The sequence below is a fragment of the Garra rufa genome, chromosome 23, assembly GCF_049309525.1.
Source record: "Garra rufa chromosome 23, GarRuf1.0, whole genome shotgun sequence".
Lineage (NCBI taxonomy): Eukaryota > Metazoa > Chordata > Actinopteri > Cypriniformes > Cyprinidae > Garra > Garra rufa.
The window spans coordinates 547,860-606,266 of NC_133383.1; the positions used below are offsets into that span (position 1 = coordinate 547,860).

General features: G+C 35.6%; 2 protein-coding genes across 4 annotated transcripts; both read right to left on the minus strand.

Annotated features, from left to right (window-relative positions):
* Nucleotides 1-14,466: 14,466 nt before the first annotated feature.
* On the minus strand, nt 14,467-40,684 carry emsy (EMSY transcriptional repressor, BRCA2 interacting). 3 transcript variants are annotated; one of them, XM_073829751.1, is made up of 21 exons: nt 40,631-40,684; nt 39,889-39,957; nt 39,099-39,204; nt 38,909-39,008; nt 36,975-37,049; nt 36,684-36,859; nt 34,419-34,580; nt 34,075-34,334; nt 32,307-32,541; nt 30,631-30,846; nt 30,265-30,414; nt 29,170-29,343; nt 28,933-29,069; nt 28,684-28,860; nt 25,396-25,591; nt 24,164-24,328; nt 23,930-24,088; nt 22,492-22,628; nt 20,058-20,477; nt 17,791-18,141; nt 14,467-16,654 (listed from the first exon to the last, which is right to left on the minus strand). In XM_073829751.1, exons 3-21 carry the CDS (start codon nt 39,199-39,201, stop codon nt 16,466-16,468), a joined length of 3,582 nt encoding a protein of 1,193 aa, XP_073685852.1. In that variant the 5' UTR covers nt 39,202-39,204; nt 39,889-39,957; nt 40,631-40,684; the 3' UTR covers nt 14,467-16,465. The 3 variants fall into 3 exon arrangements, with proteins under 3 accessions (XP_073685852.1, XP_073685851.1, XP_073685850.1); XM_073829750.1 differs by having other exon boundaries at nt 14,467-16,642; nt 23,930-24,328; XM_073829749.1 differs by having other exon boundaries at nt 23,930-24,328.
* Nucleotides 40,685-44,627: 3,943 nt separating this feature from the next.
* LOC141299518 (NHL repeat-containing protein 3-like) lies at nt 44,628-56,101 on the minus strand. The gene is made up of 7 exons (XM_073829883.1): nt 55,944-56,101; nt 55,433-55,588; nt 53,211-53,361; nt 52,942-53,142; nt 51,758-51,849; nt 50,893-51,005; nt 44,628-45,725 (listed from the first exon to the last, which is right to left on the minus strand). The coding sequence occupies exons 1-7, from the start codon at nt 56,031-56,033 to the stop codon at nt 45,485-45,487; spliced, it is 1,044 nt and encodes a 347-aa protein (XP_073685984.1). The 5' UTR covers nt 56,034-56,101; the 3' UTR covers nt 44,628-45,484.
* Nucleotides 56,102-58,407: the final 2,306 nt, after the last annotated feature.

The following is a 58,407-nucleotide window of genomic DNA, read 5'->3' on the forward strand; positions in this document are numbered from 1 at the left end:
CATAATCATAAATATGTAAAATACACACTTGAACACTAAAACTAGAAATATTTAACCATTTTAATGTCAATGTGACCATTAACAGACATTACAGAACTGTAAACATGCAAATATGTGTTTAAATATTAACTTCCTCAAATGTATTTTATCTTATTATTTCATGTCAAAGGGGTTTGGCTGACAAGAATCTTTGGAATCCCTACATCACATGAACAAACATTAATAAACATGAAGATAAACACATTGCACACCCATGACTGATGAGTAATTTGCACACTTATTTGTCTAAGTGTTTGAGAGGTGCTTTTCGTCATGCAAAATTTTTATTACATGACATTTGTGAACATGGTTCAAGCTAAATGTGACCCTGGAGCACAAAACCAGTCTTAAGTAGCACAATTTTATCGATTTTCTTTTATGCCAAAAATCATTAGGATAAGCTAAGAACTTCATTTGGACAACTTTAAAGGTGATTTTCTCTTTTGCACCCTTCAGATTTTCAAATAGTTGTATCCCAACCAAATATTGTCCTGTCCAATCTAATGGAAAGCTTATTTATTCATCTTTCAGATGATGTATAAATCTCAGTTTCCAAAGATTGACTCTTATGACTGGTTTTGTGAGGCAGTAGGATATTTAGAAAGGGATAATTAAGGCAAATCAATAGATTATGAATAATTTACAGCTGTAAGTCTGTGAATAATACGTAATCATGTAATTCATAAAAAGTAACTGTTACCAGGATGTTGTTATGGTTGCCAGGGTGTTGCTATGTGTTTGCCAGGGTGTTATTATGGTTACTGGGGTGTTGCGAAGGTTACCAGATTGTCGTTATGGTTGGCAAATTGCTGTTATGGTTGCCAGGGTGTTGTTAAGGTTACCAGGGTGTTTCTATGATTGCCAAAATGTTGTTTAGGTTACCAGGGTGTTGTTATGGTTGACAGAATATTGATTACAGTTGCCAGAGGGTTGCTCTGTGTTATTATGGTCACTGGGGTGTTGCTAAAGTTACCAGGGTGTTGTTACATGGCTGCCAGGATTTTGTTAAGGTAACCAGGGTGTTGCTATGACTACCAGGATGAGGTTAAGGTTACCAGGGTGTTGCTATGTGTTTGCCAGTGTGTTATTATGGCTACCAGGTCGATGTTATGGTTGGCAGAGTGTTGATATTTTTTTCTCAGGGTGTTGTTAAGGTCACCAGAGTGTTGCTATGGTTACCAAAATGTTGTTAACATTACCAGGGTGTTATTATGGTTGACAGAATGTTGATTGCAGTTGCCAGGGGGTTGCTATATGTTTGCCAGTGTGTTATTATGGCTACCAGGTTGATGTTATGGTTGGCAGAGTGTTGATATGTGTTTCTCAGGGTGTTGTTAAGGTCACCAGAGTGTTGCTATGGTTACCAAAATGTTGTTAACATTACCAGGGTGTTGTTATGGTTGACAGAATATTGATTACAGTTGCCAGAGGGTTGCTCTGTGTTATTATGGTCACTGGGGTGTTGCTAAAGTTACCAGGGTGTTGTTACATGGCTGCCAGGACTTTTTTTAGGTAACCAGGGTGTTGCTATGACTACCAGGATGAGGTTAAGGTTACCAGGGTGTTGCTATGTGTTTGCCAGTGGGTTATTATGGCTACCAGGTTGATGTTATGGTTGGTAGAGTGTTGATATGTGTTTCTCAGGGTGTTGTTAAGGTCACCAGAGTGTTGCTATGGTTACCAAAATGTTGTTAACATTACCAGGGTGTTATTATGGTTGACAGAATATTGATTACAGTTGCCAGGGGGTTGCTATGTGTTTCCCAGTATGTTATTATAGTTACTGGGGTGTTGCAAAAGTTACCAGAATGTTGTTATGATTGCCAGGGTGTTGTTAGGTAACCAGGGTGTTGCTATGGCTACCAGGATGAGGTTAAGGTTACTAGGGTGTTGCTATGTGTTTGCCAGTGTGTTATTATGGCTACCAGGTTGATGTTATGGTTGGCAGAGTGTTGATATGTGTTTCTCAGGGTGTTGTTAAGGTCACCAGAGTGTTGCTATGGTTACCAAAATGTTGTTAACATTACCAGGGTGTTATTATGGTTGACAGAATATTGATTACAGTTACCAGAGGGTTGCTCTGTGTTATTATGGTCACTGGGGTGTTTCTAAAGTTACCAGGGTGTTGTTACATGGCTGCCAGAATTTTGTTAAGGTAACCAGGGTGTTGCTATGACTACCAGGATGAGGTTAAGGTTACCAGGGTGTTGCTGTGTGTTTGCCAGTGGGTTATTATGGCTACCAGGTTGATGTTATGGTTGGCAGAGTGTTGATATGTGTTTCTCAGGGTGTTGTTAAGGTCACCAGAGTGTTGCTATGGTTACCAAAATGTTGTTAACATTACCAGGGTGTTATTATGGTTGACAAAATGTTGATTACAGTTGCCAGGGGGTTGCTATGTGTTTCCCAGTATGTTATTATAGTTACTGGGGTGTTGCAAAAGTTACCAGGATGTTGTTATGATTGCCAGGGTGTTGTTAGGTAACCAGGGTGTTGCTATGGCTACCAGGATGAGGTTAAGGTTACTAGGGTGTTGCTATGTGTTTGCCAGTGTGTTATTATGGCTACCAGGTTGATGTTATGGTTGGCAGAGTGTTGATATGTGTTTCTCAGGGTGTTGTTAAGGTCACCAGAGTGTTGCTATGGTTACCAAAATGTTGTTAACATTACCAGGGTGTTATTATGGTTGACAGAATGTTGATTACAGTTGCCAGGGGGTTGCTATGTGTTTCCCAGTATGTTATTATAGTTACTGGGGTGTTGCTAAAGTTACCAGGATGTTGTTATGATTGCCAGGGTGTTGTTAGGTAACCAGGGTGTTGCTATGGCTACCAGGATGAGGTTAAGGTTAGCAGGGTGTTGATATGGTTGCCAGGGTTTTGTTAAGGTTACCAGAGTGTTGCTATGGGTTATTACATAAATGTAATATACTCTAATTACGAGTACTTAATGATTACGAAATCCATCAGTTACTCCTCAGTAATCAGTTGCTCCTGAAGTGGTGAAGGTGGACGAACACTGAAGAGCACACTAGTTCCTCAAAGGCACTTGCTGGTACTTTTGAAGGACTTCACCTCAGTGCTTCTGAGGAACGAGCCACTCGCTCATATCTGACATTCAGCGAGTGTCTGAAACAGCCCACATCATCAAACACACTCTCAGAATCCGACCGTCACTTCCTGTCTACAGACGAACCGCATGAGTCACTCGTCTGTATCCACTTCAATCTTCAAACAATAACATGCCCTTACGAGGCTTTCTGACTACATTTGTCCAGATGAGCAAATGTCATAATTCATAATCATCTGATTCGTTCGTCTCATCATGACAAATGTGGGAAACCGAAACTCAACAGCACGCAGCAGCAGCTCCACCAAGGGGCTAATGGGTATTTGGGATTTCGTTGAGGCTTTAAATCAATTTATTTCACATTTAATTGGAGTTCATGATGCTCAGTCAGAGATCAGCATGAACAGATAATAAATATGAATATTACCATTCACAACTCAAAAACTATAATGCAAAAACTCAATCATAATATTCAAGTTGATGAAATTTGATGTGACTCATATTGTAATTTTGCAAAGCAACAAGTGTGAAAATCTCTTGCTGTATACACTCTTCAAAATAAAGGTGCTTTAAAACATGCATTTTTGGTTCCACAAAGAAACATTCAGTCAAAGAACCATCTCTTTCTTACCTTTTTATAATCTGAACAACCTTCTTTCACCACAGAGAACCTTTTGTGAAACAGAAAGGTTCTTTATGAAGCCATTTAAATAACAACAACAAAAAAAAGTGTAAAAGTGCAGTTCTTATTCAGGTATTTTTGTCTTGTTTTCCAGTACAAATATAAATCAAGATGCATTTCCTGAAGATGCAAAATGATCAAAATGAATATATATAAAAAAGCTAAATCTGCCGATGGGGTCAGACAAAATAATCTAGTTTTCCTTCTGAATGAAGCTGATTTTTGTTCTTGTTTTAATCAGAAACTCACTTCATTTTAATCAGTTCCTCAGAGAACCAGACTGAACATCTTGAAGTCATTTCGCATCTCCAGTAAATGTGTCTTGATTTATGAATGTTTAGACATTTTCACTGGGAAACAAGACAAAACAACCGAGGAAGAACCAGCTATTATAGCATTGTTTGCTGTTTAAGTAGCTTTCATTTTGAGATTATTTTACATTTTCAACAATTGCAGTTTTAGTGTTCTTTCTGTAGTATTCGAATCTTAATATCTTTTGCTAGTTTTATATTAAAATAGTAGCTTTTACATTAAAATTATTAAAAACATTTAACACTTATTACCAGTGTCATTACTTTTGTTCAAGTAACTATAAAGTAATGCATTACTTTTTCATTTACAAGAAAATATCGGAGTTACTTTAAAAAAAAAGTAACATTACTTTTTGTTTAGTTTATGTATTCGATTCCATTTCATTAACCAGTGTCTTTGCTGCTGACTTTTGTGGATCTAATTCAGTCATACTAATAAGCAAAACTGTGCTTCATTTATCTCACTGCTGAGGAATTGCAGTTGAACTTCCTTCTATGAAAAACAAACAAGCAAGCTCTGCCCAGATTTAAAAAGTAACGCAAAAGTAACGTAACACACTACTTTCCATAAAAAGTAACTAAGTAACGTAATTAGTTACTTTTTTAGGCAGTAACTCAATATTGTAATGCATTACTTTTAAAACTAACTTTTTTGAAACACTGCTTATTACGTTATTTTTGTTTCAGGCTTTTTCATTTTAGCTTTACTGATTAAGCTTAGTCCTTCAGCTGATTTACTGAAAATTGAATACAGATTAAAACAAATATAGAGCTATATTAGATATATAATATGTTAAGATTACAGCCTTTGATCATCTCAGTAATAATAAAACATTTTACCCAAACAGTAAATGGATTGAATACAGAAAGTGAGTAAATTTAGAAAACTCCAACAGATGCAATTGAATACCAGCAACTGAAGTGCTTTGCTAGAGAAACTGGATCTGTGCTGAGATTTTTAAATCTCCAAACCAGAACTGATGGGAGAAATTACAGAGAACAAATGAAATCACGCACCTGAGCAGTCTGTGTGGTCCTCATCGTCGTCTTCATCCAGTGTCACTCCTGTAAAAACTGAAGTGTGTGTGAACAGAACCAGATCAAGAAGTGACTCCGCTTTCAGTGTGAACACAACAGGATTATTATTTTGAAGTTCTAGAAATGTTGTAGTAGTGTCTATATCAGGTTTATTTCAGTTTTTTATTTAATTTCTAAATGAAAATGAGAAATGTTTCCTCGTCAACTTTAGCTGAAATGTATGCCTTTATGTATACTGCATTACAAATATCGTCATACTCTGCATTGTAATGTATTATATATTTTCGTAAATAACTGTAACCAAAATTAAAATGCATTAGATTTGACAGTTTGCTTGTCATGCTTTAATGCATTTTAATGCAAAAATTAATACATTAATAATAAGTGATAGCACAGATGTACATTGTTAAAAAAGATTTCTATTTTAAATAAATGCTGTTGTTTTTAACTTAAAAATAAATAAATAAATAAAAAAAAATTAACGGTTCCAACATTGATAATTCTAATAATAAATCAGTATATTAGAATGATTTCTGAAGGATCATGTGACACTGAAGACTGGAGTAACAGCTTAAGATGAAAATGCAGCTTTGCATCGCAGGAATAAATTATATTTTAAAGTATATTAAAATAAAAACCATGATTTTGTGTTGTAATAACATTTTGCAATAATACAGTTTTTTTCTGTATTTTTGATCAAACGAATGAAGCCTTGATGAGCACCTCTTTAAAAATCATCTCAAGTCTTACTGATTCCAAATAAATAAAACAATTTAAAACACATTTAAAGAAAAATAATGGAGTTTTGTTAAACTTTGAATAAACAGCTTTAGCTTTGTTATGCTTTCTGATTATTAAAATATATTTAAACTGAAATTAATTTGAAACCAAAAACTGAATTTGGAAAAAATTAAATGTTCTACAAATGTATTTTTTTTTGCTAAACTTGTAATACATTTTTGTTGAATTAATTAATAAGACATTAATTAGACCATTAAAATAGGTTTGATAAAAATGTAACCTGACAATTTGGTAAAAATGAAACAAAATGAAACAACTTTAAAGGCGATTTCCTCAGTATTTTGAATTTTTTTTCTTGAGTGTCTAGATTTTCAAATAGTTGTATCTCGGCCAAATATAGTTATGCTTTCTGATTATTAAAATGTAATTAAACTGAAATTAATTTAAAACCAAAAACTGAATTTGGAAAAATTAAATGTCCTAAAAATGTATTTTTTTTTTTTTTTGCTAAACTTGTAATAAATTGTTGTTGAATTAATTAGACATTAATTAAACCATTAAAATAGGTTTGATAAAAATGTAACCTGACAATTTGGTAAAAATGAAACAAATTGAAACAACTTTAAAGGCGATTTTCTCAATATTTTGAATTTTTTTGCACTCTGAGTGTCTAGATTTTCAAATAGTTGCATCTCGGTAAAATATTGTTATGCTTTCTGATTATTAAAATGTTATTAAACTGAAATTAATCTGAAACCAAAAACTGAATTTGGAAAAATTTAATGTCCTAAAAATGTTTTTTTTTTTTTTTTTTGCTTAACCTGTAATAAATTGTTGTTGAATTAATTAGACATTAATTAAACCATTAAAATAGGTTTGATAAAAATTTAATCTGACAATTTGGTAAAAATGAAACAAAATGAAACCACTTTAAAGGCGATTTTCTCAGTATTTTGAATTTTTTTGCACTCTGAGTTTCTAGATTTTCAAATAGTTGCATCTCGGTAAAATATTGTTATGCTTTCTGATTATTAAAATGTTATTAAACTGAAATTAATCTGAAACCAAAAACTGAATTTGGAAAAATGTAATGTCCTAAAAATGTTTTTTTTTTTTTTTTTTTTTTTTGCTAAACTTGTAATAAATTGTTGTTGAATTAATTAGACATTAATTAAACCATTAAAATAGGTTTGATAAAAATGTAATCTGACAATTTGGTAAAAATGAAACAAAATAAAACAACTTTAAAGGCGAATTCCTCAGTATTTTGAATTTTTTTTTCTTGAGTTTCTGGATTTTCAAATAGTTGTATCTCGACCAAATATTGTTATGCTTTCTGATTGTTAAAATGTAATTAAACTGAAATTAATTTAAAACCAAAAACTGAATTGTCCTAAAAATGTATTTTTTTTTATTGCTAAACTTGTAATAAATTGTTGTTGTTGAATTAATTAATTAGACATTAATTAGACCATATAAATAGGATTGATAAAAAAAGTACCTAAAATTTGGTAAAAATGAAACAAAATGAAACCACTTTAAAGGCGATTTCCTAAGTATTTTGAATTTTTTTTTCTTGGGTTTCTAGATTTTCAAATAGCTGTATCTCGACCAAATATTGTTATGCTTTCTGATTATTAAAATGTAATTAAACTGAAATTAATCTGAAATAAAAAACTGAATTTGGAAAAATTAAATGTCCTACAAATGTATTTTTTTTGGCTAAACTTGTAATAAATTGTTGTTGAATGAATTAATTAGACATTAATTAAACCATATAAATAGGTTTGATAAAAATGTAACCTGACAATTTGGTAAAAATGAAACAAAATGAAACAACTTTAAAGGCGATTTTCTCAGTATTTTGAATTTTTTTGCACTCTGAGATTCCAGATTTTCAAATAGTTGTATCTCGGCCAAATATAGTCCTGTCCTAACAAACCATACATCAATGGAAAGATGATTTATTCAACTGGTAACATTGTTAGTAAAAGCAATTTCTGAGTGAGGAACCAAACTCCCAGCTGCTTTATTTCAGGCGAGGGCTGAGGGTCAAACTCTTCCAGGAGGAACATAAATACGAGCGTCCAACGCGTGAGCGACTGAGCTGGAGACTGGGCTCATAAATAAAAAGCGTCAGAGCGGAGACAGATGGACACATCAGACCTGCTCAGATCATCCAGGAGTGTGTCCTTCTGCTTTCGCTATGATCTTGAGCGTGAGCTCAGTGTGATCTTCATCAGGCTGCTGGAAGATTATCACCTTTACAACTTCTCAAATTCGGCCGTTCCCCTTCGGTCCCCGCCGGCAGCTTTGAGAGCGGCGCTATAATTGTCAGCAGATGAAGGTCAGCGTCAGTGGCAGGGGTTTTCCAGCATCTGACTGCAGATCTGTCCAACAGTGAAACTGAAAGTCCTTGTCGGGTGGAAACCGCCGGCTATTTGCATTAAACACGTTAAAACTTTTATTTATAGATCTTTGAAAGCAAAACACACACATGACATCAGCTGGGGAACTTATGCTGAGCTCATATGATGTCATGATCACATACTGCAGCACATTCAGGCCATCATACTCTTAGCATAGTGTCTGTTTACATATATATATATATATATATATTTTTAGGAAAGTTTTAGTAATTTTCATTCTGTGTTTTTGTATTTTTTTTTGTTTCTATATTTATTTGTATTAATTGGCTTGAGAAAGCCAGCTTACTGCAATGCTGTTTAAACCTACAGTTCTTCTTCAACTCTCCAAACTCCAAACTCAGGCCAGATCTTCAGACTGATCTGACTCCAGTCGCTGGATTTTTTCTAACTGATCCGACTTACGCTTTTCCTAAAAATTACAATTAATTTTGCTATATTTCTAACCCAATCAAACTCATTTAAACTCATCGAATATTTATGATCTATCCATCCAAGCCTAGCAACTAGAATCTTGTTAGCGACATGCTAATCAAGCTAGAAACATGTTAGTCAGTCATAATCATGCTAACAACAGGCTACTAATGCTAACATCATGCTAGCTACACGCTAGTGACAGGCTAATCATGTTAAAAACATAACATGCTAATCATGCTAGTAATGCTAACATCATGCTAGCTACACGCTAGTGACAGGCTAATCATGTTAGAAACATAACATGCTAATCATGCTAGTAATGCTAACATCATGCTAGCTACACGCTAGTGACGGGCTAATCATGCTAGTAATGCTAACATCATGCTAGCTACACGCTAGTGACAGGCTAATCATTTTAGAAACATAACATGCTAATCATGCTAGTAATGCTAACATCATGCTAGCTACATGCTAGTGACAGGCTAATCATGTTAGAAACATAACATGCTAATCATGCTAGCTACACGCTAGTGACAGGCTAATCATGTTAGAAACATAACATGCTAATCATGCTAGTAATGCTAACATCATGCTAGCTACACGCTAGTGACAAGCTAATCATGTTAGAAACATAATATGCTAATCATGCTAGTAATGCTAACGACATTCTAAGCATGTTAGCTACACGCTAGTAACATGCTAATCATGTTAAAAACATGCTAACATACTAATCATGTTAGAAACATGCTAGTTCCTTGCTAATCATGCTAAAAAAATACTAGCAACATGTTAATGATGCTAACAACATGCTAGCAACACGCTATTGACATGTTGTTTCAAACATGCTAGAAACATACAAATCGTGTTAGAAACATGCTAGTAACTAGCTAATCATGCTAACAACATGCTATCCATCCATTTATCCATCCATCCATCCATCTGACAGACTGTATTGCCTTCAAAACATTCAAGCTTTAAACATGCTAGTAACTTGCTAATCATGCTAGTAATGCTAACATGCTAGAAATATTCTAATAATACTAGCTACACGTTAGTAACAAGCTAATCATTCTAGAAACATGAGAGTGCATTGCTAATCATGCTGGAAATGTGTTAACAACATGTCAATGACGCTAACAACATGTTAGCAAAACACGTTAGTCGCTTGCTAATCATGTTAAAACCAAGCTAATCATGCTAGCAACATGTTAATAATACTAGCAACATGCTAGAAACAGGCTAATCATGCTAGAAAAATGTTAATTACGCTTAAAAAATGCTAGCAACATACTAATCATGCTAGAAACATGTTAGCAACATGTTGATGATGCCAAAAACATGCTATCAACACGCCAGTAGCATACTAATCATGTTAGAAACATTTTAATCATGCTAGAAACATGCTAATCATGCTAGAAACATGCTAGCAACATGTTAATAATACTACCAACACGCTAGTAGCATACTAATCATGTTAGAAACATGCTGATCATGCTAGAAACATGTTAGCAACATGTTAATGATGTTAACAACATGCTAGCAACACGCAAATACCATGCTAATCATGTTAAAAAAAATGCTAGCAACATGCCAATTATGCTAGAAACATGTTAGCAACATGTTAATGATGTTAACAACATGCTAGCAACACGCTAATAGCATGCTAATCATGTTAGAAATATGCTAATAATGCTAGAAACATGCTAGCAATTTGCTAATCATGCTAGCTACACGTTAGTAACATGTTAATAAAGTTAGAAACGTGTTAGCAAACATGCTAGTAATATGTCAATCATGCTAATAACATGTTAAAACATGCTATCTATCCAGTTATCCATCTCTATCTGACAGACTGTATCGCCTTCAAAGCATTCAAGCTTTTAAACTACTTTATAAAACGGTTAGTTCCATTCCTCAATTCTGATTGGTCAGCAGCTGTGTCGTATTCATGATACGGCACTGCTATGACCGCTTCACTCAACGGTTTTGTGTATCATTGAACACCCTTAGCAACCACCCTTAGCAACGTAAACACAGCTGCAGCAGTTAGGGACTACTTTTTACAGCGGAAGGCAGTTAATGATTTTACTTCATGAAAACGTACAACTTAATATATATAAATTAATATATATTTTTGATTTTAATATTTTTATTGTGTGGTAACCGTTTTATAAAAGCAATAAGGTACTTGAGGCCGTGCTGTATCATGATTCATGAATAAATCACGGCTGAAGGGGTTGCAGGCACTCCGCTTCGCGTCGTGCCTAACAACGCCCTTCAGCCGTGATTTATTCATGATACAGCACGGCCTCTCGTACCTTATTGCTTAATTAAACCACAACTTTTAAAACGTCTAAAAACTTTTTAAAACTTTCTGATCAGGCTTTCTCAAGCCAACCTAAAGTTTTTCTAAAGTATGTAAACTTTTTCCTCTAGTTCTAGTTGTGGTTTGTCTTCATTCTCAGGTTTCGGGCGATTATTAAAGGGCTGTGAATGTGACGCAGCAGTGAAGCTCCTGCAGACGATCAAAGCCTCTCTCCACCCGACCCAACAAACGCATTATGCAACACCTCAATTACTTCTGGGAAACAAATTAGTTTAATGAGCTGTTACATAAATGCCGCTCTTCTGAGAAACTGAAACGACGAGAGGAGCAGAAATCACCAGGAGTTCGACTCTAGACCCACATTCACATCCCGCTCCAAACTATTTACATTTGAAACATTATTGTTTCATTTGGCCATTGTTTCATTGGCCAATTTTTTTAATAAATATTTTTTTAATTAAATAATTAGACATTATTTAAACCTTTAAAACACACTTAAACATTTAAACTAAAAAAAAAATAGCCAAGAATGAAATTTTGAAAATTTTTAACCAAAAAAAAAAAAAAGAAAAATGTTTTTGCTAAACTTTAAATCAACTGTTGAATTAATAATTTTATTTTTTTTACTTTGAATAAATTGCTGTTAAATTATATAAGCTCTGTTATGCTTTCTGAATAATAAAATGGAATTAAACCATTAAAATGGAATTTTGAATGTATTTCACATGGTCCTACAAAAGCATTCTGTGCTAAATTTTTAATAAATTGCTGTTAAATTAATTAAATTAGACATTAATTAAACTTTCAAAAAAGAAATTGAGAAAAATTTAATGAAACAAACAAAAAAAAAATCATGCATTTTTGCTCAACTTTGAATAAATGGGCTTGGTTATGCTTTCTGATTATTAAATTGTAATTAAACCATTAAGATGGAATATTGTAATGAAAATCAAAAACACAGAATTTGGGAAAAATGTTATACATTTCATACGGTACTACACATGCATTTTTTTTTTGCATTTGTAGTACCGTATGAATTTAAAATGAAAAAAAAAAACCTCAAATTTTAGGTAAATTGTTTAAGCTTTGTTATCTTTTTCTGATTATTAAAATGGAATTGAACTTTCAAAATGGAATAAATGTTTTAATCAAAAACACAGAATTTGGAAAAAATGAAATGGAAAAAAACTTGAAAAACATTTAAAGAAAAATCAGGCTTTTTTGTTCAACTTTGAAAGAATTGTTGCATAATTGTTTAAGACTTGTTATGCTTTCTGATTATTAAAATGTAATTAAACATTAAAATTGAATAAAAAAAAAAAAACGTAAACCAAAAACAAATAATTTGGAAAAAATTAAATGCATTTCATATGGTTGAACAAATGTATGTTTTTCTAAACATTTAATACATTGGTATTCAATTATTTAATTAGACATTAATTAAACCTTTAAAATATACTTGAGAAAATTTGGCAAAAAAGAAAAAAAAAATGTAAACAAAATAATGAATTTTTTTTTTCAATGTTCAATTGCTTAAGCTTTGTTATGCTTTTTGATTATTAAAATGTAATTAAACTATAAAAATTACATTAAAACATTTTGACATGAATTTGAATTTTTTTTATTTTATATGGTCCTACGAACATATTTTTTGTTAAACTTTTAATTGTTGGTAAACAGAATAATTAGACATGCTTTCTGGTTATTAAAACGCAATTAAAGCTTTATAATGGAATCTAGAAAAATTTAAACCAAAAAAACAGAATTAGAAAAAAAACCAACTGAATTTCAGAAAAATTAAATGCCAAAATTTCATATGGCCCTAATATTTTTTTTTAAAATTTGTTTAAAAATAACTTTTTTTAATAAACGGTTGTTAAACTGTACAAGTTTCATGATTTCAATTAATTAGACATGCTTTCTGATTATTAAAACATAATTAGACCATTATAATGGAATGTAAAAAGAATTAAACCAAAAACAAAATTAAATGAAAATAAACCTGACTTTCAGAATTTTTTTTTTTTGCAGCAGCAGTGTATATTTAATTTTTATTTTTACAAAAAAAAACAACAACAACAACAACTGAATTTCAGAAAAATTAAATGCCAAAATTTCATATTTTTTATTTGTTTAAAATTAACTTTTTTTTAATAAACGGTTGTTAAACTGTACAAGTTTCAAGATTTCAATTAGTTAGGTACTTTCAATTAGGTACTTTCTGATAAAACGTAAATAAATAAAACGTAATTAGACCATAATAATGGAATGTACAAAAAATAAAAAATAAAATTCGATGAAAATAAACCTGACTTTCCAAAAAAAAATTGTTTTGGTTAAAAATAACTTCTTATTAAACGGTTGTTAAACCGTAAAAAAATATAATATGCTTTTAGATTACTAAAACTTAATTAAACCACTATAACAGACTCAAGAAAACATTTTGGTAAATTGTTTAAGCTTTGTTATCTTTTTCTGATTATTAAAATGGAATACATTTAACCAACAATACAACATTTAAAAAAAATAATAATTAAATGGCCCAAAAATTAAAAAGTTGGCAAAAATGAAAACACGGGAAAAAAAAAAATCATGCATTTTTGTTCAACTTTGAATGAATTGTTGTATAATTGTTTAAGATTTATTATGCTTTCTGATTATTAAAATGTAATTAAAACATTAAAATGGAATTTTGAACAAAATTTTTAAAACAAAAACAAACAATTTGGAAAAAAATCTAATTGATTTAATCTAATAAGATTTAAAAAATAACTTCTTATTAAACGGTTGTTAAACTGTAAAAAATAAGATATGCTTTTAGATTACTAAAATTTAATTAAACCCTTATAATGGAGTCAAGAAAATATTTTGGTAAATTGTTTAAGCTTTGTTATCTTTTTCTGATTATTAAAATGTAATTAAACCATAAAAATTACATTTTGGAAAAAAAAAAAAAAAAAAAAATTAAACCAAAAACAAAGAATTTGGGAAATTTTTTTATTTATTTTATACGGTCCTACGAACATATTTTTTGTTAAACTTTTCATTGTTGTTAAATGGAATAATTAATTAGACATGCTTTCTGATTATTAAAATGCAATTAAAACATTAATATGTAATTTTGAAAATTTTTTAACCAAAAACAAAAAATTTGGAAAAAAAATCAAATTGATTTAATCTAATAAGATTAAAAAAATTATTTCTTATTAAACGGTTGTTAAACCGTAAAAAAATTAGATATGCTTTTAGATTACTAAAATTTAATTAAACCCCTATAATGGAGTCAAGAAAACATTAAAAAACAGACTTTGCAAAAAAAAAAAAAAAAAGGGCATTTTTTTACACATTTTTTAAAAATAATTTTAAAAGTAACTTCTAATTAACAAAAATGCAAAAAAAGAACTTAGAATAGGTGTGTGAGGGGGGCACTTAAATGTAAGTGCTATGGATTTAATGGCACAATCAGTATCAAATGAAACAGAAGTTGACCTGGATAACGACACTATTGTCTGCAGTAAAACACCTGAAACTCAATGTGCTTTCCTGCCAAAATGAAACGACACGAACGACAGGAGTGAAATCGCTATGTGATTATTCAAATAAAGGCGCATCCCAGAGGAGCGCGCTCCGATCCGTAAGGACAGCAGGAAAGTCCCAGCGTCCCCCTGGCGTCTCTGTCCACTTGACAGAACCGGAATCCACCCAGAAACACCGGCGCCATCAAAACCCCCCGGTCCCACGCTCACGCCCAGCGCACGTTTGTTTCCATCACAATGAGGAGTCGCAGAGAAACGGCCTTTAGAATGGCTCTGGTACTTTCCACACACAACACAGAGTCTGTCCGCAGCACATGCTCAGTGTCAGGTGTGTGAGAGCGCACCTGCGGACACGCCCGTAACCCGAGAGCCGCTCACCTGTGCAAACGCACGCACAATCACCACACAACAGAGCTTTGTTGTAAAGTTTATAGAGGTAAAATGCTGAGCGTTACATCCATCGAGCACAAACCAGACTCAAATGAGACACTGCTTTACATGAGCGGGGCACGGTCAAGTCAAACGCTATTTACACCAATCGGAGAGCAGAACACAAGCGGAGGCGGAGTCACAGAAATGTCATCATCATCTGGAAGGTTCCAGTCCATCAGCTCTACTTAAAACTATAAATTAAAGGGACAGTTCAGACAAAAATTATCGTTCTGTCATCATTTACTTTTTTGGTATCCATTGATTTCCAAAGTATTTTCTTAAAAATATACACTGGCGCTCAAAAGTTTTTAATGCTTTTTAAAAGACTTTTCTGCTCATCAGGGCTGTGTTCATTTGATTAAACATACAGACAAATGTAATATTCTGGAATGTTAATGCAATTTAAAAAAGTGGGTTTTTATTTTAATATAGTTTAAAATATAATTTATTTCTGTGATGCAAAGCTGATTTTTTTTTAGCATCATCACTTCAGTCTTCAGTGTCACATGATCCTTCAGAAATCATTCTAATATACTGATTTATTATCGGCTTAATATTAATTTTTGAAACTTTGGATACTTTTTCAGGATTCTTTGATCAATAAAACGTTAAAAAAACAGCTTTTATATAAAATAGAAAACTTTCGTAACAATAAACACCTCGTTTCTCGTCTCTCTTAGAAAGGAATTAATGCTTTTATTTGATAAAAAGTGATTGTGAAGAATTATATTGTGAGAAAATATTTATATTTTGAATAAATTGTGTTCTTTTTAGCTTTTTATTAATCAAAGAATCCTGAAAAACATCACAGGTTTTCAACAGTGGTAATAAATCAGTATATTAGAATGATTTCGGAAGGATCTGCAGTAATGATGCTGAAAATGCAGGTTTGCATCACAGAAATAAATTACATTTTATAGTATATTCAAATAAAAAACTGTTTTTTCGAATTGCAATATTTTATAAAATTACTGTTTTTCAGTATTTTTGATCCAAATTTTTTTTTTCAGTTTTTTAACAAACATTAAAAATCTTACTGATCCCAAACTTTTGAAAGGCAGTGTATATTTAATTATTGATTTATTATTTTTACAAAAAGGACATTTTTAGGACCCTATGAAATAGGGTTGTGTTCAACCATTTACTCAAAATATTTTTGACTATGCAAGTCAATGGCTGTTTCTTCACTAACATTCTACGAAACATCATCTTTAGTGTTTTGTGCACACAGGATTGATCAGTAAATGAAGACCGAATGATCATTTTGGGTGAACTGTCCCTTTAAGTAGAAATCAACACAAACGTTCCTGTCGTTCCGCCAGGAATCAGATTCTCCATAAAGTAAGGTTTCGCTCTAAAGCACAAACTCACTGCATGATTCTCTATACAGCCGTGATGAAGCACAAACAGAAGGTCTCTCTCCTCTGAAATAATTAAATCCACACGCTTCACTGTGATTGGTCGGCCATGGGGCTGGCCGCCGCCCCCTCGTCGTTGCTGCTGTCCACTTCCTGTTCCATGGCGGCCTCCTCGTCCAGGCGCTGGCTGGTGTAGTCGGTGATCTCCAGGAATCCGCTGGGCTCCACCACTACGTTAGACTGGCTGGAGTCGGGCATGATGGAGTACTGCGGGATCACCTGACCGCACAGACATGATTTCAGACAGAATTATGGAATTGACTTCATTTATCTGGGCCTGTATTCACAAAACATTTGATCTTAGCACTAAGAGTTCTCCTAAATAGCAGTTAAAGTTTTTAGCTAAGAGTTTTCTCTTAAAACCTATTCACAAAGCTGCTGAGACAAACTTTACTAATAAATAGAAAGAAGTCTTAAGGTAAGAGTAAGGGGCGGGGTTGAGCTCATTACTATGGATGATGTCAGCATGCTCATTAACTATGCACACTGTGATTGGCTGAGAGGGGAAGGGTCTCTGTCAGAGATTTATTCATAAAATATTGTAGATATAATGTTGCCACGAATGTCAGTTAGTGTCAATAATTAAACACGTATATGTTCAGCTAATCGTCAGCCTCTTGCATGTGTGCTTCTGTAAACAATTAGCAGATATGCGCACAAACAACATTTTAATTGACCGACTAGAATAATAACGGCAGATAGACATGCAAACGTAAAAGGAAACCGAAATGGACTCAAGAACAGCTTCTTACCCAACCTGTTAATGAAAACAAGGATATAATCAAAGGAAAATTTGGAGTATGGATAACCTTCAAAACCAAAAAAGATGCGTTGGAAAACGTGTGCCATTACAATTTTTTTTTGTTTTTATTGGTTACAATAGAAATTGTATTAGTTTTAATGGTAACCGTAATGATGCCTGATAATTGGTCACCTTCTATTGGTGGCTTGTTAAAACCACTAAATCTTAATGGAATATGTGCCAAAAACAGTACAGGAATGTTGATAGTTTGTAATATTTGTAATGGTATTTGTAGTGGAAACAATTAGCATTTCTGTGATAATTGTTTGTTTTTTCTTCAGCAGAGAGGATAGGCCTAGTTTGTGATTAGGTTTTATTGACATAGGAGTCCTCTTCACTACTCCTAATGTTTCCCAGATTAAGGAGCCAGTTTTAGCACTAAAATGCTTTGTGAAATACTCTTAGAGCAAAAATTAAGGAGTCCTGAATTTAGGACTGACACGCCCATTATTTGTAAGATTTTCTTCTAAATTGGCAAGTTATGAGCTACTTTTAGCCTTAAGATGTTTTGTGAATACAGGCCCAGATCTGCTACACAAAGTGAAAGACGCACCTGTATGATGTCCAGGTCTTTGCTCTTGACGCGGCTGAAGGGCCCGTGAGCGAGCGTCTGTTTGGAGCTGCTGATGAGCGGCGAGGCGGTGGGCGTTTTGGTCAGCGGGCCGCAGTCGCTGGATGAGTCCACCACCATGGGCTCCACGCTGGGGTCGATCTCTGCCTCCATCATGGAGATCTTCAGGATGTCGGAGACGGAGGAGGTCTTCTCTGCCGGCGTCAGACTGGAGCTGGGCTCCGGCTGGAGCTTGACGGACGCCTCGCCGCTGCTGGACACGGGTGGACACTGATGACTGCCGAACGTGATCTTGGTGACGGCTGCGCCCTGCGTGATGATCGGCTGCTGCACCTGAGACACACACAGAGAATGTTAACTATGACCATCACACTCATTAAACCATCACTCTGACTCAAACACAACATCATAACAACAATGACGTTTTAATTATCATTCTACATTTTTAAAAATAGAATACAATGACAGAGGAGAGCGATTTGACAATTAAACAAAGTTAAACAAAGTTAAGCAATTAAAGTTATTATCCACACACGTGAACGCTAATATAGTCAGGGTTCTTTCTAGTTATCATGAGTTGAAGTTTTATTTATCATTATAATTATCATAGTAGTTAACAATATAGTTATCATTATAGTCATCATTACAGTTATTGTTACAGCTATAATCAGTTATCGTTAGTTGTCATAGTTATCAATAAATCATTATAGCTATCATCACAGTTATTGTTGTAGTTATCGTCATAGTTACCATCAGTTATCTTTATAGTTATCACAGATATCATCAGTTATCATTATAGTTATCGTCAGTTATCGTTAAAGCTATCATCAGTTATTGTTATAATTATCATCACAGTTATCGTTATAGCTATCATCACAGTTATTGTTGTCGTTATTGTCATAGTTATCATCAGTTATCTTTATAGTTATCACAGTTATCGTTATAATTGTCATCAGTTATCATTATAGTTATCGTCAGTTATCGTTATAGCTATCATCACAGTTATTGTTATAGTTATCACAGTTGTCATTATGCTTATCACAGTTATCGTTATAATTATCGTAAGTTATCGTTGTAGTTATCAGTTATCATTATAGTTATCACAGTTATTGTTATAATTATCACCAGTTATTGTTAGTTATCACAGTTATCGTTATAGTTATCACCGTTATAGTTATCACAGTTATCGTTATCATTATAGTTATCACTGTTATTGTTTTAGTTATCATCACAGTTATCAAAATAGTTATCACAGTTATCGTTATCATTATAGTTATCATCACTGTTATTGTTTTAGTTATCATCACAGTTATAGATATTGCTGTAGTTATCATTATAGTTATCGTTATAACTATCATCAGTTATCGCTATAGTTATTGCCATAGTTATCATCACAGTTATCATTATTGCTATAATTATCATCACAGTTACTGTTATAGTTATTGTTATAGATATCGTCACTGTTGTTATAATTATCACAGTTATCGTTATAACTATCTTCACAGTTATCGCTATAGTTATTGTTATAGATATCGTCACTGTTGTTATAATTATCACAGTTATCGTTATAACTATCTTCACAGTTATCGCTATAGTTATTGTTATAGATATCGTCACTGTTGTTATAATTATCACAGTTATCGTTATAACTATCATCACAGTTATCGCTATAGTTATTACCATAGTTATCATCACAGTTATCATTATTGCTATAATTATCATCACAGTTACTGTTATAGTTATTGTTATAGATATCGTCACTGTTGTTATAATTATCACAGTTATCGTTATAATTATCACAGTTATCGTTATAACTATCATCACAGTTATCGCTATAGTTATTACCATAGTTATCATCACAGTTATCATTATTTCTATAATTATCATCACAGTTACTGTTATAGTTATTGTTATAGATATCGTCACTGTTGTTATAATTATCACAGTTATCGTTATAACTATCATCACAGTTATCGCTATAGTTATAGTAGTTATAGTATAGTATCGATTGTTATAGTTATCATAATTATCGTTATCATCACAGTTATCATTCTACTTCTCATCATAGTTATCATCACAGTCATCATTATTGATGAAAAACAATTAATAAACTAAATAAAAATGTTAAAATAAAATAAATAATTTTAAAAATACAACTAAAAATGAAACGCTTTATTTGTTTAGATGCATGTCATGTGACCCATCAATTCAATTGTGAGTGCATCTGAAACACACAGCGCTGGTCTCACCTGGCTGCTGCTGGGCGTCTTGCTGGAGCCCACGGGGTGATGCGCCTGCAGCGGCGGCGGCTGTGACAGCTGTGTGTGTGTGTTGGGCCTGTGGTGTGAGGAGGGCGCCTGCTGCAGTTTGGGCAGCTGCGGTGTGTGTGGAGGGTTGGAGGAGACGAGCGCCGCCGCAGGCTGAGGGCCAGCAGATGCAGACGCAGCTACTCTCTGAATGGTGACTCTGGCCGTGAGCGGCTCCGCCCTCTTAGAGGAAGTGGGCGTGTCGGACGGGCCGGACGCAGGTTTGGGCGGAGGACTGCGGTGCTGCTGAGACGAACGGTAGAACAGACCCGTCTGAGGATCCAGAGTGTCGCCCTCTAACTCGCCCTCCTCCACCACCATCTGCTCCTGCAGCGGCTTCACCTGCGGCACGCACGCCTCCACCTGCGCACACACACACACACACACACACACACCCCTTCAACACTACAGCATTTAAAGCATATTTGTGACCCTGGAGCACAGAACCAGTCATAAGTAGCACGGGTATATTTGTAGCAATAGCCAACAGTATACTGTACGGGTGTATTTTTCTTTTATGACAAAGTCAAATGTTCCATTAAGATATTTAGTCAATGTTCTACCGTAATTATATCAAAACTTATTTTTTGATTAGTAATACGCATTGTTGAGATTTTCATTTGGACAACTTTAAAGGCACCCTCAGATTGCTGATTTTCACACTGTAAAGCTTATTTATTCAGCTTTTGGTGTGATATGTGACCCTGGACCACAAAACCAGTCTTAAGTCGCTGGGGTATATTTGTAGCAATAGCCAAAAATACATTGTATGGGTCAAAATTATTGATTTTTCTTTTATATCAAAAATCATTAGGAAATTAAGTAAAGATCATGTTACATTAAGATTTTTTGTAAAATTCCTACTGTAAACCTATCCAAATGTAATTTTTGATTAGTTATATGCATTGTTAAGAACTTAATTTGGACAACTTTAAAGGTGATTTTCTCAGTCTTTTGATTTTTTTGCACCCTCAGATTTTCAAATAGATGTATCTCAGCCAAATATTGTTCTATCCTAACAAACCATACATCAATAGAAAGCTTATTTATTGAGCTTTCATATGATGTATATATCTCAGTTTTGTCAAATTTAACCTTATGACTGGTTTTGTGGTCCAGGGTCACATTTGACACCAGAATTGGGTTTAGTTGACATTCAATTGCATAAACTTGGCTAGTAAGATGGTAAACAGCTTCCTCTACTGCTCATAAGTTGTCTTTACACAGTTAAGAGGCTGCTCTGTGCCTGCTTAAAACTAAAAGTTGCAATGCTAAATAAAATCCAAACTAAATGATGTTGCTCTAACCTACCTCAGGTCCTCATAAATAAAAAGCAGCATCAGAACAGCTTTTTTTATTGTCACGCTTGAGCGTTTAAGTTTTCATTTAGCATATGTGACCCTAGACCACAAAACCAGTCGTAAGGGTCATTTTTTTTAAAATTGAGATTTATACATCATCTTAAAGCTGAATAAATAAGCTTGTTAGGATAGGACAATATTTGAAACTTGAAACAATTTGAAAATCTAAAATATTGAAAAAAATAAATAAATCAAAATATTGAGAAAATCTCTTTTAAAGTTGTCCAAATGAAGTTCTTAGCAATGCATATTACCTTTTGGTATATTTATGGTAGGAAACTTACAAAATATCTTCATGGAACATGATCTTAATATCCTAATGATATTTGGCATAAAAGAAAAAATTATCATTTTGACCCATACAAAGTATTTTCGGCTATTGTTACAAATATACCCATGATACTAAAGACTGGTTTTGTGGTTCAGGGTCATATATATATATATATATATATATATATATTTTTTTTTTTTTTTTTTTTTTTTTGAAGATATAGAGATAGATAGATAGAATTATAATTGTATTGTTGCAATATAATGTAATTATTATTATGAGTATATAATCAATGTTGTTGTTATATAAAATTATAAAATAAAATACAGTTCAAAAGTGTTAAAGTGATTTTATTATTGATTTATTTGTTTATATAATTGTAATAAATAATAATAATAATATTAACTGCTATTAGACTAAAGGCCACTGCACACTGAGTCATAAAAAAATCGGATCAGGTTCGATTTTCTCTGTTTTCGTATTCGTAACAAGCATTTTGATAGGAAAGGATGACTAATATTAAAAAAAATGCATACAAAAGTTTCAGAGTGTGTAATGACCTTAACTATCTGTTTATCAATAAATAATGCCCATACAGTTTCAAGGCTGGTAAAAATATTCTCTTGTGGCATTACTGTCGCAGTTTTTAGATGCATTCCTTTTTCAAGGAAATCTAGGTAATGCATTTCTGTCCGGTCAGATGCAGTGGAAATCAGTGACACAAACATGACTGTGTGGTTCTGACCTGTTGTGTGGCGTGTCCTGATGCGGCGGTGCTGCTCTTGGCTGTGGTTGGCACTGCTGATGGTGGACAGGACACTGCCTGAATCTGGCTGCTGGACGCAGCAACGTCTCCTGTGATCACAGCCTTACACACTTTACCTGAAACCGCACAGCAGCAACATTTCAAAACCAAATTTTCAAAGCAGCATCCTGTTTGTTTCCTTTATTTTACGAAAGCACAAAGTTTTGTTTTTATTGTGAATGCACACAAATAAAAGGAATATTTAAAGTAGTTTCGAATACTGTCTTATTCTTATATGGCAGAGTGTTGTAAGTTGTTTCCACTTTTATAACGGGGGGAAAAAAAAAAAAAAAATCAAGAAATCAAGAAATCATCATAATAAAACACAGTGGGCCAAACTTCTCCTCACTCCACAACAAATCCTTTAAATTTAACAGTAGAACAGCTTTTCTTTTCTAAAACTAAAGCCAAAATGATTTAATTTTGTACTTTTTTTTTTACAAAATTAATCAAGTATAACTTTCAACATACTAAAGGAACATCAAATTAAGATTTTTATATCTGAAAGCTAACTTGTCCTTTTCTTACCATATATGTGACCCTGGACCACAAAACCAGTCATAAGGTTAAATTTTACAAAACTGAGTTGTATATATCATATGAAAGCTCAATAGATACGCTTTCTATTGATGTATGGTTTGTTAGGATAGAACAATATTTGGCTGAGACACATCTGTTTGAAAATCTAGAATCTAATGGTGCAAAAAATCAAAATACTGAGAAAATCACCTTTAAAGTTGTCCAAATTAAGTTCTTAACAATGCATATTACTAACCAAAAATTACATTTGGATATATTTATAGTAGGAATTTTACAAAAAATCTTCATGGAACATGATCTTTACTTAATTTCCTAATGATTTTTGGCATAAAAGAAAAATCAATAATTTTGACCCATGCAATGTATTTTTGGCTATTGCTACAAACATACCCCAGCGACTTAAGACTGGTTTTGTGCTCCAGGGTCACATATAAGATAATTGTAAATACAAGCCCCTTTTCTCGACAAAAAATGTTTCAAAAACTCGCTATAGAGTATATGCGCAGAAAAAGATTCAACACATGACAAATTGTATCGATAAATGGCATTTCCATCAACTATATTGTTACAAATTTTAAAACACTAAATATTTTTTCGCAAAAAACATCCTTGGCTAATGACGTCCAATGTACTTTGTTTCCACACAATGGAACTTAATAGGGACCCACAGCTGTGGGGTTAAACATAGGTTTGGAATAACTTGATGGGGAGTAAATAATAGCAGGAGTTTCATTTTTGATGAACTATCACGTCAAAACTCTCAAAATAAATCTCAGATAGATGGGGCATGCATTTATGACGGGTTGAGATGTGTTCTAGTGTGAGATGTTGATTTTACCGATGGGGATGTATTCGGTGACGGCGTCCGTCTCTCCCGCGCTCTGACCCGACGGCTCCGGTGACTGTCTCCTCTCCGCCGCCGTCACCGGGATCGGCACTGCCATCTGGCTTAAGTCGATGGTGTGTTGCCGCGGTTTGGCGTCGCTCTTCTCTTTTACTGCAACATGACACACACGTGTTAATGCACCGGGAACCTGGCAGAGGCGCTCAGACAAGCGACTCAGACACACACCGCTGGTCTGCTGCAGCTCCAGCAGAGCTTTGATGGTGGATGTGGCCGACTGAGACTCTCCCGTCACGTCCTGGTAAATGATGGTGGGACTCGCTTCCACTGACACCTCCTGCTCCGTCCACTCCTGCCCTCTGGAGGTGATGACGTGCACCACGGGCTGAGAGTCTGAACACAGAGACAGCCCTGCTGAAAAAACCAGCTAAAACCAGCCTAGGCTGGTTGGCTGGTCTTAGCTGGTTTAAGCTGGAAATGGCTGGTTTTAGCTGGTCTCCCAGCCTGGCCAGGCTGGTCAGGCTGGTTTTAGCTGGTGGTTTCCCAGCCTGACCAGCTAAGACCAGCCTGACCAGCCTGGCCAGGCTAGAAAAATGGCCAAAACCCCTCTAAAACCAGCCTGCCTCCCAGCTATGACCAGCTAAAACCAGCCAACCAGCCAACCAGCCTAGGCTGGTTTTAGCTGGTTTTTTCACCAGGGAGATGCTTACAGACAGATTTATGACTAAATAATGCTGAACACAAAGGAAGGTGGTTCCCATTGATTCCATAGTATGGAAAAAATCTCCTCTTTTGTGTTCAGCACAAGAAAAGAAACTCAACTTGAGGGAGAGCAAATGATGACAGAATGAGCATTTTTGGATAAAACAGGGTTTCTGCAGGATTTTTAAGCTCAAATTTAAGACCTGCACAAACAAAATTAATACCATATGTGACCCTGGACCACAAAACCAGTCATAAGGTTAAATTTTACAAAACTGAGATGTATATATAATATCAGAGCTCTGTAAATAAGCTTTCTATTGATGTATGGTTTGTTAGGATAGGATAATATTTGGCTGAGATACATCTGTTTGAAAATCTGAAATCTAAGGGTGCAAAAAATCAAAAGACTGAGAAAATCACCTTTAAAGTTGTCCAAATTAAGTTCTTAGCAATGCATATTACTAATCAAAAATTACATTTTGATATGTTTACAGTAGGAATTTCACAAAAATATTCATGGAACATGATCTTTACTTAATATCCTAATGATTTTTGGCATAAAAGAAAAATCAATAATTTTGACCCATGCAATGTATTTTTGGCTATTGCTACAAATATACCCCAGCCACTTAAGACTGGTTTTGTGGTCCAGGGTCACATATAAGAGTTTTTAAGATTTTTTAAGACCCCAAAGACACATTGATTCATAAGCAGATGAGATGCATTAGTGAAGCCCATGACTTGTGTGTGCTGACCATGAGTGCTGTCAGATGACACTGGGCTGCCCTCTGTATATGTGTGAGAGTCGTCCTTTGGCGCTCCCTCCTGGCCAGATCCGGCGGCGGATTCCACGCTGCGTGTGACCTGCTGCAGCGTCTCTGTGACCAGCTGACGGGTCTGTTCACTCACCACCGCTGTCTGAAACGCCATAGGCTTGGGCTTGATGAGCACCTGAGCACATAACGTCAACATTACAGATCATTAATAGTCATTATAAACACTGCGTGACCAATCACAAACACCACAATAAACATAATTCAAGTGAGTTTGGCTGCACAAACATTGTTTACATCAGCAGTACACAGCTGCTGCTTCTCTGTTTTTACTTTATTTTTGATTTATTGTCTTGTATTGCATACCTAAATATTATAATACCTTATAAAATGTTAAATATGAACTGACTGTGAGCTGTGAGGTTGTTCACCAATGGTTTCTGTTTCTGCTGAAGCCGTTAGTCCACATTATTTCAACTGATTTCAAAATAATCATGTTTAACAGCATTATATACTAACTCCAGGGGTTCACAGACAAGGCTTAAACCTAGTCCTGGATTAAAATGTAAATCCGAGCTGTTTCAACTGAAATAAAATTGCACTGATTGATCCTAAAGTATATCAGTGCCTTTGTTTTGTCTCCAGATGCACACCGGTAATGTTTTTTTCTAAGCACGTTTATAAATATTACGTAAATGTCCTAATTGAACTATGGCCTAATCCTGGTTTAGTCTAAGCCCAGTCTGTGAAACCGGGCCTTAATGTTGTATATTTGATAATACATTTATTTCATTTACATATTATGTGCTTATTAAAAATAGTCTTTTATTGTACTAAACTGGCATATTTAAAGTCTGCTAAATTGGAAATAATGATGCACTTTAAATGTGCTGAAATCCAACTAAAGATATGCTATATTTGATTGTGCTAAAGTGGAACTATACTTAAGGTACACTTTTGTATTTCGCATTTCAAGACCAATAATATTTAAAGATCATACAGTAGTGGCATTAAAACATATTTTAGGCTCAATATTAAGAAAGAAAATAGCACTCTAAATAACGTTTACTTACAATTTTTATTTCAGTAAGTCTTGAGTGATATCTCAGCGAATATGTTTATTGACTTGAACTTTACTTAAAATGCCTTTATTTTATACTATTATTTTTTTTTTTACTACAGAAAAAATCCCCACCAATCAGAGACCTGAAACGAGCAAAATATCTTAACACACTTTTCTTACATATTCATATTCAAGTTTTCTCCCTTATTTAGGTCACTAATTTCAGTTTTTTCTTTTTGGCTGATTTTTACATCCTTTTTCTGCTTCAGATCAGATCAAAGTTGTGAATGCTGTGATTCTCCTACTAGCTGGTTGATCTGGTTGATCTGGTTCATGGCTTATAACATCAAACAAAGACTTTTTTAGCATCCCTATGGGAAAACTGAATGGAAAAAAACTTCTAGAACCAATGCTGCTGAAAAAGAGTCAAGGTCATGACCTCTGCCTTCAATTATTTTAGGTTCATTGAGATACTATTACAGTTCAAATGCATTTGAGTATTTCTGTTTTTCATTGAGTTTTAGTCATTTTGGAGTGTGTTTTTATCTTAATTAATTTTTGGATTCATTTTATCTATTAAATTATGAATTTTTTAATGTTTCCATTGTGGGGTTTTTTTGCATTTTATTTCACTTTTTAGTAGTTTCAGTTTTGTTTTAAGTTGTTTTAGTACATTTATTATATTTATAAGTTTCATTTTGTTTTATCTATCCAAGTCTAGCAATTAGAATCATGTTAGTGACATGCTAATCAGGCTAAAAACATTCTAGTAACTTGCTAATCATGCTAACAACAGGCTACTGATGCTAACATCATGCTAGTGACATTCTAATCATGCTAGCATCAGGCTAATCATGCTAACAACAGGCTGCTAATGCTAACATCATGCTAGTGACATTCTAATCATGCTAGTAACTGGCTAATCTTGCTAGTAATGCTAACATGCTACTGGCATTCTAATCATGCTAGCTACACATTAGTAACATGCTAATCATGTTAGAAACAAGCTAGAAACATGCTAACAACATGCTAATTATGTTAAAACCATGCTAATGCCTTGCTAATCATGATAAGCTAACAACATGTTAATGCTGCTAACAACACACTATTGATATGTTAATCATGTTACAAATATACTAACAACATGCTAATCATGCTAGAAAAATGCTAGCAACATGCTAATAATGCTAACAACATGGTAGTAACTTGCTAATCATGCTAGCTATATGCTAGTAACGTTAACTAAGTTAGAAAGATGCTAGCAACATGCTAATCGTGCTAGCTACTTGCTAGAAACATGTTAAATAAGTTAAAAACATGCTAGCAACATGCTAATCGTGCTAGCTACTTGCTTGTAACATGTTAAATAAGTTAGAAACATGCTATCAACAAGCTAATCATGCTAGCTACTTGCTAGAAACATGTTAAATAAGTTAGAAACATGCTAGCAACATGCTAATCGTGCTAGCTACTTGCTAGAAACATGTTAAATAAGTTAGAAACATGTTAGCAACATGCTAATCATGCTAGCTACTTGCTAGAAACATGTTAAATAAGTTAGAAACATGCTAGCAACATGCTAATCATGCTAGCTACTTGCTAGTAACATGTTAAATAAGTTAAAAACATGGTAACAACATGCTAATCATGCTAGCTACTTGCTAGAAACATGTTAAATAAGTTAAAAACATGCTAGCAACATGCTAATCATGCTAGCTACTTGCTAGTAACATGTTAAATAAGTTAGAAACATGCTAGCAACATGCTAATCATGCTAACTACTTGCTAGTAACATGTTAAATAAGTTAGAAACATGCTAGCAACATGCTAATCATGTTAGCTACTTGTTAGAAACATTTTAAATAAGTTAGAAACATGCTAGCAACAAGCTAATCATGCTAGCTACTTGCTAGAAACATGTTAAATAAGTTAGAAACATGCTAGCAACATGCTAATCATGCTAGCTACTTGCTAAAAACATGCTAGTACATTCAAGCTTCAAAACTACTTTAAACTTTGTTTTTTTTGGACTGAAAACCATAAAATTTCTACAATTTTTAAAACTTAAAAAGTTAAACTTTTTCACACTTTCTGATCAGACTTTTTCAAGACAACTTATTTTATCTAGTTGATGTAGTTTTATTGTATTTCAGGTAACAGAAGTGTTTTTTAAATGCGCTTTGTGTTTGTAGTAGGCGGCGTCTGACCTGTGTTTTGCCCTGCTGTCCGTAGACGATCTTGGTGGGGATGATTTTAGTGGTGGTGGACGGCTGGACTCCTGCGCCGAGGCTCTTGGGCTGCGTGACGATCATCTTAGTGATGGGCCTGGATGCGGTGATGATGGCGGGCTTGGCTCCGGGGACGGCCTGCAGGGTCTTCTCTCCCTGACACAAACACACGTCATCAATCACCAAAACACACATCAGCCACACACTCACGAGCGGCACAATCCTCACCCCCGCGTTCAGCAGCGTCGTCACCACGTTCTTCCCCGGCAGACCCTGGATGGTGGTCCCTTTGCCGGTGGTCTTCTGCACCACGATGACGTTGGGTTTGGAGGTCATGGGGATGGTGGTGATCTTAGTGGTGGTTCCTGTCAAACCAGTTACAGTCAGAATCACACACAAGACTCAGTGTACTCAGCCACGCTCTGGTGTCTTAATCTTTTTTCATCTAGTGTTTCCTACTCTTACCAGACACCATGTTGGTGGTGAGGATCTTCCCGCCCAGTGTGGCTAGAGATTTGGGCACGACTGTGATGATGCTGCCGCTGGTGGTTTTGACGTACGTGGCTCCGGCGGGAGATGTGGCCACACGTGCACCGAGAGCAGGACTGACGGACGGCCGCGTGTACGTCGCCTGAGTGCCTGAAACACACGCCACACGAGTTCAGCACAGGAAAACTTGTGCACTGATTCATAACTTTTAGGAATGTTCTCCATATAGTGGACTTCTATGGTGCCCTGAGTTTGAACTTCCAAAATGCAGTTTCAATGCAGCTTCAAAGAGCTCTAAACGATCCCAGGTCTTATCTAATGAAACAATCAGTTATTTTCTATAAAAATGTACAATTTATATACTTTTTAACCTCAAATGCTTATTTTGTCCAGCTCTGTGATGCATTCTCTGTATGTGGTTAAAGACATCGCTGCAGAAGTACCGACCCAGTGTTTACAAAGTGAACATGCAAGGAAGATCAAACGCCCTTCACAAAAAAAAGGTAAAACAGCGATGTAGGATGATTTTGAAGTTGGAGGAGTAAATTAGATTTTAAAACGGTTAAATAAGTGTATAAAAAAAAAATCAGATCTCGATTGCCGAAAATCACATTGTGTTTGATGCACTGATAACTCAACTTAATCAAAAAAAAAAAAACTTCACTGGATATTTTCATAATTTCTCAAGCAAGATGTTATTGTCAACATGCAAGTATTTAAAAAAAGTATATAATTGCTTTGAATAATAACAGAAAAAAAACATGTACATATATATATGTGTGTGGCTTGTGTCAATTTAAAAAGGAATAAATAGGGTTGCTCTCAAAAAAAAATTGAAAACCACTGGTTTAGAGTCCTTTGAAGCTGCATTTAAACTGCATTTTGGAAGTTCAAACTCAGGGCACCTTAGAAGTCCACTATATGGAGAACACTCCTGAAATGTTTTCCTCAAAAAACATAATTTCTTTACGACTGAAGAAAAAAAGACATGCATTTCTTGGATGACAAGGAGGTGAGTAAATTGTCAGTAAATGTTTGTTCTGTGTGTGATCTAATCCTTTAACCCTGTACCTGTGGGAGTGGACACCAGTTTGGTGGTCATGATGGCGCCGTTGCTGCTGACCACCATGATGGGTGCGGAGCTGCTGCTGGGCAGAGCGGCGCTGGAGGGTTTGGGTAAGATCTTACTGGGCTGCATCTGCTGCGTGATGATCTTCACTCCTGCACACACACATGCAAAATCAATGCATGGCTAGTTTTATTTTTATTTGCTTTTATTAGCTCAAACAAAATAAAATCGTAAAAAATATATATCTAACGGCGACTTGTCAGATGAAAATTATGAATGCTATTCCACATGTAAAAAATGACTGCTGACGTGTGAATGAACACAACTGCAAGCATGTTGTTTTTATTTCTGCCGTCACATGTGCTCACCAGACTCCTGTTTGATCTGAATAGTGGGTTTGACTCCAGCGGCGGCGCTCTGAGGAGAGGAGATGGCCGTGGCCTGCAGACCTTTAGGAGACGCAGTCTGAACCGCCGTCTGCTGCTGCGCTTTGGGAATCTGCAGGATCTGAGACGGAGAGCTGACCAGAGCCTTGGGCGACGGCAGACGGGTGGAGGCCACCTTCACGGCCGCGGACGACCCGCCTGAACCAAACACACACATGTGAGCACGCTAGCGGCGTCACACTAGGGCTGTCAAAAAACTACATTCGAATTTTGCATTTAAATATCATCAAAATTCTAATTATATTTGATTTAAGTGAATAATTTCAGTTTGGATTAAAAAAAAAAAGATTTTGGCTTCTCTCCTGAGGGTGCAGAGCAAAATACGTTTATTCAAAGCAAAAAAATAACATGACTATCTGTGAAAAAAAAGTGCATAATGTTTGAAATAACGTTTATAAATCAATTATAATTAATTAAGTTGCTTAAGGCGAGACACTGCAGGTGAATAGGGTAAATAAAATGTACTGATAGTTTTCAGCTTACTTACTCACTTGATTGATTACATTAATAATTGCAAACATTTTTTGTATTACAAGTTTTCTCAAATGTTAGGTTTAAATATTTAATGAAATATGCACTAACTAGCATACATTTCTAGTATAAAAATCTAAACACTGGATGAAGTCAGTTTCAAAATTCTTGTTTAATTTTTTTTGACATATTAGAGTCAGATGTTTTAACTGAGGGGATTTTGAGTATCTTGTTTTGTCACGTCATAATTCAGAAAAAACATTATATTTTGCAATTTTTGGGTAATAAAAAAATGCAAATTCTATATGAACAAATCCCTCTGTAAAAACCTTCAGGATATAGACAGGAACACAAATGTAAAGTGTGGTGTGTGTAAGTGCTGCTGAAGTGGAGATTTACGGCTCAGTGTAGAAGAAAAAACTAAATGTCTTTAAACATATGTATTGTAATTGAACTCTATTGACACAAATAGATAAAGTGCTATAAAAGAAAGACTTAACAGTGTATTTTGGATGCTTTCTTTCCACTAGTCTGGAAAACACTTTATGAAAAACCAAAAAGGCCTAAAATCTTCCAAAAAACTTTTTGCCCGCAGTGTCTGCCCTTAAACAACTATAAACAAAACAGCATCATGAACTATTTTCATTTATAAAATGAGATGCAGTCGGATGGAAGAAAAAAAATTCCATAAAGTCTCAAGATGTTTTTTTTTTTCAAAATTGAACTTGTATTATTTTACACGGCTTTCTAAAGATGTCTCGTGCGCGAGACGCTTGTGCAACGGTGATAGATGTCCTTCTAGAAAAATGTGTGAAATAATGCGCTTCAGTTTTGACAAACAAAATGTTCTCCGCATCTTTTCCGCGATAATTAAATGAACAACGCAGCAGCGCGCATCTAGTGGCTTCAATTGGACAGGCTGATGTGAACATTATAATGCAACCTCAATTGCATCATCAATCTGGTGCACCACTGATAATGCTGCCTCCTTAAAGCAGACCTAAATTTCGAATGCAACATTTTTGCATTTGAATGTGGCTTTTTATTTCAAAATTGGACGAATATTCAAAATGTAAAAAAACATTTTGACAGCTCTATGTTACGCTTACACACTGAAACACACTGACCCTGTGCGATGGTGGACATGACCACTGAAGGCGTGGAGGACACTACGGTGGTGACAGCGACAGGACTGGGCCCCGGGGCCGCGCTGGAGCCGGCGGAGATCACCATGGTCTGTTTCTGGTTGGACGCGGTGAGCGCGGCGCTCGACACCAGCTTGGACACGGCTGCGTAGTTGTGCGACTTGGACAAGATGTTTGGCACGAAGTTGGAGCTGGGAGACGTCGTCACGATTATCACCTGCAGCACAGACAGAGTTCAAACATCTGATTCAATGCATTCAAGGAACATTCAAGCATTTGTGGCTGGGTTTTTGATGTTATTAAGTCTATTCTGCTCACTAGGGCTGTATTTGTTTGATAAAAATGCAGTACAAATTGCTAAATATTTTTTATAATTTAAAATATCTGTTTTCTATGAGAATATCTGTTAAACTGTAATTTATTCTTGTGGTCAAAGCTGAATTTTCAGCATCATTACTCCAGTCTACAGCGTCACATGAACCTTCAGAAATCATTCAAATATAGCGATTTGTTGCTCAACAAACATTTCTGATTATTATCAAAGTTGAAAACAGCTCTGCTGCACACTATTTGGGTGGAAACTGATACACTTTATTTTTCAGGAGTTACAGTTGCATAGGAAGTTCAAAAGAACAGCATTCATTTGAAATAGAAACATTTTGTAACATTATAAATATAATGTATCCTTTATGAATAAAAGTATTAATAAATTAGCAAGTAATGCATTTAGTAGCATCCTTAAATGAAAGTAATAAAAATAAAAATTAAAAGTAAAAAATTCTTACTGACCCCAAACTTTTGAAAGCTGGTGTGTTTCCAAATTTTATGTCAACACTTCAGTAACAAAGATTAGTTTCATTTATGATGTTTTTAAAACTTAACTTTTTTATTTACCTTTTTTTGTATTATTGTTATTATTCCATTTTTAGTAAAAGTTTTAATAATTTTGTAGTGTGATTTTGTCTTTATAATTTGTCTATATTAAAAACTACAATTTACTGCATTTTATTTAATTTCTTAATTTATATTTATTTTTAGTTGTTTTAGTATATTAATTAAACATTATACATTTATTTTCCATTACATCGTTTTCCTTTTTTAATGTCTATATAGTGTTTTCTAAATGTTATTTAATGCAGTAAAAACTTTATTTTTACAATTTAATACTTGTTAAACTGTTATTTATTTCTGTAATCAAAGCTTCATTACTTCAGTCTTCAGTGTCACATGATCCTTCAGAAATCATTCACACTCAAAAACCTCTGAATATCCTCAACTCTTGATCTGCTATTTTGGTATGAATGTTTGTTATTTGTCTAATTTTATTTATTTGTGACCCTGGAGCACAAAACCAGTCTTAAGTAGCAACGGTATATTTGTAGCAGTAGCCAAAAATACATTGTATGGGTCAATTTATTTTTATTTTATGCCAAAAATCATTAGGATATTAAATAAAGATCAAGTTCCAAGAAGATATTTTGTAAACTTCCTACCATAAATATATCGAAACTTAATTTTTGATTAGTAATTTGCATTGCTAAGAACTTTATTTTAGCAACTTTAAAGGCGATTTTCTCAATATTTATTTTTTGCACCCTCAGACCGTAGATTTTCAAATCCTAACAAAACATACATCAATGGAAAGCTTATTCCCTTTATTGTGGTGTTATTGGAGGAATAAGCATCCTAATGACAGGAAAGAAGCACAGGATTGTAGGAATGTGACAGGAAGGAAGGAAGCGTGCCTGACCTTCTGTGTGGTGGTGTTGGTGGTCTGGGTGGAGGGTTTGGTGAAGGTGATCTTCACCGGTGACATGTGTGGCGGCAGCGAGTTGGCGATGCTCTGCATCAGGTTGCTCATCTTCGGGCTGCCGCTCACCGGAACCGTTATGGTTTTGGAAATGGGCGTGACCACTTTAGGCACCTCCTTCAGCAGCACAGGGGAGGAGCTGGACGAGTTAGTTCTCCGCCTCTTACGGGGTTTCTCATCCTCATCGGAGCAGCTCACACCTGACAGACAGAACGAGACGTTACACACTGAGAGACAAGAGCATGGTGTGTGTGTGTGTGTGTGTGTGTGTGTTTGAGACGTACTCTTGACGTAGACCGTACTCCCGCTGGGCAGCACCACCACGTTGGAGGCGGGGCTCGCAGGTCGAGGTGATTTAATGGTCGCTGCTGCACTGCTGCTGCTGCTGGGAGCCGACGCACTGGGAGGAGTGGAGGTGGTGCTGGTGTAGGAGTAACACACAACCACTGCAAAAAGAATAATAAAAAAAAAAGTTATTATTAACATGTTATTAACATAACCTAGTACTACGAGAATGAAGTCGGAATACTAAGAGAATAAAGTCGGAATACTAGGAGAATAAAGTCGAAATACTACGAGAGTAAAGTCGGAATACTAGGAGAATAAAGTCAGAATACTATGAGAATGAAGTCGGAATACAAAATACTACGAGAATAAAGTCAAAATACTACGAGAATAAAGTCGGAATACTTCGAGAATAAAGTCGGAATACTACGAGAATAAAGTCAAAATACAAAATACTAGGAGAATAAAGTCGGAATACTAGGAGAATAAAGTCGGAATACTTCGAGAATAAAGTCGGAATACTATGAGAATAAAGTCAAAATACAAAATACTAGGAGAATAAAGTCGGAATACTAGGAGAATAAAGTCGGAATACTTCGAGAATAAAGTCGGAATACTTCGAGAATAAATTCGGAATACTATGAGAATGAAGTCGGAATACTACGAGAATACAGTCGGAATACTAGGAGAATAAAGACGAAATACTAGGAGAATAAAGTCGGAATACTTCGAGAATACAGTCGGAATACTAGGAGAATAAAGTCGAAATACTAGGAGAATAAAGTCGGAATACTTCAAGAATAAAGTCGGAATACTTCGAGAATAAATTCGGAATACTATGAGAATGAAGTCGGAATACTACGAGAATGAAGTCGGAATACTATGAGAATAAAGTCGAAATACTAGGAGAATAAAGTCGGAATACTTCGAGAATAAAGTCGGAATACTTCGAGAATGAAGTCGGAATACTACGACAATGAAGTCGGAATACTACAAGAATGAAGTCGGAATACTACAAGAATGAAGTCGGAATACAAAATACTACGAGAATAAAGTCAAAATACTACGAGAATAAAGTCGGAATACTACGAGAATTAAGTCAGAATACTAGGAGAATAGAGTCGGAATACAAAATACTACGAGAATGAAGTCGGAATACTACAAGAATGAAGTCGGAATACAAAATACTACGAGAATAAAGTCAAAATACTACGAGAATAAAGTCGGAATACTACGAGAATGAAGTCGGAATACTATGAGAATGAAGTCGGAATACTGCGAGAGTAAAGTCGGAATACTAAGAGAATTAAGTCAGAATACTAGGAGAACAGAGTCGGAATACTAAGAGAATTAAGTCAGAATACTAGGAGAATAGAGTCGGAATACAAAATACTACGAGAATAAAGTCAAAATACTACGAGAATAAAGTCGGAATACAAAATACTACGAGAATAAAGTCAAAATACTACGAGAATAAAGTCGGAATACTACGAGAATTAAGTCAGAATACTAGGAGAATAGAGTCGGAATACTACGAGAATGAAGTCGGAATACTACTAGAATGAAGTCGGAATACTACAAGAATGAAGTCGGAATACAAAATACTACGAGAATAAAGTCAAAATACTACGAGAATAAAGTCGGAATACTACGAGAATTAAGTCAGAATACTAGGAGAATAGAGTCGGAATACAAAATACTACGAGAATAAAGTCAAAATACAAAATACTACGAGAATAAAGTCGGAATACTACGAGAATAAAGTCGGAATACTACGAGAGTAAAGTCAGAATACAAAACAACTTTACAACTTTCTTCTCCTAGTATTCCGACTTTATTCTCGAAGTATTCCGACTTTATTCTCGAAGTATTCCGACTTTATTCTCCTAGTATTCCGACTTTATTCTCCTAGTATTCCGACTTTATTCTCAAAGTATTCCGACTTTATTCTCAAAGTATTCCGACTTTATTCTCCTAGTATTCCGACTTTATTCTCCTAGTATTCCGACTTTATTCTCCTAGTATTCCGACTTTATTCTCGAAGTATTCCGACTTTATTCTCGAAGTATTTTGTATTTTGACTTTATTCTCGTAGTATTCCGACTTTATTCTCGAAGTATTTCGACTTTATTCTCATACTCTTAGATTTTGTACATTTTTTAATGTGGTACTAAAACGCTGTCATACAAAACAGATTACAAAGAAATATACAAAAACTAAAAATATAAAAATAATTATTATAAATAACTTGTGTTACTCTGTACCTTCTTTGTTGGCGGTTTCAGCGGGCAGCTGCAGTGAGGAGTTCTGGTGTGCGGTGGCATTGGCTACTGCATTGGCCATCACAGTGAAGGCCGTCTGAGGAACCAGTCTGGGCATGAGAGGAACCAGCCGACGGCCCTCGATGGACCACTCAGACGAGCTGTTGGGCCCCGACATGCTGCAGGAACAGACGATCAACACAACTGTGTTTATTCAGCAATCAGCTGCAGTGCTTCACTAAAGCACTAGTGTAGTCACGACAGGTTAATTTGACTAGAACGGATGAGACTCACTGATAAGCGATGGTGGTCAGACGTTCATCGTTCACGGCTCTGCGCACCTCCGCTCGATGACGCTCTGTCGAGATACTATCAGAACAAACCACATTACACTCTCAATATCAGCACAAAATACCACACTAACAACTATTACACGCATATCCAACTTACATATACTCACATTAACCCAGATATATTAATAACGCATCTGGATGATTGTTTATATTGTCTTCAAATGTAAACTATCCTAGTGTTCAGCTCTAAACTATGGAAGCCTGCTTTCAACAATGAATAAAAAAAAGGCAATATCACTTTTAATATCACAATTCTGAATTTTTCCCCTTGCGATTGCTACTTTTCAATTTTACAGGTATTGTGAAATAAATTCTAAGACTTTCAAGGACTTTTCAAGCATTATTTTTGACCATTTTTAAGGATTTCAATCAGAGATCTCACTTATGTGTTCTATTTCAAATTATAAAAAAGAGAAACAGATAAATAAAAAATATACTAATAAAAAATGGCAAAAATAAAATGAAGCACATGCAAAGTATTACTACTAAAGTATTACAAAGCCCATAGGCCAGAACTTATTTCTATCTGCTGCCTGCTGATTGGACGTTAAAAAATGTGGGTGTGGCATTCAACAGTGGAGGCGGGTCTAAATGTGAGCTTGCAGTAGATTGTAATAAAGGGGCAGGGTTTAATCAGACAAAAAACAATCCAAACCCAAACATTTGACTTTAATGAATAGTTCACTTCCAAATTGAAAAGGTACAGATAATTTACTTACCCCTTCGTCTTCCAAGATGATTTCATTTTCTCCTCCAACTTCAAAATCATCCTGCATCACTGTTTTCCCTTTTTTTTGTAAAGGGCGGTTTATCTTCTTCGCACGTTCACTTTGTAAACACTGGCTCTGTACTTCTGCAGCGATGGAGGACGATTTTGAAGTTGAGATGGGAGTTTTTTTTACATACCCTAACTGTCTCGAACCAGAGTGCACAAAGTTGACAAGAGCTAAACCGAACGAGCATTTGAGGTTAAAAAGTATATCAATTGTACATTTTAACAACCGATCGTTTCACTAGATAAGACCCTTATTCCTAGGCTGGTATTGTTTAGAGCAGGGATGCACTGAAATGAAAATTACTGACCAAAGCTGGACAAAACTGAACACGGTTTTCCAAAATGTGCTTTTTACAGTTTTGTCTTGCTTTTCAAAAAAGAAAAATCAATTACAAAACAACAACTTAAAAATATTTACTTAACACTAACCATTTTTATCATTCTAGTAGACATTATAGCCTACCAACAAAGCACAATTTAACTACGTCAAATAATATTCTTTGGCCATTTTTAAGAGCCCCTTCTTGAATCAGGCATGTGTTTTTAATGTACAAATAAATGCAGCCTTGCTGACCAAAGGAGAATGTTAGAATAAATGTAGTAATAGAGCTGCTGGAATGATTTAAGCAAGATAGAGGGTCGCAAAGCGAATGTGAAAGTGCCGTTTCACCCTGTTATGAGTTGATGAACCACTGACACAAGTTCGGAAACATTATTTTAAGGTAAAAAAAAACTCTTTAGTGTTGCTTTAAATGCTTCCACAATGACCACATGTTTGCTGCATTAGTGCGCGCCTCCATTTGATCCCATCACCTCATTGTTCGCTATCATTTGTTATTTTGTTTGCCAAACATTCAGTGCATCACTAGTTTAGAGTCCTTTGAAGCTGCATTTAAACTGCATTTTGGAAGTTCAAACTCAGGGCACCATAGAAGTCCACTATATGGAGAGAAATCCTGAAAATGTGTTCCTCAAAAACAGAATTTCTTCACGACTGAAGAAAGAAAGACACGAACATCTTGGATGACAACGGGGTAAATTATCTGTAAATTTTGTTCTGGAAGTGAACTAAACCTTTAAAAATGAAACGTGTGTGGCACCTCAACACTCGAGTGAGTTCTCCCAGCAGCTCCTTCTTGTCTTTGGTGAGATCTCCTTGAGCGCGCAGAGCGCTGATCACGCCGGCGTACGCTTCCAGCTCTGAACACACAAACACACGACACATGAACTCTTGATCAGAACACACTGCACAAACGTTTGATGTGGATGAAGCGGTTCAGTGAGTCTCACCCAGTTTGCGCAGGATTCGTTTGCATTCATCTCTGCTGAGGTCGAGCAGCGTGGGCCAAACCACCGGCATGCTGCCCGCCAACGGCTTCTCCTGCTGAATCATCAACTACACACACACCAGTCATTATCATCATTACATGACACACAACAAACACAAACACTGCAGATCATACTGTATATGACACAGCACATTAAAAGAAGTTCATGCAAAAGTGAAAATGTGCACATTCTCAGGTCATCCAAGATTAGAATGAGTTAGTTTCTTCATTAGATTTGGAGAAATGTAATGTCTCAGCAATGGATCCTCTGGAGTGAATGGGTGCCGTCAGAATGAGAGTCCAAACAGCTGATAAAAACATCACAATAACCCACTCCAGTGCATCAGTTAACATCTGGAGAAGACAAAAGCTTCAACGTTCAGACCCGTTTAATCTTTTACATGGTGCTTGATCTGTGCAGATTTCTCTCCAGATTCAGACCAGATTACTTTTCCGCTGGAGAAAGCGTTATTATGCATTGCGGAAATGTATTTTCGTTAAAAACGTCTTGATGGACTTATTTCAGATTTTGATCAAGATGTTAACTGAGTGGGTTATTGTGGATTATTGTGATGTTTTCATCAGCCATTGGGACTCTCATTCTGACGGCACCCATTCACTCCAGAGGATCCGTTGGTGAGACGGTGATGGAATCACACATTTATATAAATCTGATGAACAAACAAACTCATCTACATCTGGGATGAGCGCATTTTTAGCTTTGTCTGAACTAGTCTGTTAAACACACTCACCTCTGACAGACGCGAATGATGCTGCAAACTCTCTCTGGATCTCTAAGAGCCAATGATCTTCAAGAAATCCTTCATCACAGACAAGGAAAACATCGTCACAGCCATTTAATCTAATGGTTAAGATCATGAAAACAGTTTTGGCACATTTATGGAAACTAATATACAACAAGACAAAACAAAACAACATAGAAATGACGTCACTTTCGTTTAACAACACATTTTTGCATATCAAAGCCCCGCCCAGTTCTGCATAAATTATGAGCTCGTTCCAGGTGTTTTGATTGACGTGTTGAACCGCTAGATTCTGACAGTTTAAACAGCTGGTTATTAATGCGATCAGCTGAGATCTGCGTTTATTCTGTTCTGATGTGAGTTTGTGATGGATATCGTCTGATCTGAATAACAGCGTTTATTTAGATCTGACTTTCACATATGATGGAGTCGAATCAATTCAATCGCGATAAACCACACAGCAGAATAACAGAAAACAGTGTTTATTAAACACTAACGCTTGTGAAGTGCTATTTTTCCGTCGTGGGTTTTTTATTCAGTGTGTTGTGTGCAGAAAATTAGCTTTAGCCTTTAGCTTCTCTGGAGTTTCACTCATTGCACACACAAACACAAACCCGAGCCGCTGCTCTCACGACCGAATTGAGTAAGCGTGTGAAAACTCGACTGATCACCAGTACAGACATCGCTGTGTCATTTATAATGCCAGCTGTGTGCTTAAATTTGCACTTACCTTTGGTTCTGCACAGTCCTTCAGCTCCGCCATGTTTATCCGACGCCAAAACACTCGGGCCGCACTCACAGCTGCCCGCGGGAAAAGCCCGAAACTATGAAAGAAAACAGAAAAGCTAAATAACTCCCAAGGGACTATACGTGTTGATAGATGCTAATGCATTTTAACGCGAATTTAAAGAATGTTAGTCAGTACAAAATAAACATTTGAGCGCGTTTGAATCCGATCAGGCACTGTGTCGGGCAGCTCTTAGAAGAGGCCCGCCGTCATTGTTGACATTCTTTTGTGCGCTGGAGAGACGCGCGTTCAAGCAAACTAGAGCGCGCGTTATTGTCTTGTGTTTATGCATTTCGTCAAGTTTAGTGGTAAACATGTATGTGGGAAATAGTTTAGCTTTAGTTTATATTTATAATTCATTATCCCTGTATATAGAGGCCTTTGGCAAAATGAATGCAGCTTTGTTATGCTAATAAAACACATTAAACATGTTTTCCGCAGGTCTTATAGATCTTTGCATGTCCTAAAGTCTTAAATAAGCCATAGAAATAAATGTTGCATGAGCTGCAAAAATGAATATCTTGTTTTCTAGTACAAATATCTGTCATTTTGCATCTTAAGTAAATGTATCATGATTTAAGAATCTGGAAAACAAGACAGAAACACTGTGAAAGAACATTTTTTGCAGTGTGATCTGAAAATACAGTAAAAGTTATTTATGGAAGAGTTTGATTTTTATTATTATTATTATTTTTTGTTAATATAAGTCATTTGCATTTAGAGACTATATTGATGTATTGTGTTCCTTTCAATTTATTTCTTAGATTTCTTTTTAAGACTTGGTCTTAAAAAGTCATTTACCTTCATAAATCCTGCTGAAACCCTGATTAAAACTGAATCCTTCCCACCAACATAAGACACACAACTCCAAACCTAAAAACAAATGTCTTTATTTACACTAAATTCAAATACAGGAATCGCACAGAAGATATAAAATGAAATTCTAGGACCCTGATTCTTTTTGCACTACTTTTTTTTTATTCTAAAGGACTACAGTTTAACATGGTGCCTGTAGTAAATCTGTGGTTATATGAAAAAAAAACACAGTTACTACACTTTTACAGTATTTTACTTAAAGGATTTGTATTTGTGTATACTTTATTTTTTCTTGGTTTTGCTTTTGTAAGTGTACTGCCTTAATGGTTTGATCTTCTAGGCCAGCATTTAATAAAAAAAAAATCTAAAAAAGAATCAAATGATTCGCGAACATACTCTAAAGTTCCGAACTGAAACAAATGATTCGTGAACACGCTCTAAAGTTCCGATCTGAATCAAATGATTCGCGAACACGCTCTAAAGTTCCGATCTGAATCAAATGATTCGCGAACACGCTCTAAAGGTCCGAACTGAATCAAACGATTCGCGAACACGCTCTAAAGTTCCGATCTGAATCAAACAATTCGCGAACACGCTCTGAAGTTCCGAACTGAATCAAACGATTCGTGAACACGCTCTAAAGTTCCGAACTGAATCAAACGATTCGCGAACACACTCTAAAGTTCCGAACTGAATCAAACGATTCGCGAACACGCTCTAAAGTTCCGAACTGAATCAAACGATTCGCGAACACACTCTAAAGTTCCGAACTGAATCAAACGATTCGCGAACACGCTCTAAAGTTCCGAACTGAATCAAACGATTCGCGAACACTCTAAAGTTCCGAACTGAATCAAACGATTCGCGAACACACTCTAAAGTTCCGAACTGAATCAAACGATTCGCGAACACACTCTAAAGTTCCGAACTGAATCAAACGATTCGCGAACACGCTCTAAAGTTCCGAACTGAATCAAACGATTCGCGAACACTCTAAAGTTCCGAACTGAATCAAACGATTCGCGAACACACTCTAAAGTTCCGAACTGAATCAAACGATTCGCGAACACACTCTAAAGTTCCGAACTGAATCAAACGATTCGCGAACACACTCTAAAGTTCCGAACTGAATCAAACAATTCGCGAACACGCTCTGAAGTTCCGAACTGAATCAAACAATTCGCGAACACGCTCTGAAGTTCCGAACTGAATCAAACAATTCGCGAACATGCTCTGAAGTTCCGAACTGAATCAAACAATTCGCGAACACGCTCTGAAGTTCCGAACTGAATCAAACGATTCGCGAACACGCTCTGAAGTTCCGAACTGAATCAAACAATTCGCGAACACGCTCTGAAGTTCCGAACTGAATCAAACAATTCGCGAACACGCTCTGAAGTTCCGAACTGAATCAAACGATTCGCGAACACGCTCTAAAGTTCCGAACTGAATCAAACGATTCGCGAACACGCTCTAAAGTTCCGAACTGAATCAAACGATTCGCGAACACGCTCTAAAGTTCCGATCTGAATCAAACGATTCGCGAACACACTCTGAAGTTCCGAACTGAATCAAACGATTCGCAAACACACTCTAAAGTTCCGAACTGAATCAAATGATTCGCGAACACACTCTAAAGTTCCGATCTGAATCAAATGATTTGCGAACACGCTCTGAAGTTCCGATCTGAATCAAATGATTCGCAAACACGCTCTGAAGTTCCGAACTGAATCAAATGATTCGCGAACACGCTCTGAAGTTCCGAACTGAATCAAATGATTCGCGAACACGCTCTGAAGTTCCGAACTGAATCAAACGATTCGCGAACACACTCTAAAGTTCCGAACTGAATCAAACGATTCGCGATCACACTCTGAAGTTCCGAACTGAATCAAACGATTCGCGAACACACTCTAAAGTTCCGAACTGAATCAAACGATTCGCGAACACGCTCTGAAGTTCCGAACTGAATCAAACGATTCGCGAACACGCTCTAAAGTTCCGAACTGAATCAAACGATTCGCGAACACGCTCTAAAGTTCCAATCTGAATCAAACGATTCGCGAACACACTCTGAAGTTCCGAACTGAATCAAACGATTCGCGAACACACTCTAAAGTTCCGAACTGAATCAAACAATTCGCGAACACGCTCTGAAGTTCCGAACTGAATCAAACGATTCGCGAACACGCTCTAAAGTTCCGAACTGAATCAAACGATTCACGAACACGCTCTAAAGTTCCGATCTGAATCAAACGATTCGCGAACACACTCTGAAGTTCCGAACTGAATCAAACGATTCGCGAACACACTCTAAAGTTCCGAACTGAATCAAACGATTCGCGAACACACTCTAAAGTTCCGATCTGAATCAAATGATTTGCGAACACGCTCTGAAGTTCCGAACTGAATCAAACGATTCGCGAACACACTCTAAAGTTCCGATCTGAATCAAACGATTCGCGAACACACTCTGAAGTTCCGAACTGAATCAAACGATTCGCGAACACACTCTAAAGTTCCGAACTGAATCAAACGATTCGCGAACACACTCTAAAGTTCCGATCTGAATCAAATGATTTGCGAACACGCTCTGAAGTTCCGAACTGAATCAAACGATTCACGAACACACTCTAAAGTTCCGATCTGAATCAAATGATTTGCGAACACGCTCTGAAGTTCCGAACTGAATCAAACGATTCGCGAACACACTCTAAAGTTCCGATCTGAATCAAATGATTTGCGAACACGCTCTAAAGTTCCGATCTGAATCAAATGATTTGCGAACACGCTCTGAAGTTCCGAACTGAATCAAACGATTCGCGAACACACTCTAAAGTTCTGATCTGAATCAAATGATTCGCAAACACACTCTAAAGTTCCGATCTGAATCAAATGATTTGCGAACACGCTCTGAAGTTCCGAACTGAATCAAATGATTCGCAAACACGCTCTTAAGTTCCGATATGAAGCAAATGATTCGCGATCCGTCGAACTAAATGATCGAAGTCACGAGTTTGAATCAAATCCGAGCGGTTCCAGTGTAAATGATTCAGTCAATTGATTCGGTTTGTCTGTTCGTCTGCTTTTTGGGTCTTCAGCCATGTTTACAAGACACTGTCAGTACTACTACTGGTTTAATATATAATCGACACAAGTATTAGGTTTACAAATAAAATATCCATATTAACATTTCAAAGATAAATAAAGGGTTTTTCAGGACTTACATTTAAAAAATTCAAATTTAAGTACTTTAAGCACTTTGTATAAACCCTGCAACTAATACTCCATCTCAACACAAATTAAAGCCCATCACAGTTTATTGACTTCCAACAGAACATTTTGATTTGATGTGTTCCAGTAAAAAGATTTCAATAACACCACAATCACAGTCACATCTTCAACACTGTCAACAGCTGATGCTAAACTAACCCCACAACTAAAGCACAACCATCAGCACAGCTACTCAAACAATCACTGCAAATTAAAATGATCATCATAAACTCATGGCACATTGCAGGATATCAATACACTTCTTTACAGAAACTTTCAACATGCATCACTTTATAGTCAAAAACTGTAAAATGTGAGATTTGGGTCTTGACAGATCAAGATGACAGAACAAGAATAACACAGTTATATACAAAGTTTAAATTATCATAGAAATTCACATTATTTTCTCAAAAACACAAGATGAAACATATATACATATGTTACCCACAATAACAATATAAAAGTGCTGTGAAAAACACCCATCTCCCTTTATTCCTTTATGAAAATCGTCGGAAATCAACATATTTTTGATTTAAATGAAGCCGTCAGATTTTGATTGTAGTGATTGTAATGTAAACCAAAGATTTATTTGCACTGCACTTCAACCTCAAATCAAACAGGTTTCAGCTCTTCCCCTTAAATCATTATCATCATCAGCGCTGGATGTCTGATTTTTCTGTAATCATGAGCGACGAAGACTCTGAACATCTAAACACCGGTGGCTGTTACAGGAATGAACCTCTGCGCCTGATTTGCCCCGATTTCAGCCACATACAGCGCCGCAGTCTTCAGATCCAGATCCACCAGGTGCGGTTTGACATCTTCAGCCAGCTGGATGTTGCTGATCACCTGACACTGACCGATGATGCCCACGGGCGGAGCCTCCAGCAGTGTCACCTGATTGGTGTTTAACTGAGCCACAACCATGTACTTCTGGTCCGGTGTGAGTCTGCGGGTCAGAAACACATTATTACAGCTAAAACATCTACAACACGGCCTGCAGAAAGCAGGCAGGGTTCGTGCAGACACTGTAAAATGAAATTCCAGGACTCTCAAGAACTTTTCAAGCACTACTTTTTTTTTTTTTACGATTTCAGTAGAGACCTCACTTATCGAACAATATCATCTATTTCAGAAGTTGATTAAAAAAATTATACCAAAGTATAAGCAGGGGTTAAAGTAAATAAAAATCCTGAGCCTGAACATATTTTTTTTAGGGGGGGGGGGCATTCTTGAGTGCACTCGTTCAATCCCACAACGCATTGCAAAAACGAGTGTACAACCGATGAACACTCAACAGCTAGAGATAACCCATAATGCAGTGGTTCTCAAAGTGGGGGGCGCATGAGTATTGCAGGGGGGGGGGGGCGCGGGCCATCAGCAGAAAAATAAACGTAAACAGCCAAAGGACGTAATGAACGGGAGATGGATCGGTGTGTGAAAGAGAAGAGAAAACCATAGATGAATTAGCACAGACCCAGGCAGGGGCTGGTCATTCAAAAACTCAATGCAGGGCTTCAAAGCTGCATTTATTGTCTACAAGACTAAGAAAGAACTGTGTTGTTTATGTTTTGCTATTTATACTGTAGATTCTTTAAAAATAGAGAAAATAAACATCTTCATGTACTCATATTTTAATTAATTCCTGTCCCTTGCTTAAGGCGTAAAATAAATATAAAAAAGGCTTTCAGAATCAGCCCATTTGCTTGTAAAACATCTGCAACCAGAATCAGCCATGAAGAATCAAGATCGACACATTACTAAAAATAAATTGGGTGCTCCTATATTTCTTTTGTGCTCAAACTTTTTTTTACGTGGTAGCACTGTAAAAAAAAGTTAATTTCAAGCCCTGCTATGCCTTAGGACAGCATGAATCCTACAAAAAAAATATATGAATAAATAACATAGAGAATTATAATAATAACAGTTATTCTCCCTGTGCTATTTTTTTTTAATTAAGCTATTTTATTTCAAGTGTTGCATGTGTTTTTCTCCTGTGTGTTTTTTTTTTTTTTTGAACTAAGAAAGCATTAATTTTTCACTAAGCTTAGTAAAATCATTTATTAGTCTTAGGTGGGATAGGTATTTTTGGGAGGGGGGCGCCAGATTTTTTTTAAAGGTTTAAAGGGGGGCGCGACCAAAAAAGTTTGAGAACCACTGCCATAATGCACTGTGAGAGTCACGTGCCGATTGAATTCACGATCCGCGTCTCACCAGAAGATGGCGCCCGCAGCTGAATCATCCATCCGTTCATTTTACAATGCGCTCGTCCACTGCGTATTACAGCGTACAACAGTTACACGTTCATTGTGAATTGATTATTAAATTGTTTAACTAGGGTTTATACATAATTTCCGTGACAGAGTTCAAGATAAATAATTTAATCTTACTACTGGAGCTGCCCATTTGAAATGATTAAACAGTTAACACACTATGCAAAAGCGGCAGTCCTTCCGGTGCCCTTAGTGTCCGAATTGACCTTATGCACGGAGCGTTCTTTAGAACTTCCGCATAAAGATAAGCCAGCTCGTAAACTTCCGCTGAAGCTCATTTTATATGTGTTATATATTAGGTGGACACTCGTGAGACTCATCTACTGCCTCGTTCTTATCAGAAACTGAGAAAAAATATAATTGCAACATTATAAACAATGTTAGCGGCGTGAACATTCAGTTTCATATTATTTAACAACATAATTTAAATAGCTAAATAATTTAAATGCGGAGCCTGGCTATCCCGTACTCTCCGTATCTGCATAGTTGTACATTTAAATGCTGACAGCTAAACACCATCATAATGTGTTTATGCTAACGTTAGCTAGCTAGCGATATTTCTCTTCAAGGACATCTTAATCATATTTTTGATAATCACTAACTTGCCTTCATAATCATGAACACATTTTTAAAATCTTGCAATATTTTAAAGCCTTTATTATTTTCTAACTCTACAGCTGTGAAATAAAATGTACTTCAAGGACTAACTTTTCATTCATAAAACGGCATCGGAAAAAAATTACTTTTCACGGAAAACGTCTGTTTTTGGCTAAAATAATGTGGAATTACCGCTTATAACCAATAGATGGCAGCAGATGATTATTTATTATTACTGCCTTTCAAACTCCAAAGACGTCTTGCTTTTCGATTTATTATAAAATCACTAGTATAATAAATTGTATTACTTTTACCGACGTATAGCAAGTGCAGAAAGTCATTAAGCTCACACACAAACAGCCTAAGGGTGAATTATTTACTAATATAGTTCACTACAAATATGTTAAATATTTGTGGGATATTAATTAAATAATGCACTCGATATGAATCGATAGGAATTTGAAATACTTTATAAAATTGAATCTTTTAAAAATGTAATCTTTTTAGTAATCTTTTTATCTTTTAAGTTTTATCTTGAACTGTAAAATTAAATAGCCGATATTTAACCAGCACATACTTGTTACTGCTGTAGTTTTGTTACTCTGAATTTAATCTGAATCATTTAAGCTCTTTTTTTGACATCAGATGTCAGATGTTTGTCCGGTTATTACTGTCAATCATAGCAATGACTCGCGCATATTTAGCCGATTTACTGGCAAATTTTTTTAAACTGGCATTTGTCATTCTTGAAACGGTATATATGGACGTTTGGTCCTCTTAGATAAACAACACTTTTCTTCGATAGTGAATGTATTATGTAGAGAAAACGAGCAAAGTACGCTCATATTACGGTACAGTACAGTTGACCGGAAATGACTGAGCTGGCTTGACTAAACAAGGAAGTATTCCGTGCATAAGGTCAATTCACTCACTCGTTTTCATTCATTCCTTCAAGTGAACTGAACGAGTGGACTAATGTAGGAAATAGGGTATAGGGGGCGGTTTCGGATACAGCCTAAATCATGACGAGCAAGCACTTTCTTACCGCTGCTGTAGCTTCCTCGAGCAAATCGTGCAGAAATAAGCCCCGGGCTCTCTTAGTTTCTTGCACCAACTGCCAAAAGGCTCGCCATGATCTCTACTTTCTTCAATCCACGTCCAGCGCCAATTAATTTTGAGTCCTTTTACTATTGCTAGGACATCATCCCCAGGCTTCATAAACTTGCGCTCCATTTTTTTTCCTCTGACAACGCTAACGTGACATTGACGTATGGGTGTCAATCATACTGTGTTGCAAGGACCCGCCCTTCTGTGCTTCTGATAGGCTTGTAATGTTAGTTAAGGCTGCGTTCCTCTCATATGATTGGTAGGTGAAATAAATTGTCTCGAAAATATTGAACCGCATGCGCAGGCTCTAAAAATATATATATATTTTTTCTCTCACGGCCGCACGCCGGAGATCCGGCACGGTGCCGGAATACTTTAAGCCCTGTATAAGTATACTACTTAAGTATCACCAAGTCTACTACACGTTTACTATAGTAAAACCACAGTTATTTTCTTAAGGGATTTGTATTTGCGCATACTTTTTTTCATCTTTTTTTTTGTAACTGTACTGCCTTAATGGATTGATGTTTTCTAATGTTTAGGATTCACAAAATCACAAATCCAAACAGAAAGCTTGATCTGAAACAAATGATTTGCGAACCCAAACCAAAGTCAAGATGTGAATCAAATGATTCGCGAATCCGCTCTGACGTTCTGAACTGAATCAAATGACTTGCAATCCACGCAAAAGATTTGCAAACCCCTTTCTGAAGTTTTGATCTGAAGTAAAAGATTTGCGAACCCACTCTAAAGTTCCAATCGGAATCAAAAGATTTGCAAACCTGCTCTGAAGTTTCGATCTGAATTAAAAGATTCGTGAACCCACTCCGATGCGCTGATCTGAATCAAAAAATTCAAAAACCCTCTCTAAAGTTCTGATCTGAATCAAATGATTTGCAAACCCAATCTAAAGTTCCAATCTGAATCAAGATTCACAAATCCACTCTGAACTTTCAATCTGAAATAAAAGATTTGAAAATCTGCTCTGAAGTTCCAATCTGAATCAAATGAGTCGTGAATCCGCTTCAAAGTTTTAATAGGAATCAAAAGATTTCCAAACCTGCTCCGAAGTTCTGATCTGAATCAAATGATTCACAAACCCACTCTGAAGTTCAGATCTGAATCAAATGATTTGTGAACCCGCTCAGAAGTTCTGATCTGAATCAAATGATTTGCGAACCCGCTCAGAAGTTTCGATCTGAATCAAAAGATTCAAACACGTTCCAATGTTCTGATCTGAATCAAAAGATTTCCAAACCTGCTCTGAAGTTCAGATCTGAATCAAATGATTTGTGAACCCGCTCAGAAGTTTCGATCTGAATCAAATGATTTGCGAACCCGCTCAGAAGTTTCGATCTGAATCAAAAGATTCAAACATGTTCCAATGTTCTGATCTGAATCAAATGATTTGCGAACCCGCTCAGAAGTTCTGATCTGAATCAAATGATTCACAAACCCGCTCTGAAGTTCAGATCTGAATCAAATGATTTGTGAACCCGCTCAGAAGTTCTGATCTGAATCAAATGATTCACAAACCCGCTCTGAAGTTCAGATCTGAATCAAATGATTTGTGAACCCGCTCTGAAGTTCAGATCTGAATCAAATGATTTGTGAACCCGCTCAGAAGTTTCGATCTGAATCAAAAGATTCAAACATGTTCCAATGTTCTGATCTGAATCAAATGATTTGCGAACCCGCTCAGAAGTTTAGATCTGAATCAAAGGATTCAAACACGTTCCAATGTTCTGTTTTGAATCAAATCAATTGCGAACCCGCTCAGAAGTTTCGATCTGAATCAAAAGATTCAAACATGTTCCAATGTTCTGTTCTGAATCAAATCAATTGCGAACCCGCTCTGAAGTTCAGATCTGAATCAAATGATTTGCGAACCCGCTCAGAAGTTTCCATCTGAATCAAAAGATACAAACACGTTCCAATGTTCTGATCTGAATCAAATGATTCGCAAACCCATTAAGAAGTTTCGATCCGAATCAAAAGATTTCCAAACCTGCTCTGAAGTTCAGATCTGAATCAAAAGATTTGCGAACCCGCTTCGTTGTTCTGATCTGAATAAAATTATGCGCGAACCACAGCAAAAAGATCTACAATATGACCTGCAGAAGACAGGGTTTAGTGTACCTGACGGAGTATGGAGCGTCCTCTTTAAAACAGCTGCCCCATGAGCCAAGCCAGTCACCCGTCACAGAGTTAAACACCTGGATGCGCTTGTTTCCTCTGTCTGCGACCCACACCTGAACATACAGGAACATATGAAGAGAAATACAGGAACCCAGCTGACTGTAGTCACGCTGACAAACAGGATCTTACAGTAATAGTTCAGTCAAAAATAGTTTGGTTGATGTGAAAAATGTGTGAGTCTCATCAATGGATCCTCTGGAGTGAATGGGTGCCGTCAGAATGAGAGTCCAAACAGCTGATAAAAACATCACAATAATTCACAAGTAACCCACACCACTCCAGTCCATCAGTTAACATCTGGAGAAGACAAAAGCTGACACTAATCGAGTTACGAGTCTGTAATCCATAATAACGCTTCCTCCAGTGAAAAAGTGGTCTGGTCTGAATCAGGAGAGAAATCTGCACAGATCCAAAACAGCTCTAAACAAATATGTGGCTGGATTTTGATGTGAGAGACAACAGGAGATGGAATTTTTCACTGGAGGAAGCGTTATTATGAATTTCGGACTTGTGTTTTAGTTTAAAAGGTCTTAATGATGGATTTGTTTCAGGTTTTGCCTTCTCCAGATGTTAACTGATGGACTGGAGCGGTTTGAGTTACTTGTGGATTATTGTGATGTTTTTATCAGCTCTCATTCTGACGGCACCCATTCACTCCAGAGGATCCATTGGTGAGACAGTGATGGAATGACACATTTCTACAAATCTGATGAAGAAACAAGAATCCACATCTGGTATGAAATGAGGGGGAGCACATTTTGGGCATATTTTCATGTTGACGTCATTCAGAAACAGCGTCACAAACCCTCTGGTAGCTGTCGACCGCCACACTGTGAGGGATGTAGAACTGAGCGAGTCCCTGTCCTTTCTCTCCGTGCATCCACAACAGCTGCAGATCTGACACACAAACACCACAAACCAGTCAATGCCTCACATTCACTCATCTGCGTATCAACAATTTCACAAACAAATCCATAACAAATCCATTTAAAATTAAATAAATAATTGGTAACTGAAATAAAAATTTAAAAAATACACTACCGCTTAAAAATTAGGGATCAGTAAGATTTCAAATGTTTTTAAAGACATTTCTCATGCTCAGCAAGAAATAGATGTTTTTTCTATATTAATATACATTAAAATGTAATTTATATCTGTAATTAAAGTTACATTTTCAGCATCATTACTCCAGTCTTCAGTGTGATCCTTCAGAAATCATTCTAATATACTGATTTATGATCAATGTTGGAAACAGCTGTGCTGCTTAATATTTTTTAGAATCGGTGATACATTTTTCTCAGGATTCTTTGATTAATAGAAGGTTAAAAAGGACAGCTTTTATTTAAAATAGAAAGGTTTTCTAACAATATACACTACCGTTCAAACGTTTGGGGTCAGTACATGTTTATTCTTTCTTTTTTTTGTAAGAAATTAATACTTTTATTCAGCGAGGATGTGTTCAATAAATAAAAAGCGATAGCAAAGACTTAAATTGTTGGAAAAGATTTATATTTTGAAAAAATGCTGTTCTTTTTAACTTGTTATTCATCCATTCTAATAATAAATCAGTATATTAGAATGATTTCTGAAGGATCATGTGACACTCAAGACTGCAGTAACAGCTGGTGAAAATTCAGCTTTGCATCACAGGAATGAATTATATTTTAAAGTATATTAAAGAAAGTTTCGATCTGAATCAAAAGATAATAATAAATCAGAATATTAGAATGATTTCTGAAGGATCATGTGACACTCAAGACTGCAGTAACAGCTGGTGAAATTCAGCTTTGCATCACAGGAATAAATGATATTTTAAAGTATATTAAAGAACGAAGCAGAAAATGATCAAGAAAAGTTTATTTTGTAAGTGGAGTAATCCTTTAATGATAGTTAAATGAAAACACACATATTGTGAATTAAGCATTACATTTTCCATGAATAATAAATGCAAATATGAGATTATGAGTGAATGAGAGCATAAAATGGCACCTCTGGACAGTTTGATGAGGCGGTTGTTCATGCCGCCGTCTCCGTCCACTATGTAGATTTCTCCAGAACTGTGGACGAATATTTCAGCCGGCTGGTCGAACTGGAGCGGACTGAGAGACGATCCGGCTTTCCCAGGAGATCCCAGAACCTGCAGGAGCTTTCCTGATGGAGAATACTGCTTGATGGTGTGTCCGTACGGCCCTGAAACACACACATTCACATTAGTCACATGTTACACACACACAAACATCTGAGCACAGAAAACCCACCTGTCCCGACATCCGTGATCCACACAGTCGGATCCCCAGACGCGTTGGCCAGGAAAATCCCATGAGGCATTTCCAGACTGCTGGTGTTCCAGGCCTGCAGGAAGTCTCCATCTGTGCTGAACACCAGCACTTTAGGGATGTTATCGCCTCTCTGTCAGGAGCAAACACACACAGGAACAGGAGGACCTCGTCAGGATAAAGCATGATTAATTAAAAAAGCAATTGTGACTATATCTCACAATATGGTTTGTCATGATTCTGCCTTTTTTATCTCGCAATTCTACACTTTTTTTGAAATGGCAAGTTTATATTTGTGACCCTGGACCCCAAAACCAGTCATAAGAGTTTATAAATCAGGGTTAATAAATAAGCTTCCCATTGATGTCTGGTTTGTTAGGACAGGACAATATCTGGTCGAGATACTGCTATTTGAAAATCTGGAATCTGAGGGGGCAAAAAAATCTAAATGTTGAGAAAATCACCTTTAAAGTTCTTAGCAATGCATATTACTATAAAAAAAATAAGTTTTTATATATTTACAGTATACAATATCTTCATGGAACATGATCTTAATATCCTAATGATTTTTGGCATAAAAGAAAAATCTGTAATTTTGAGTCATACAGTCTATTGTTGGCTATTGCTACAAATATAGCCGTGCTACTCAAGACTGGTTTTGTGCTCCAGGGCCACATTTCACTACTATGACCTTTTTGCTCAAATTTTGAGTTTTTGTCACGATTTTGCCTTTTTTCCTCAAATTACGAGTATTAATTGAGTATTAACCTTTCTTCTCAAAATGTTTCTTGCAGTTTTGCCTTTTTCTTGAAATGTTACATTTTTATCATTTTTTCAGCCACAATTAAAAATTTAAAAAGTAATTGCAAGTTTTAAATTTGCAACTTTTCCCCTCAAATTATAAGTTTGCTGCAATTAAATTTCTTCTCAAATTGTGAGTTTTTATCTTGCAATTTTAACATTTTTCTCAAGTTATGTTGCAATTCTGATTTTTTATGAAAAATGTTACTTTTTTGGCTCACAAAATTTTTCAGCCACAATAAAAAAAAAAGTGCAATTTTTAATTTGCAACTTTTTTTCTCAAATTATGAGTGTGTTTAGTAATTGTGAATTGTGTTTAGGTTGCAATTCTGCCATTTTTCGTAAAATGTTTCGTTTTTATCTCACGCCTTTTTCTTCTTAAATTGTGAGTTTTTATCCTGAAATTTTAACCTTTTTCTTAAATTGTGTTTATGTTGCAATTCTGCCTTTTTTCTTGAAATGTTAAATTTTTATCTCACACAATAAAAAATAAAAAAAGTGCAATTTTTAATTTGCAAATTTTTTTCTCAAATTATGAGTGTCATAATTCAGCCTTTGTCTTCTCGAATTGTGAGGTTTTATCTTGCAATTTCTCTAATTGTGCTTAGGTTGCAATTCTGCTTTTTTCTTGAATTGTTACGTTTTTAAAATCACACAATTGTTTCTCAAAATGTTGTTTTTATCTCGCTTTCTTTTCAGCCAAAATTAAAAATTAAAAAAAAATAATTGCAAGTTTAATTTGCAAATTTTTTCCCACAAATTATGAGTTTGTTACAATTTTTTTTAGTTTGTTACAATTTTTCTTTTTATCTTGCATTTTCTCAGTAATGCTCTCTTGTAATTCTGCCTTTTTGTATTTCTGAATTGTGAGGATACAGTATATCTCCCAATTGTGAGTTACCATTCCTATATTTGTGAAAAACAGTCCACACTTCCTGACTCATTACATTACATTAACATTTAGCAGACGCTTTTATCCAAAGCGACTTATAAATGAGGACAATGGAAGCAATCAAAATCAACAAAAGAGCAATGATATGTAAGTGCTATAACAAGTCTCAGACTAGCTTAATGCAGTATATGCAGGTTTTTTTAATTATATAGTAAATAAAAAGAAAACAGATAGAATAGAAAAAGAATAGAGCAAGTTAGTGTTTTTTATTGTATAATAAATAAAAAGAAAAAAGATAGAAGATATAAAAAGAATAGAGAAGTTTTTTTGTTTTTGTTTTGTGAAATAGAACAGAGGGTTCTAGAGATAGAGGGTCAAATAAAGATGGAAGAGTGTTTTTAGCCGATTCTATGTTGTGATTGATTTGGGCAGGTCATTCCACCAAGAGGGAACATTTAAGGTAAAGTGTGTGAAAGTGATTTTGTGCCTCTTTGGGATGACACTGACTGACCTGAGCCACATACACCAGACCGGCCAGATGATTGACAGCCACTCCGAACACCTGACCAGTGAAATACTCCGGCTTTTTGGGCCAGGAGATGTCCAGCTTATACAGCGCTTGACCAGAAACCCTCAAATCACTCCGAGATCTCAACGCCACACTCGCCTGGAAACAAACAACACCACAGATCATCTCTAGACACAAATAATAAACACATAACCCCCAAATACCGCGATATTACCGTGAACAATGCGATAATATCATGTATTCTAATGGTATTCATCAGTTTGTTTGTTCTACTAATAAAAAAAGTAGCAGAAGTATCATGCTAATAGCCGGATATCCCAAAGTACCATAGTAATACCATGGTTTCTGGACCTGTACCACGGTACTGTGGTATTTAGTGAAATAAAACACATCCGTGATCACACACATCATGTGATGCTATAAACTCGTGGCGTTAAACACGGAACATCGATCAATCAAACTCCACAGCGATCGATCTATGGATCATACTCACGTGAGAGCTGGTGAAGCCGCATATAAACATGATGAAGATGACCAATGCCATGCTGACAGCGATTAAACAGCAGCAACTGCGCTTTCTCATAGAGATCAACGACTAGCGAACATCACACCGAGTCCAGCGGCACCGCACTTCCTGTTTTGATCACATGACGGCTCCTCCAACCTCATTGGTTCACATTTGACAGCTGCGCTGCACGTCACGATCGAAAAATAGTTCATTATTTATTAGTTTTGGAAAGATTTAAGCTTAATATTTCATATACCTGTGCATTTTGTGGTCAAGAAAAATAAAACATTTTGCATCTTTTTTTTTCGTTGTATATACATTGCATTTAATAATAAGATTATTTTGGAAAGTCTGTTTGTGTGGTGTTTATCTGTGATGTAATTGATTGTTTGCTGCCCAGTTTGGCCAGGACACTCCTGTGAAAGAGATTTTTAATCTCAGAGAGCTTTTTCTGGTTAAATAAAGGTTTTTAAAAAATGGAATTCTATATTAGCAGAAAAATGGAATCCATGATAGAAATTTGTATATTTGATGTGCTTTTTTTATACAGAAAATGAACATTTGAATTGTAAAGAACAACCTATTATTTGTTTATTTTATTAGGAAAAATCCATATACATATGAAAAAGTGGGCTTAACGTAAACTGAAATTTTCCCATTTTATTAATGACTTCAAATCGGAACAAACAATAAACAAATACGCACTGAAAACATGTAATTTTGTAATTTTCGTTCTTTTTTCTATTTTTGTTTCTTCTGCTTCTCTGGCAGCTAATGTTAATTTGACATGAATATTTAATACCTCTTCTGTTCATTTTGTTTTATTTTTTTTATAAAGACACAACTGTATTTGCTAAAGAGGAATATTGACATTTGGTTGTATTTGTCTTGTATTTTTGTATATTTATATTTAAAATGTAAATTGTAAACCTGATTTTTCATTTATTTTTATTTTTATTTATTAGGATATCTTGTTATAACTGTATATGTTTTGTTGTAGTTTGTAATTAAAAATATATTATATTTTTATATATTATATAATATGTATATATTAATTTTAGTTAAATAACGTGATGTTATTTAATGAGCCAAAAATACATTGTATGGGTCAAAATGATCGATTTTTCTTTTATGCCAAAAATCATTAGGATATTAGGATCATGGTCCATGAAGATATTTTGAGCATTTTCTTACTGTAAATATATCAAAACATAATTTTTGATTAGTAATATGCATGGCTAAGAAGTGCATTTGGACAACTTTAAAGGTGATTTTTTAAATATTTAGATTTTTTTGATATTTCCAAATATTCTCCTATCCTAACAAACCATATATCAACAGAAAGCTTATTTCTTCAGAATTTTTCTTAAATTGTGTTCGTTACAATTCTACCTTTTTTTCCTCAAAATGTTACATTTCTATCTCAATTTTTTCCCCCAGTAATTTCAAGTTTTAATTTGCAACTTCTTTTCTCAAATTGTGAGTTTATTGCAACTCTGCCTTTTCCTTCTCAAATTGTTTTTATCTTGCAATTTTAGCCTTTTTCTCAAATTGTGTTTTATGCAATTCTGCCTTTTTTCTCTCGAAATGTTACTTTTTAATCTCACAATATTTTCCAGCCACAAGAAAAAATTAAAGCTGCCAGCAGCGATGAAAGGGCCCATGCACCCGAGTTCTCTGCCGAACGGTGGGCAGTATGCTTTTAATACAGTAAATATAGGAGAAATATGTCAAAGTCATTTAAATGTGCCAAACTTCCTGCTGCCAGCTGGTGGCGCTGTGCCTATAACTGATCATTGGCATGTAGATGTGTTCAGGCCAGCACTTTTATCAAGCATATGAAACAATGTTTGAGTTAGTGAAAGATACGATATATGATATATACAAACCTGTGAAGTTTGAGGCAGATCGGAGAGTTATAACAACTTCTATTTTCATGGTGAAGCTTCAAACTTTGTCAGGCCGCCACAGACACGCCCTTTACCGAAAACTCAAGATCTTCGCAATTTAACATCTCTAAGGCCTTTAGATTAGACTGAACAAATTTGGTGTTGATCGGAATAAACCTCTAGGAGGAGTTCGTTCAAGTACGGCTCCTGAAAATGGCAAAACTGACACAATATTTGCTAAGAAAATTAATAATAACCGACTTCCTGTTGGGTTTCAGATTTTGCTCCAAGAGGCTTTTTTTTGTAGGTGTTGATGTGTTACATGTGTGTAATCTTGCAGTTTTAACCTTTTTTCTTAAATTATGTTGCAATTCTGACTTTCCTCAAAATGTTACTTTTTTAATTCTGCCTTTTTTCTCAAAATGTTACATTTTTATCTCACACATTTCTTCCAGCCACAATAAAAAATAAATAAGTGCAATTTATAATTTGCAAAATGTTCTCCTATCCTAACAAACCATGTATCAACCGAAAGCTTATTTATAAGATGATTTAGAAAA

Bases quoted from the DNA above. Each gene is read 5' to 3' on its own strand.
- emsy (XM_073829749.1), bottom strand. From the start codon at position 39,201: ATGATTCAGCAGGAGAAGCCGTTGGCGGGCAGCATGCCGGTGGTTTGG. The intron at 30,415-30,630 runs GTGAGCACATGT...GTGTGTGTGCAG, and splicing joins TCAGATCAAACAGGAGTCTG to GAGTGAAGATCATCACGCAG. The intron at 28,861-28,932 runs GTGAGGATTGTG...TGTTTGTGTCAG, and splicing joins CGACGCTGCTGAACGCGGGG to GGAGAGAAGACCCTGCAGGC.
- LOC141299518 (XM_073829883.1), bottom strand. From the start codon at position 56,033: ATGAGAAAGCGCAGTTGCTGCTGTTTAATCGCTGTCAGCATGGCATTG. The intron at 53,143-53,210 runs GTGGGTTTTCTG...TGTGTGTTTCAG, and splicing joins GATCACGGATGTCGGGACAG to GGCCGTACGGACACACCATC. The intron at 51,006-51,757 runs GTTTGTGACGCT...CTGTATGTTCAG, and splicing joins CGGTCGACAGCTACCAGAGG to GTGTGGGTCGCAGACAGAGG.